At 33.5% G+C, this 72,089-nt stretch overlaps 2 protein-coding genes across 2 annotated transcripts in view; both read left to right on the top strand.

Annotated features, from left to right (window-relative positions):
* The window catches only part of LOC127726223 (putative uncharacterized protein DDB_G0282133), a 20,109-nt gene extending 7,507 nt beyond the window's left edge, over positions 1-12,602 (top strand). Inside the window, exon 2 of the mRNA XM_052233534.1 lies at positions 11,093-12,602. Coding sequence (XP_052089494.1) covers positions 11,093-11,715 — 623 coding nt within the window. The 3' untranslated portion in view covers positions 11,716-12,602. The remainder of the gene's footprint in view (positions 1-11,092) is intronic.
* Positions 12,603-34,504: 21,902 nt separating this feature from the next.
* Positions 34,505-59,857, top strand: LOC127726208 (ankyrin-1-like). Its single transcript, XM_052233502.1, has 3 exons — positions 34,505-34,595; positions 38,944-39,027; positions 52,839-59,857. The coding sequence occupies exons 2-3, from the start codon at positions 38,985-38,987 to the stop codon at positions 56,441-56,443; spliced, it is 3,648 nt and encodes a 1,215-aa protein (XP_052089462.1). The 5' UTR covers positions 34,505-34,595; positions 38,944-38,984; the 3' UTR covers positions 56,444-59,857.
* The last annotated feature ends 12,232 nt before the right edge of the window (positions 59,858-72,089 follow it).

The following is a 72,089-nucleotide window of genomic DNA, read 5'->3' as shown; positions in this document are numbered from 1 at the left end:
TTGATTAAGTTTACAATTTGAAAAAAGAAGACTCTGAGCTCCTGTACACCTCTTGTATGTTGATGTTCGGATGTTTAGTTTTTGGTATACCAGGTTTTTGAAATGTTTGATATTCTATCAAAATCTGTTGTAAGGTAGATCAATACGACCATTAAACAATTAAACGGGTGCCACTAGCGGACGAGAACCAAGTTTTGAGTGGGGTTCATGCTTTAGGTTTCTGTTTTGAATTTTGTAGACTGTGTCTCATCATTTTTTTAGTAGAGTATGACGTTTACTTTGAAGTATATGTGTACTTGAAACTTTTTATCAAAATTAGTATACTTAACGCTTAAACCTGTAGACCTGTAGAATTGTTTTAAATGCAATATGTCGTGTAGAAAAAGGAGTGCCCCTATATGCATCTTTGATACATTGATTTATTTTTATTTTTTCCTTTTTGTGGGAATTGGGGATGAAATAAGCTAAAATTGCCAAAACATTTCTTTTTTCACTAATACTTATAATTATTTTGCTCACCCTAAAGTGTTGCTAAGCAAAAATTATAAAACTATTGTCATACATTATAATCTTGTTTAAATGAAGTTATTGAAGCAATTCCTGAGAATGACAAATGTTGAATATTAATAGAAGTAATATTAAAGATTACTGTAGATATTGACAATATAAGTTCACATAAGTACACATAATCTTCCTTTTGATACTAACGCGAACATCAACCCTAATTCCATTCAGAAAATATAATTGAATGCTAAGATTGTTATCTAAATTTCATTTAAATTAATGTGCTCTATCAATCTTCCTTACTTTAAAGTGTACAACTGTCATAAAATATGTACATTGTAATACATGTATATTTATTTTATTTGAGCGTAAAAGTTTGTCAAGTATGTCGGTACTTTATCAATGAATTAAATGTATAATGATGGGCGTGTGTTCGCAACAATGGAATTATATTGATGATATCTATATGTGCACTACCTGTTGCTTCAGAGAAAATTCCAATTACTTTATTAGTTGAACCATGGTTTTTACTTTATAATCGAAACGTCTTAGGTCAAATTTTTCTTTAAAAGTTACATCAATTTCAAAATAAAAAAGGTAGTCAGAGTTATTTCTAGACACAAATAAACTTTAATTTGGTGAACGCTCTATTTCGAATACTAGTAAGTTACTAAACTTCAGTGGATGTGTTAAGAAAGATCTGTACATAACAGATACAATCTGGATTACCATGAAGTACCCTGGGGGTCATGTGTCTTTGTCAATTGACGGTTACATAAGTTAAGATGAGTTTATAGATACGACTACAATGGCTAGCCACTTCGAAAAGAACTGATGAAAACTTCTATCCCTTTTGTAAGTGTGATATCCCCGTTGTGTAGTAATGTCGATTAATTATGTATATGTCATGTAGTGTAAAACAATTAAAATTTGAAAAAAAAATTAAACGACAGGAATCCCCCTCCCCCTATCTTTTTTTTTTAAATAGACAAATAAAGTTAAATTCAAATATCACTTATATCGAGCAGACGTATTGGCCCGAAAATTCGAAATTGGATGAATTCACGATCGGTTGGTTTGGACAAAACAATAACACATCAGTGCCGATGGTCTTATTACTGGAAATGTTTTGTTCTCAACCTCTGACTGAAATTGGCCGACGTTTAGGCTTGAGTAATGTTTTGAATTAGATTAAATGTCAGTTGTGGTTAAAACAAACGGATGTCTTCGTCTGCAACATTAAACTTTACCAATCTAATGTAATATTCACTGTAGTTTATGTGTTTAAATGTGCAGTTTTAAATGTAAACACCCTATAAGTTATGTAACCAAACCCACTGTATCCAAATTTTTATAAATACAAACGTTGTACACCAGAATTTGTATGTTTTATGTGGTATACATGAATATGCTCCTAAAATATGTGAAATATTTATAAAATATTATTTTGTTTTGTTTATATTTCCAAACCTTTTGGATGATAGTAAAAAAAATTGATTTAGTTCATAATTATTTGCGTTTATAAAGAAAACCTCTTGTTTTATCGAGAAACTAATGGACCTGTGGGTCACTATTTTGACAGATTTCAATTATATTCGATTGTTTACATATCTTCATCGTCTGATTATGCACGAACTATTTGCCACTGAACGTTAAGCAACCAACAATCAATCCATTAAAAAGCTAGGAAAAACATAAAGAATGTATGCATGATAACATCCAAAATGGCTACATCTGGCTTCCTTAAAAATCAAATATACAAATATCGGAAAATATATTTACACCGAATCTGTTTTTCGTGATCTCTAACTCTATATATCAATTTCTGTTTGAAAAACAAAAAGAAACTGACAATCAGAAATTTTACTATTATAACGAACATTAAATTTACTTGTGTCCATTCCATTTAATTACAGATTACTATGATTCAATAAAAGTTTGTAACTGAACCTGAGCGATAAAAGCATCTCATAATAATAATAATAATAATAATAATAATAATAATAATAATAATAATTCTTTATTTAAAGAGGGTTACACAGTTAGCTATAACACTAATCTTCCCTGAAGCCCTCATGAAATGCATTGAAATATAACAAACAAACAATTGCAAAATAATAAAACAAACACACACATAAGGAATATCAAATAAGAAATTGTTATGAAATATACAATTTTCAAAACAGGTAAAAAATGATGAATTCATATAGTATTGGCATCATTCAAATTACCTGAACAATATTTAAAGTTTAGTAAGCGTGTGAAAATTAGTATGCATATAAAGTTACACAGCTTCTTAATGTTCCAACAAGTAATTTTTTAAATCTTTTTTGAATGAGCTTGTACTTGAGGTTGATTTTTTCAGGGATATTGGTAAGTTATTCCATAAAATAGATCCTGAATATATAAAAGATTTCTTATACAGCTCTGTTTTGGCTTTTGGAACTTGCAATTTTTTGCAAGACGTATTCCTCAAACAATATTGGTTTATTTCTGGCATTTCTTAAAAATTTTCAGTTAAATATACAGGGGCTTCATTCTTAATGCATTTGTGCATCAAAACAGATTTATGGTATGAGATTCTGAATCAATATTTAGAAATTTCTTGATCTTAGAGAGTAAATGCATACGCGATCATATCACGTCTCCTTATTTTTGTTAGGCCTAAAGTACGAGAAAAATTGGAATCTTAATCCAAGTAATTTTTTTTTTTTTACTAAGACTTTTTTTTAATCCATTTTGTCCTATGATAACTATTTGAGTTTGACGTGGTTGAGAATTATATAGTAAAAATACAGGTCATTTTAGGGGGATAGGGGGAGAAAGATATTGTCAGTCTTAATGTACTAAGGTTTTTGTCTAGTTGAAATTTCTACAAATTAATGTTTTATTTTTCAATTTCGCTGCCTATTGATTATTATAATTAAGTAGAAACACCTGTAAATTAAAACAGTTTGTAACTTATACAACAACTATGTAAAAACAGTTCAAAAGGTTACTTTTACAAATTGTATGCTTGTGTAAACCTTTTAATATGTAATTCTTTTCATGTTAGTTAATGAACAATAATCTATACAAAGTTATAATAAATGATCGATTTCACTCGTTCTGTTGTAGAGATTGTTAAGATAAAACACATGTATTGTCAACACCTTAATATACATTAAATCCTACATGTATTTTATAAAGTGACACCCCACCCTGCAGATATGACATTTTTTATTGGAGTTACGATGATAAATTGTTTTTAATATGAGTGTACTCTCTAGTTTACAAGGGTAAGGCGTCGGAATGAACTGGGAAAATAATATTCTAATTATGAAATGCTCATCTTTACAAATTAGCTATGGTATAAACTGTCCAATGAACAGATTTGTTTTCTTACGTAAAACTAAAAAAGTCAAACTGAAAAAATGTCACACTATCTACGTCTTCTTTCAATAAACAAATAAAAAAGATAAAACCACGTGGTTCTTAACATTAAAACTCTCTTTCTGGTTAATTCGAAATTCCTAGGCTATAGTTCGAATACCATATTTACCAAAGGGAGTTCACGTGTACGGAATGAAATGGTCCAATATATTTTATATGGGAAACTAATACAACACTCGTATTGATGGAGGAGGGTTATTCTGACATTTCACAGAAAAAAAGGTGATAACTGTTTTTGAAACATGCATTTTCCAGTATGATTACGGAAAATCAACTATGGGTCATTAAAACACTGGTACTTTATGAGATCATAATCAATAGATCCATTTTGTTTTTTCCTGCCTTATTAATGCGCATGTTTAAAAATATTTTTTTTACCTGCTTACCATTTACTTTCTCGTCTTTTCTCCACTAACAAGTATACGTAATTTATAACAATGGCAGAACCAAGCGAGGATTCCTGGCACTAATGTTTGGCAGACTTGTACGTATAGCTTATTATGAAGTATGATTTTTGCTCATTGATGAAGGCCGTACGGTGACCTATAGTTTTTAAATTCTTCGTCATTTGATTTCCGGTGGAGAGTTGTCTCACTGGCGATCATACTACATCTTCGTTTTTTTTATATTTATATCCCTTTAAAATTTTAAATTACTGCTGACAGTTTAACTATGACTTTTTTACTGCCTAGAACTTTTAAAACTTTATCCATATGTTCATGATTCTCCTCTGGTTTATTGTCTCTAGTCAAAACATACGATTTGAAATATTAAGGAAAGAAAAGAAGAAAGGAAGAAATAAATAGACCGGGCAATTATAATCATGGTATAAGTTGACTTCTGTTAAAAAATCTTCCATCTGCATCCATATTTCTACTTTTGTACTTGAAAAACTTGAGATATTTGATGTATGTCGTTGTATGCCCCATGGCCAGTTGTGTATCATCTTAAAGTCATATTGTATTTGATACAGAAGGATTAATATCTGATCTCCCCTCCTTAGCCCCTAGGGATCTAATGTCTTTAATAGACAGTTATTAATGCATTTTCTGACCTTAAAATATACGCATATACATGTACAGGTAAATATATCTGCTACATGATACAAGGAATGTTGAAAATTCGTGTTAATTAATATTATAAATGAATCAATTCAAAAGCTTGAAAAAGTAACTGATGAACATTTGCATACGCCCCATGTTTAGTAAAGAATTGTGTGATTATGTGATTTTTGTGAACTATGTACATTTCGTATCCCCAATTCCCCTTGCATACAAACTGGATTTTGAATAATTGCAATATCTTGTAAAAAACTTGTGCTTACACCCAATTCATTTGAACTTTGATTGATAGTTGTCTCATCGGCAATCATACAACATCTCCTTCTTTTAATGTTGTTTACTTTGAGTTCGAATCTCAATATTATCTGTGATAGGTCCTCTAATAAAACTTGATTTTTTAAACAATAATTATGTGTTTATTTCCACTCCTCCATTTTTAGGTTTAACAAACACTGAAAACAGCTTCAGGTTGCCATACATCTCAATATTTACCAATATTTTCAAACGCAGAGATTTAAGTTTATTTGACACTTATTTTGCAATAAGTCAAGATATGCATTTTTAGGAAGGAGAACAAAGGATTTGTAGATTGGGTGAACATCGGACAACAGCCCCGAGATATAATGAGAAATATGAATATAACAATAGTGCTCTATTGCTGTTCTTCATCTTAAAAGTTATTTGCACATAATCAACGGTATGCCTAGGGGCCTCGGTGGCCGAGTGGTCTAAGTAGTTACTACTGTAATCACTAGCCAGTCAACACTGAGGTTGTGAGTTCGAACCCCGCTCGTGCCGGTGCACTCGACTCCAATCTTAATTGACTAGGATTGTCAGTTTTCCTATCGAAAGTCGGTGGTTTTCTCCGGGCACTCCGGCTTCCTCCACCAATATAAACTGGCCGCCACGATATAGCCCAAAAGCGGTGCTTAAAAGTGGCGTTAAAACACCAAAAATCAAATCAAATCAAATCAACGGTATGCCCAAGACTTATTTAATATATAAACCTCGATAACATCTTTTCATGTAAAATTCTATATGTTTAAATAAAAAAATTGATTAATTGATTGATTTTTGGTGTTTTAATGCCACTTTTAGCACTATTAGGCTATTTAATGGCGGCCAGTTTTTATTGATGGAAGAACCCAGAGAGAACCACCGACCTTCGGCAGGAAAACTGTAAAAAATCAATAGTTATCTTTTACGGTTAATATTCTAATTTTGTATTTTTGACATGTTCCTGTGTACCGTGTTCTAAATAAATAAATGAATCACAAGTTATAAATAATGAATTTAAAATTCACATAAGTGTAAACATCATTTCACATTAGTATATGCTTTGAATACATGTTTTGAAAGGGGACGTGTAGGTGCACACTATTAATAAAAGATTACCTTGATATAATTTGACAGAGTGGAACATTCAAAATACGATTGTATACACTCGGGTAGTCAAACGAAGTATTTTACTCCTACTTCTTTCTTCACTTTGCCTTTCATATAAAATCCTTATGTAAACACTGCATACCATGCATTTAATGCACAAATAACGTATTAAATCTGCCAGATCATTCTTTATTAATTCAAAATTTTATCTATGCTTGGTAACGCTTCGTTGTTGGGTGTCTGTATCACTGACGTTTGTTACATATCTTTTTTTTATTCATATCAAAATTCCTGAATATTTTAATGCAGCATATCTTAAATTATAATTCCTTTACGCCTCCAACGGTTTATGCAGCTTATAAAACAGGTATATACAATTATAAAATTCTAATATGACGTTCTTCTTTGGCTTTGTATACATACTTATAATGGTTTACTTTTATAAATTGTAACTTGGATGGAGAGTTGTCTCATTGGCACTCATACCACATCTTCCTATATCTATTATGTTCTAATTCCAATAAAACATGGGTTGCACGTGATTGACGTCACAATTGAAATTTTGAATTTTTGAATAACGCCGGGGATCAAAATGGACATTTTTGTTGGTGTTGCTCGCTAGGAAATTAAGTAAAATCATTCTAGGAGTAAGTTTAAATTATCTGTTCATTTTCTATCGTTAAACTGTTGATTTTCTGTAGCGTATTTGGTTCATCAAATCAAAATGGCTGCCTTTCGAGCGTGTATTATAGGTCCGCTTCGAAGTAAAAAAGTCAAAAATTTTCCTATTAGAATCGAAATAATTCTATCATGCCATGCTCTATGCTCATTTTAACATGGGCAGGTATTATATTTGTCAACATTTAACACCTCGCTAACGCTCGGTATTAATATATTGACAAATATAATGCCTACCCATGTTAAAATGAGCATAGAGCATGGCATGAATGAATTATTTCTCAATTATATCTGAAATTTGATTTTACTTTATGTAGTAATATATTTCTGTTATATCACTGTCCCATGGTTGGAAGAGGTTTGAGCACGTAAAAACATTAAAATTCCTGCCCAATACTTGATGTACGTGCTCCAAACCATATAGGAGCCAGTAATATACTGTTGCTCTAGATCTCTTACTATAGAAAATAGGTCCCTTACTTAGATTTACTGGCCTTTTACAGCTTAACTTATAAAGGTCTTTACTAATTATTGGAAACGGTAAAATGTGTAAAACACGATCATTTCTCCGTCTTCTGGCTTGAGGTGACCAATTATCATCTTGATATTTATAATTTTTATCTTCTTTGATTTTTTTCTATCATATTTGCATCAAGCATACATAAATGAATAGGATAAGAGGGGTTCAATCATATAAACATAAATGAATAGGACAAGAGGGTTTCAAGCATATAGACATACATGTTTAACCCCGCCACATTCTGTATGTATGTGCCTGTCCCAAGTCAGGAGCCTGTAATTCAGTGGTTGTCGTTTGTTGCTGTGTTACACATTTGTTTTTCGTTCATTTTTTTTTGTACATTAATTAGGCCGTTTGTTTTCTCAATTGAATTGTTTTACATTTGTGATTTCGGGGCCTTTTATAGCTGACTATGCGGTATGGGCTTTGTTCATTGTTGAAGGCCGTGCGGTGACCTATAGCTGTTAATTTCTGTGTCATGCGGTCTCTTGTGGAGAGTTGTCTCATTGGCGATCATACCACTTCTTCTTTTTTTATATACATGAATAGGGGACGAAGTTTTAAAGCATATAGAGATACATAAATAGGGGACGAGGGTTTCAAGAATATAGACATACATGAATAGGAGACGAGGGGTTCAAGTATATAGACATAAATGAATAGGACAAGAGGGGGTTCAAGAATATAGGCATACATGAAAAGGTGGACAATGGTTTAAAGCATATAGAGATACATAAATAGGGGACGAGCGTTTCAAGCATATAGGCATAAATGAAAAGGGGACGAGGGTTCCAAGAATAAAGATATACATGAATAGGGGACAAGTGATTCAAGCTTATAGACATACATGAATAGTGGCGAGGGGTTCAAGTATATAGACATGCATGAATAGGGGACAAGGGCTTCAAGCATATAGACATACATGACTAGTGGCGAGGGATTCAAGCATATAGACACACATGAAAAGGGGACGAGGGTTTAAAGTATATAAACACACATGAAAAGGGGACGAGGGTTTAAAGTATATGGACATACTTGAATAGGGTACGAGGGTTTAAAGTATATAGACATACTTGAATAGGGGACGAGGGTTTAAAGCATATGGACATACATGAATAGGGGACGAGGGGTTCAATCATATAGACATACATGAATAGGGGACGAGGGTTTCAAGAATATAGACATACATGAATAGGGGACGAGGGTTTCAAGCATATGGAAATAGAAATTATAGACATACATGAATAGGGGACGAGGATTTCGAGCGTATGGACATACATAAATAGGGGACTAGGGTTTCAAGAATATAGATATACATGAATAAGGGACGAGGGTTTCAAGCATATAGACATACATGAATAGGGAACGAGGTTTACAAGCATATAGGCATACATGAATAGGGGACAAGGGGTTTAAGAATATATAAATAGAAATTGTAGACATACATGAATAGGGTACGAGGGTTTCAAGAATATAGACATGCATGAATAGGGGACGAGAGTTTCAAGCATATATGCATACATGAGTAGGGGACGAGAGGTTCATGAATATAAACATACATGAATAGGGCACGAGGGGTTCAAACGATTGATTGATTGTTGGTTGCTTAACGCCCAGTGACAAATATTTCATTCTTGTTTAAGACGAACGAGTGATTCAAACATATAGACATGCATGAATGGAGTAGGATTCAAGGTATCCAATCGTATAGACATATACGAATAGAGCAGGATTCAAGGAGTCCAATCGTATAGACACAGATGTAGTGGGGACGCGGGGTTCGAGCAAATAGACCCACACGAAAAGGGTCGAGGGCTTCAAACATGCAGACAAAGATAAAGTGGGAACAATGGATTCAAGCATATACGTACTTGAAGAGGTTCGAGGGCTTCAAACATATAGACAACCACGAAGAAGGGACGAGGAGTTCAAGCTTAGATTTACATAAAGAGGAAGTCTAGCTCAATGCACTAACTATGACGAAAACCATTAAAACTATTATGTGCTATTATATAAGTTGTTTTGATGCAAAGCAATTACTAACACTTGCAAAACTTTAATCAAGCATGGCGTGTCACAAAATATAATTGTTAGTTGTTAAATTATCTTTAAGTTTTCGTATCTGTATGCATTTAGACAGACAAACATTTGTTGACGTAAGTACGTAGTAAATTCAAGTGACCAGACACAAATAGGTCAGTGTGTCCATAAAATAAAATTATTTGTTTGACTAACAATAAAGGTTAAAATTTTGAATACTTAAACCGCCACGATTGAAGACTACATTCAGATACTGAATCGTTAATCTCTCAAACGTTTAAATTCCATGAGGTCAAACATAAGTCTATAAATTGCGAAAGTTTATAATGAAACGAAAAAGTATAGAAGGCACGCATTCAAAGCCGAAATGATTGAACTACGAGTAAAAACCTTCAGTGTGCACGGTTCTGAAAGTCTGTAGGTAATTTGTTTCCGTTTGAATATTACTTGTTTGACTTTTGAAGCTCTTAGCATTAACAGGCAGTATTAAAACAAAAGATGCAAAATTTATTCCATACAAAATGGCCGTTTTTCTGGATTATCCCTCATAATTAAGTACAATCGAAAATTATAAAGCTTGTTTACTGATAACTTATTACTGTCTGGGAGTAGAATTTTATCATTCATTACTATCTGTTATGAAATGTGCTTTTATCATGATGTTCATTATAAATGTCCAGAAAAACAAAAATCCGACAATGAGAACAAACTTGTATGACTTGTAGAAAAAAAAACATATAACATATATACGTCGCGGGGGCAGATCAAATACATATTCAGGACGGAACATGTTTTGTACTAGACCAGCACACTGAGTCGAATTTTTAATGTGCTAGTTCATGTGACAGTCCACAGGAAGACATCTTACTAGGAAACATTATTCTGACTCCGAGCCGACCGATCTTTGCCCTCACTCCTTAAAGCGCGTGCTTAGCGGAGAAGCAACAAATACCAATTTTAAAGTCTTTGGTACGATCCGGCTTTGGTTTGAACCCATGATCGAGCACGCTACCACGAGACCACCAGGTGGTTCATAATTATCTTGACAAATCGATATAACTAAATATACATGACATTTTATTTTGAGGGGGGAGGAATGGAGGGTACTACATTTGACGACGGAGTATCTTTTACGTTTTCGATTATTAGTATTTCTAACAATTTCCTCCATTACAGTGCAGTTCATTGGACTAAAATCAAGTTCTAAATGCAAAAAAAACACCAAAAAACAAAACAAATGTCAACGTATTTTTAAACATGTGTAATCCTCCTAACCGTCATCTTATTAGCAGGGTCATTTTGATATGCATTTTTTCAAAACTCTCAATTTAGTTTTAAAGGAATTATTAAACAAAACGTCACGCAGATTTCTTTTCATTCTAAAAAACAAATACATCGGCTACCGTCTTTCCAATGTTTCTTAAAAGCAAAATTAACCAAACTGATGCAAAGTTGAATTTATGTTTTTTAGTTACTCGAAAGGCTGGTGATGGTGAGAGACGAAGGGCACCGCGTTCAAAACAAAACTTAACCAATCTACTGCTTGCCAGACTCTCCACAATGGACGCCAAAGACATTCGACAATCCTTGGACGTCAAACACCACCACGAGGATATTTATGGAGATCCACCACTTCAGCAAGCAGACGGCACGAGTTCGAAATTGATCACGACTTCAAATTACGATACAGTTACCGAAAATGTTGACTTGGAAATGAGAGATGGAAAAGCTATCATCACGGTTATAGTGACAGCAGAAAGACTTACACCAATCGATTACGAGTTCCATGTTTGGCGGAAAAATCAAGCAATTGTCACGCGGGTTGTCGAAATTGATTTCTACGCAGACGAACAAAGGCGCGTGTTGTATGATCGCGTGATGGATCGCGTTGATGACGAAGGGTATGCAAACAATAAAAGATATAGTCATTATACAAGACGTAAGCCAATGGAGGTCACGTTATCCAGTCAGGATACACTTGATTTGTTTAATGAACTGATGGAAGCTACGGGAGGGGAAGGTGATAAGGAGGACATCACAGTTAAAACAAAACGGAATAAAACTCTCCTCCCGGAAAACCCTTTCTTATATTGATGTCAAAACGAGATGGAACAAGAACCAGCCTCCTGTCAGAACATCTCGATGTATTTTTGATGACTTTGTTTCGCTATTTCGTCCTAAGTATCAATACTCATACAGACTATATTATGACATGTCTTGTACCATGCAGACTACATTATGACATGTCTTGTATCATGCAGACTACATTATGACATGTCTTGTATCATGCAGACTATATTATAACATGTCTTCTGTTACAATCGCATGTGTTTTGGATAGTGCTTTAAAATGTTTTATAAACCATTGTATATATATATATTGTTGTATGTGATATTAGACAAAAATGTATATTTCAGCTATGTTAATGGTGCTATGTATATAAAACACAAACAGACGTGTATTGTAAATTCATGTAGCAATATTTAATATACAAAATAAGAAGATCCCTATACGCTATTGATTATTTTGTTATTTATTTGTATATATGTACATGATACTGGTAATTTATCAAATGGTCAGATTTTCGAAAATAAAAAAAAAACTTTTTGATAGAAAATTTTATTAGAAGAATTCTTAACTGTATTTTTTTATTTAATTTTCCCTACAGACATGCATTTGTAGAAGAAACAAATATGCATATGTTTATCAGATTTATTTAGCATGACAATTGAATTGTTGAAGTTTAAATGGTTATAATGAAAAAGTAAAAATCCATCTTGAAGTAGAGTAGCATGAATATATTTTGATATGAAACGCCACCATACTTGCCAAATTGTACATGGGTCTTTGGATGGATTGTTGTTTGTTTATAAGTTATATACGGCATTGAAATCCTCGTGATCAATGATATATATTGTATTTGTTATCAAATTTTGTTTTTATTGCTTGATAAAATTAAATATAAAATTATTAAAAACATTTTTACCATTTTGAGAATCATTGAAGTACACTTTCAAACCAGCACATAGAATACCATGCAGGCAGTAATATTGTATCCGGGTACAGCCTTTTGTGTCCAAATGTGCGGTTGTCAATATTTAGGTTTCGGCTAGTATTTTTGGAGTCATGAACACAATTTCTAGCGCTCTTAGTTTGATAATGTACAATGTGTGAGGAATATCCCCTAATTTTGGGTTAGAAGACACTAGTACAAAGGTCATGGACACACCAGCCATTGATAGACTGACATTAGGACAAATGTTTTGTTTCCAGATAATATCTTTGGAACCATGTCATTCCTTTACCAAATTTTGCTTACGAGAACACCTTGAATAAAGAAGATACATGTATTGTCTTTTATGTTATTAGGTCGAAGCTCAAGATCAGTGTCTATAGATATTTTGGGAAAATTTAACAGTATCTTTTGAGCCAGAATTTTACAAATCTTTTATGCATAAAAGATTGACATTCCGGTAAAGTATTTGTTTGAACCATTGATCTGATCATTACCAAACTTAAATATTGTCTCTTGGTTTAAACTCGGTTGTTGTCTCGCCTCCACGAAGTCGCGGAGGAGAGACTAAAGCCTGCTGTTTTTGTTGGCGTCAACAATTTGTTTAAGTCTGTAATAAGGCCGTTTGAGGGGAGTCGGGAAGGCGTCTAGTAGTGGGTGTGAATCATATGTTGTACAGTATTACATATGTACCGGGAGTTAGGACGGCGAATTATATACTCTGTACAGTATTACATATGTACCGGGAGTTGAAAAGGTGTCTAATGGTTAGTGTGAGCCCCTGAAATAAAATGAGATATGCGATAATTAATCCTTTAAACTGTTTTAGGCCTGACCTGACTGTCTACATCCTTTAGTTTTAATCGTTTCTCGTTCTCTTTCTCTCAATACATGGTCAAATAGTGACCATCAGCATTTGGAGGCAGAATCGTTTGGTGGTACATAGTGAGCATTTGCAATGCAATCTAATGTATCATTTGGTGGACTGCTGAACCCCGAAGGTTTTATCTGCTTTTGACATGTTTTATTGTGTACACATTTATCAATTTATACAGCTGACAAACGCTGTAGATTTTACCAAAACTAACACTAGTAAATGATTAAAAGTCAGAAACGCCCATTGTCTTAACATCGTCTAAAATGTCTGAACATTTTATTAAATATGCTGTCTCCTTAATAAGTATTTAAGTAAATTCAGATGAAGTAAAAAGAGATAATCTCTCTTCAGACATTTCGTTTGCAGTCAATCCACTTCTGTTTATTCCCATTTTAGATGTTTATATTTGATTGTTTAGCACATGGATATATAATCTATGCTAAACATTCTGAAAATTACTGAATAGATCTTAATTGGGTGTTATTGAAGTGTCTGGACAGAACTTGTTTGAAAATGGACTGAATTGGACAGTTGATTCGTATGTTATGATGGTACACCACTGTCCAAGGTACGTGGTAGGATGATCGAGTTTTAGACAACAAGTAGTCAGAATTATGATTTTTATCAAGTGAAGTTGCATTTTATACTTTTTTATTTACTTTTGAAACTGTATTAAGCAGAGGTGTATTATACATGTTTCTATAATTTTTGCCCGATTGATACTTTTTTCGACCGATCGATTACTTTTTTTTTATAATCAACGTATAGTTTGTTTGATTAGGTCAGTAGTGAAAATTCAACTGTTGCGTCAATATTTCTTCATTTCCTATGAATTTCCTATTCCGGAGTCACGAAAAAAGGCGACCATGCCTGATGATGTAACATATAAAGAACACATATTTTTGCAATTATTGAAAAAAAAGAAGATAAAGTTTTTTTATATGTAGTCAAATATCATTAGAGAAACAGATTCCATCGGTGAAACTCATGCAATACGATATTTATCCCGACTCTCAACAGTTAATAGGACTTGGCTATTTGTTTAGGTCATATAGCTGTTCAACAGTTTACTGTTTCGGTTCATACATCCTTGGCTTTCAAATATTCAGCTTTGAGCGTATCTGATGAAGTTAAATCCAGAAAAGCGCTTCGCTTTTGCACATTGTTAAAGTAATTGTACACATCCTCGCTATTTGGTCTCTGGTTGATAGATGTCTTAATGGCAATCATACCACATCAACATATTTTCATATTAAAAATTGAACATTAAATACTAATTTATATATGTATTGCTCAGTCTTTTCATATAGGTTAAGACTGAAATGGTTTGAAAATACGTAAAAGACAAAATACACAATAACAATATTTTGATATTTTTCAAAATGAAATAAAACAAAACATGTCTGAATCATAAAGGAAATTAGTTATTACAATGGAAAGGAGACTTGCAAAAGGTAATACAACTGTATACTAAATATCATTGACTTAAAATGAGTGGTTCGTCTTAAACCAAACTGAACTAATCACAAACATGAATGTAAACTATACAAAACATTTATAGCCAATAGACCATGACTAAAGGGGTCGGACAAAACAATATCCAGCGATATGAGATGTGTCTATACTATATAACATGCCAACTATCATTGACCTACCACTAGTGGTTTAACTGACTATAAAACCAGGTTTAATCCACCATTTTATACATAAGGAAATGCCTGTACCAAGCAAGGAATATGACAGTTGTTTTACATTCGTTTGATGTGTTTGAGCTTTTGATTTTGCCATTTGATAACGGACTTTCCGATTTGAATTTTCCTTGGAGTTCGTTATTTTTGTTATTTTACTTTTCCCCTTAAACTCACCTAATTACAAACTAATTAATGTAAATTAAGCAAAAGTTGCAAAGGCAATAGACCATGATCGAGAGGTGCCAATGCTCATACAACTGCACAAGACAATATTGATCTACCACCAGTATAGGTCCCCATAAACTGACCACAAAGTAAAACATTGTTGACACCGCCTCCGTCGCCGACGTCAGAAACAAGATGCCTAAGTCTCGCTTTTTTGACTTCGTCGTGTTGAGACAAAACACTAATAGTATGTTGACATTAACCCAAGATCACTAGGAAAGTGCAGTGTGACTAATAATTAAACAGAAGTCATAAATATAGTCGGTGTCTTAAGGAGAAATATCTGCAGATAAAAAAAAGACATTTAGAACTGTGAGGTATACTACAAATTAAATTGAATAATTGATACTGTGACTCATCTGCAGTAAGTACCACGAGTAGATACTTAAAAAGGAAATCCCTTCTCGTACTGTATGCAGATTAGTTAAACTCATGAACAATAATAACTGTTTAAAGATGACATATTACTGCAAGACAATGGGGTCAGTTTTAGACCAGTAATAATCATCAATGAACGGTGTCACATAATATACAATTCGTCTTATGCTCAATGCAGGCTTAGCACAGTATCTAAACTATTATTTAAAGAAGCAACCGAGAGGAGTTGTGGAGATTATGTATTTTTAATCATCAGTATCATTTACATATTCATAAAATGAAAATAGTGCAGCCGGATTATTCAATATCCAAACTAGTTTGTTGTTAGTATCTAAATCTTGGAATTTTGGAAATGACTCTAATATACTTTGCATCAATTCTTCTCGTTTTAGTAGATGGGTGTCACATTTAAATATATATTGAACTTTGTCTTTAACCTCATTTGAAGAGAACCTGGCACACCAGTATCTCTCAAATTTAATTCGCAATTTGTGAGCAGATAACATATTGTTAAAGTAGATGTTTTAAACTGTCCAAACTCAGTTACATGTCTCAGTAAGGGGACGATTATTTGATACTCATTAGGGGGAGGCAGGAGGATTTATTTGTGGATTCACTATTCATTCTCATCTGCTGCTACGCATGCTTTTTTCCTCGCGATAATTAATTTGCACTTTTGTACACAATTGTTTACTGCATTTTGTGTTTCAGAATATTCATTTTCATCCTATCCTATGTAAGTTTATTCATTTTCAGCTCTTTCCAGGCCAGGATATTCTTTTATAAAACCCTTCTGTCCCCTCCCCCATAAAATCAAATGGTCGTCCCCTACGACAGAAAATTTTCAAGGGAACATATTTTTAAAATATAAAAGATTTGCACAGAAAGTACTTTCACATGTTTCAATCAAATGAGTTATTCCCCCGTAAGTACCGCGAAAAGCCACGTTACTTACATTTGGAAATCTAGTGTCAAAATATAATCTTCCGTGTAGATGAGAGACAAAAGATATCAAAAGAGTATTCAAACTCATAAGTCGAAAACAAACTGACAATGCCATGGCAAAAAATGAAAAACGACCAAAACAACAGTACAGAAAACACAACATAGACGACCAAGGACTAAACAACACTATAACACAGCAAAATCCATGGGTGATCTCAGGTGCTCCGGAAGGGTAAGCAAATCCTGCTTCACATGTGACACTCGTCGTGTTGCTCGAGTAAGTACAAAACCGATGATAATATAAGTCTAGGTCGGTAGGTCACAGGAAAAGAGGACAGGAGTTGTGTTTACAACAATTAGAACATATCCGTCGCCATCTGTCAAACAGTTATTCCATAACGGTCAACCATTTCGTGATGGCGTCCGTAAAATTTCGAAGTGATGATTTCAACCTCACCACTTGGAACTCCGAACTCTTGGTCTAATAACTTCCGTATAAGCAGAAACCATATATCAAGGAAATCATGATAGGAAATGCAAGTTCTGGAATATCATATCAACTGAGATACATATACTCCATATGCAGACGCTGTTGGAATGTTGCTACATAGAAATGGAAAGTTCACAATTGGGAAGCTTAAATCATCACTTTTGTCGCATACTAGAAGTTTCTTTCTCTCAACCGACCCTCATCGTCAATTTCTAGATGTAAACTGGATCTTTACTTATTTGTCCCGTTTTAGCAAGGACGCTATCAAATCTTAATTTACCAAAAAAATTCTGGTAGATAGTAACAATAAAAATAAATTGAAATAAAAAACAAAATTTCCATATCAACATTATCATTTCCTTCCTAAAAAAGGAAACGACGAGTACAGCAGGTTATATGAGCTTTGTGCTTTGTGTAAAAAAGGTTTAACATGTTGCTATGCGAATAAATTCTGGAGTATCAACTTGAATTTATTATTTTACTAGCTGTATAACTGTCTGGGTGATGTCAAATATACGCATATGTAAGCAACTAGACCAGAGAAGTTCAGGGAAAAAAAACCAAAAGAACTGAGTAATATGCAGCAAAGATTAACACTTTTGAAATTAAGTTACTAAGCAAATTCAAATGGACCTTTTCCAAATGTAAACGTTGAATTCGAATACATCGAGAAGACAGTAAATACATGTACAAAAATACGGACGGTCTATTCTTACAAATGTAAAAATCTTTTAACGGATAATTTACTTTGTAAAAATATTCATCTTTATTTTTTTCTTAAACTGCACAGACACAACTTTTAAATCGTTATAATCACGAACACACCATATTTCGCGTGACAAGGACAGACCGGCGTACCCGAAAACTTTGCCGTCGAAAATAGGTATATTTTAGGAAATTGTAACATGCTAATGGCTATGTGGAACACTCCGAAATTTGGTGATTTTAGATTTTGAATGTACATGATTATTTCAAATTTAATTATCGATATGCAGCAAAAATCAACTTTTTTTTAAATTTGAGTTCCACATGCTTCTAATGCAGTAATCTCGACAAATGATGGGAAAAACATCGTGTATTTGCATGTACCTTTCTAATAAAACAGTTTGAAAATACTTTCTTTGTTTTATAGATTAACTTTTAATCAGTATCGTCACTGGCATTGTGTTACTATTGATTTTGTCGACTTTTCATAAGTAGGCTCAGAGTTACTTTTCTATTGTTCTCACGTCATCGGTTTTTATTTCCTCGTCGACTGAAAATCTTCCTTGAAATTATTTGGCTCATTTATACCCAATGAAGAAAACTATTATTCTATAAACTTTAAAAGAAACAAGGTAAGGAAGAGAATATTTTCAACCTGTTTTTCACATCTGTCTCCATATGATAGGGTCATATGACATTCACGTTATAGCTGAGACTAGCAGTGACAGTATCCTACCGAAAATCGGCCATTTAATTATGAAAGTTCGGCTGGACATTTTGATTGTCATTATCAAGTGAGTAAATTTCGCTCTAACGTATCTACGATAATCATAGCGTGTAAAATAAGTACAGTAAACGTTTTTCCAAATAAAATGATCTGATATCTTCAGATATCTTTTCGTTGATATTGTAATGAAATACAAGAAACTGCTGATTTTCTAATTGCCATCACAAACCTATCTAATTAAAATACTGATCATGTGTCAAACTTTTACATACAAGCCAGATTGTGATTTTCATTTCAATACCTTAAAAAATTATTGCTTCTAAAATCCCCTCTTCGGCCTCAATCCATTGTTTTGCATTACTTTCCAATACGCGTTATCTTGCTATGGCAGATGTCCAAGGCCAAGCAAATCATAGTTTTCAGTATATCAAAATGACCATCAAGCACCTTGCGTCTTTTAGCGATTTCCCCGCAAAAATACATCCAAGAGGAAAGAAAACAAGATAATTACACGGGGGTAAATAAATAAATAACACAGTTTGTTAGTGCAGTGTATATGCTTAATGTAAGTTATCAAATAGTTCGTTTCTATGTATTTTGGCGTTTGTTTTTGTTGCACTTCAGTGTTTCTGTTGTTCCGTTGTTTTCCTCTTATACTGTAGTTGATGTGTTCCCTCGGTTTTATTTTTATTTTCTCTACATCGATTTATGACTTTTGAACAGCGGTTTACTATTGTTGCTTTATTTAGTACAGGAAGTATGAAGTAGGATAAAAGATATGTTATCATGACACATTATCTCTCGATATATCTCTATTTAATTTACATTAAAAAAAATCAAGTCGAGTGGACCCAATTAGAGTGATTTCCTGTTTAACTTCCAAATTTCATAATTGTTTAATGATCAATATTTAATGAAATGGTAGATACATGTATAGTCACACATTATTATAATTTGTTTTAAACGGACTTTTATTCCTATTCAAAAATGTATACAGTTTGCCTGCAGGATCCCAATTTTGGTCAAATTAACCTATTATGTCTGTTTGGGTTGCTCACCAAACTTTGTCAATATAACGGAACTACAAACAACTGTCATATAAGTGGGAGGAAAATTAGCTAGCTATAAAACCAGGTTTACACACAATTTTCTTCGGAAAATACCGGTATCAAAGTTGTTCCATTCGTTCTGTCAGTTTTTATGGACTTATTCATATTTCTGGTACAAGACATTTCTCAGAAAGTAATAGGTTGAACCTGGCTTTATAGCTAGTTTAACCTCATGACAATTGTTCAGTGTAAAGGTTCCGTATTTCTGAACTTATTTTTAATATGATGATATTATTTAAAGATGTTTACAAAAAAAGCTCATATTTGTGTTCACACTTTATTACTAGTATCATTCTGAATGCAAAATGTAATTCTAGATGGGTAATTGATTCAATTAACTTTAAATGGGTCTGATTAAATTCTGTATTCCTATAACGGGTATATTCAGAGCATAATTAATACAAAATTCAAACGTTCATCGCATGCATAAAAAAAATAAATAAAAAGGTAACTTGAACTAATACGCATGGAAGGAGAGAACCAGTACAAAGAGGGATAACTCCATTTGTTCAAACTTGACATGTATAACGTTTTTAAATCCCCAGTTCTCACATCCATGCAGTACTGACTTTTGGGTTAATCTGTAATCTGTAATATAATTCTTTTAATGTAGTCACATATCGTCTGAGTTGTTTCGTATTCACAACAGTATGGATAAAATATCACTTTTGAAGTGTCACTATTTGGTTAAAGATCTTGTCTAATCGATTGCTTCTCATGTTTGATCCTAGCACCGGTTTCCTTATGATGTTACTTACTTTTGCTTGGTGTGAATGTGTAATCACTGTCAGTTCTCTGTGGGGTGGATATGTTGAAATGACTTTTAGTTGGGAAATCAGACAGAATTGAGTGTAGCTGGTATCTTTTCGTATAAGTCCCTGCTTCTCTCGGATATTATCCATATCCTCTGGCATTTTCTGGTTGTACTCTTATAAGCTGCTTGTTGACGTCCTGTAGTGATATGGCGTGATATTTCTCTTATTACGTCAATGTAGTAAGTGTTAGAAGTCCCACAGCGCTATGACTGTCAGAGAAAATCTTGATAATCTGTATTGCGTTGAACAGGTTATCAGTAATGCAGTATTCAAGGAATATGAGAATTGCTATTAGTTCTGTCAGTAGAATGGATCTTCTCTGTGCTACAGGCAGATATAGTCGTACCTCAGGTTTAATGTGTTCGGCGTATATAAATGGTCCGGCTCCACAAGGTCTTGGGTTCCCTAAGCATAACTAATCTGCGAACGCTATTGCTTGTTATTGTGTGTAATCTCCCATGAGTTGTTTAAAAGTTTTCTGTCAAAGTTCTTGTTGGTCTGTTATCCTTGATTTTGAGTTGCTTAATCGACTCCAGTATAATGGGCTTGTTTTGGGGTCATTGGAGTTTCGCCTAGCTTGTATGTAAACTCATGTTTTTTTAGGTTGATGTTAATATCTGTCTGTTTGTCCATGTCTACTCTTTGGTTTAGGGCTTTGCCTATTGGTGTTGGGTATTTGTCCTGCTCTGCTCGCACAAGTTGTTGCTTGATGGGTTCTTGTGCAGATTTGGATTTAATCTTTGCTATCTCTTTTTTGTAGGCATATCTATGCATAGAATAAGTGCTTTTCATTGCACTCTGTCAGGTTTTTGCAGGTCATTTGGTTCTGCTATTTGCCATGCTGGGTTACAGGATTCCATGACTGATCTTACTAGAATGTAGTATAATTGTGGTAGCTTTGGTGTCCTATCTTTTCTAATCTGTCTCACTTCTATTGATGTTATAAATTCCTGTTTACTATCTTTTCAATAGCCAAATGTGCTTGCTTAAAGTCATTTTCTCGTCCGTTAGGGATTTCATGGAGCTTTGGTGTAGAGCTATATTCGAGCTCTTTTCATTGAATCAAAATGCGTTTGTCCTCTTCGTCGATTTTCTTTTTTGAAAAAAGACATATTTCGATGTTGTCTAGGTTGATGTTTGCTCTCTGTTTTTGTTTCCATTTCATTGCCTTCGTGGTGTCATCCTTCATTCTATCCTTCAGTTCTGCTATCGGATCTAGTTTAGCAGTTTGCCAAAGTGCTCCATAGTCGGCAAGATTAGTGGTCTCTAACTATTTAAATTACGAAGATGTACAAATCAGGTGAGTGGCTGTGTTCGTATATTTTATTGCATTGTATTACTTCATGTTTTGAGGAAGGTTAACTTTCTTCTAGTAAGTCCTGTCACGGACAGGCTGGGGAACTGAGTATACAAATGCTAACTTAAATCTGCTCCGATACAGTGTGCTAAATGTCTTCCTTTACACCATTACTCATGGTGGTGTTCTTAATGAAAGGAGGCTTATACGTAGCATACATACATATATACATTAAATACTTTTTCCAGGTCAGGTGAGTATATTTGTCGTCAATTCATTTCCCAGGGAAACCATATAAGAAATGATTCCCTTAGTAAACTAATAGATTTCTGGTGCAAAATATCTGAAACACTTACGCGTAAAATAGTACGTCTTACTTTTTATTTCCCTGTGAAATTTTTTAGAAATACCAGTTGAATAAGTATATATATAGTTTCCCAGGGAAATATTTCGTTGTCTATTTTCTAGGGAAATTATTCATTTTCGTAAAAAAATATATTCTTTTGGCTATTCTTTTTTTCATAAAAATAACGCTATATGAGATATTCCTTTTTGTATCACTGATTGTTCGTGTAGTTCTCTAAAATCAAACTTGCAAAGTTAAGATGAATTCTATATGTAATATTGAATCATGTTCAGAAATCTATGCATTTTGCTTACATTGTTTATGGAGGAAAGTAGAAATTCTATTATTTCCCACACAAAACACGTTCCCTTTTGAAATTATTCATTCTTTGAACAACAAGAACGTACTCTATTCGTGTATACAGGCTCCTGACTTTGGACAGGAAAATTATTGCTAATCTAAAGAGGAATAACTGTATCCCTCTTATTCAGAATTATTCCAAACTATATATAACTTACTATAGATATTTTAAATATACCTGCAGATATTTAGAGGATAGACAATCCAGATTTTCCTAATTATTCAGACACAACGTAAATCAAGTTCCCTGTGGACCTCAGTTTTTACAGGCTCCTGAATTTGGACAGGCACAACGGATATCATGTACCCTGTGGACCTCGGTTTTTACAGGCCCCTAACTTTGGACAGGCACAACGTAAATCATGTACCCTGTGACCCTCAGTTTTTACAGGCTCCTGACTTTGGACAGGCACAACGTAAATCATGTACCCTGTGGACCTCAGTTTTTACAGGCTTCTGACTTTGGACAGGCACAACGTAAATCAAGTACCCTATGGACCTCAGTTTTTACAGGCCCCTGACTTTGGGCAGACACAACGTAAAGCATGTACCCTGTGGACCTCAGTTTTACAGGCTCCTGACTTGGGACATGCACAACGTAAACCATGTACCCTGAGGACCTCAGTTTTAACTGGCTCCAGCTGACCTTGGACAGGCACAACGTAAATCATGTACCATGTGGAGCTCAGTTGTTACAGGCTCCTGACTTTGGACATGCACAACGTTAATCATGTACCCTGTGGACCTCAGATTTCACAGGCTTCTGACTTTGGACAGGCACAACGTAAATCATGTACCCTGTGGACCTCAGTTTTTACAGGCCACTGACTTTGGACAGACACAACGTAAATCATGTACCCTGTGGACCTCAGTTTTTACAGGCTCCTGACTTTGGACAGACACAACGTAAATCATGTACCCTGTGGACCTCAGTTTTTTGTTTGTTACCTTAATTTCTATGAGATTTATGAGATTTGAACATTGGTAAACATGTTTGTGAGCAATGAACTCAATGTAGGACACTTCATTGCAATTTTACTCCACAGTTAGATTAAATAATTTAACATAAGAGACTGTTCAATATTTATCAGAGGGATGCATTCTAAATTTTGTATGTATATAAAAGTGGATGCCCATCCGGCCTTTTGAATCGTTAAAAAATGTTTACGCCCATCTTAAGATTTCTGTAAAAAAATTGTTGCCCATCTATAAATATAAACAAATGAATAATTGTTGGCTTCTTTTTCTTTTTGATAATATATTGTACCTTGAAATCACCAATTCAGTTGGAGGTGAAGTACATGTATCCAATTCAAGTATGTGATATGGTTATTCGAATTTTAGGAACCATTTAGAAATGTATTTTTAGTATATCTTACTTTCTGCAGGACTTTCATTTCATATACATTCATCATAGAATGCACTACAAAACTGTCAGCAAAGGGAAATAACTCCTCATTCTGCAATCATGAGAATTAACTATTATTGTAAGAAAAGTCATTTTACATGACCATGATGGCCAAGAAATCTCTTATGACCCCCAGGCAATACCAATATGGTAAAGCATGTTTTGCATCTTTTAATTTTAACACAGTATCATTAAATATTTCAGGCTTTTTTTTATCATGCATCCCCTGCCTAGTTCTTAGAAATACCCTTATTTAGGTGTTTGTTATAATTTTAAAACAAAACCTGCTCCTAACATAAATCCTGATATCTGTTTTTAAGATAATATTGATTGATTGATTGATTGGTTTTTAACGCCACTTTCAGCAGTATTGGCTATTTCGTGGCGGTCAGTTTTTATTGGTGGAGGAAGCTGGAGTGCCCGAAGAAAACCACCGACCTTCGGCAGGAAAACTGACAATCCTTGTTAATTGAGGAGTCGATTCGAACTCACAACCTCAATGTTGACAGCCTAGTGATACAGTAGTTGAACTCTTAGACCACTCGACCACCGATGCCCCAAGACATTATTTAAAGAGGTATTCAAAATTTTAGAGGAAATAAACAATTTAAACTTATACAAAACAGTTCTCTTTTTATATTTGTTATACATTTTGAAAAATAAATGTCTGTGTGCACAATTGGTTACTAAACCTTTTTTTAAAGACATAATTGATCAGCAGCACATGGAAGCGACTAAAGAACAACCTCGGTAGGCAGAATAATGCGTGCGCATACAGTGGATAAAATAGAAGGACTTCAGCAAAAGACTGTATATAATAATACATTCAAACATGGGAGACAACTCCTTCATTTTGGAGATTAAATTATTTTAAAACATTACTAGAATGTTCAGGGTAAATTTTACTCTTTGGTTTTAATTTAGAATTATGGGTTGAACCAATGAGGTTGTATGAGGAGAGTGCACACTCTGCTTGATATAAATTTAGCATCCCCAGGATAGCAATTTGATCAATGGAAAATGATAAAAATATAAAGAAACCCCACTTGATATGGCCCTCTGAGATACCAGGCTGTTACCGCGAATAGTTCGGGTAATTAGTTATATCGCTAATGTCACGTTATTGTCATCGGTAACTGGGTAATTAAAATACATAGACAATAACTGTTTAGTGTCTTTAAATATCAGCTGTATTTGTACGAGGCTAAGAAACAGGTGCAATGCGATTTTCCTAAATTCCTAAATAAAATTTTACTCCTGTTTCAAGTCGAGTACAAATACAGCTGATATTTAAAGACACTAAACAGTTATTGTCTTTATCCTGCAATTAAATTTGTACATTTTTTTTCCATCCCAATCGTTGAATTTGTTTTTGAACATGACTTAAACGCGGACCGCAATGAGGACCCCAAATTGACATAACCTTTCGCTCGCAACAGAAGCAGGATACCAGGAGACTATATACGTCTAGTATACGTATATCGCTTCGTGTTATCTGTACACCTGTATTAGTATAGTAGAAAGGTCGATTGCAGGATAAAGGTGTATTTACCGTGACAATTCAATTTACAGGTGTTAATACAGAGCTAAATCATTTTAAATGACAAAATTATGAGGGTTTAAAGAAATTAAAGAATGTCAACCCCACCTTGCCTCAAACAAAGCTTGTCGCTTCCCCTGTTTGTCTCTGTCAATGAGAATTGGCAGGTAATATCATAGAAAATAGAAGAATATGCAAACTTCCTTCGTTATGGGGACCGGTTTCGACCGGAGCGAATGTTTGGAAATAAAGAGAGTAATTTATCGAATAACACCGAAATGTTTGTTAATTATGTAGATATGAGCATACGCGCTTAGATTTTCACTCCCCATGTAGCTCCTGGAAATAAAAGAAATAGCAGGTTATATACTCGAAAGTAGAGGAATATGTGAGTTACTTTCGTTACGGTGACCGGTTGCGTCCGGTGCGATTTTTTTTTATATTAAGACGGAGAGAAATTTATCTGAGAACCACCAAAACGTTTCAGTCTTTGTCATGGTGTTATGCTGTATACATCAGGATATAGGCGCTTTTTATTTAGTATATCGTTCAGTCTGGGCAAAATTAGAAGATGTCTTTATTATTTCATTTGATTTCCAATATTTTACATTTTGGTTTCCTTTAAATTGAGGTGACCTCACTGAATGCATAGGAATTAAACAAAATAAAAATAAAGAAATTTAATAACATTTTTTAAGTCCTCACTCTGGCCACACCAAATCAATACCTCGTTATACTCAGTGTTTAATTTGAATTTTGTTAAAAGCCAGTACTTCATTTACATATTAATTAACATGATCAAGTGTCAAATTTACACATTAATTTTTTTCGATTACACACATGGTATATGTGTAGATTCATTTTTTGTAATAACCAGACGTTTTCTTAATCAATTGTAATTTCAGGCAAAGATTGAAATATTCATAAAAACTTAAAAGACGTCAATTTGTTAATATAGATACCACAACAGGAAATGCGTGTCCATTTTTTATCAATGGACATTCCCACAAATGTTTTATGGGAAATTACAATTCCGTAGTCATCAACTACGCAGCAAAGCAGGATATGATTTTTTTCAGGCTCCAATGCTTCGTAATCACGAATAAATAGATGGTCGACCATAATCAAATGATGACTGAAATACGTCAAGAGAAAACATCCAGTGTGTATTTTGTAAAAGCCTGGGATCCTGGCCAAACCTACACTTTGCGTAAGTTAGCTTATTTTGTAATAACACTTCGGGTGTTTCCGTTCTTACACGGGTGTTTCTCCCTCTGAGACCGAATCGATGCTAACAAATTAACACCCACTTACCGAAAAGGCGGTAACATTTTATGTGTAATTATCGTCTTTCGTGCACTCTCATTCTCATACAACCTCCTTGGGTGAACAAAGTATTAATTAAGAGTTGAACTTATTTTCGGATGGGGAATATCTTAAATTCTGTTTTCTTTGTCAGTAATGAATACTAAAAACTCTGCCTAAGTTTTATGCAGATGAACTCGAATAACAATTTGTAAAACGGTACAAACTAGTGAAAAAAAACTATTTCGTACATTTATTATATCAATTTAAAATGTAAAATCTCATCTTTGAAAATGACCATTACTTTTTCAAATCAATTGGTATTTTCATAACGCTTGAAAGCTATTTGCATTATATACTGTCCTTACGATTAGCAAAGTCTATTTTCATTAAAAAGATTTTTTTGCTGTCAAATGATATGTACTTAATCAATTTGTGAAAAAATAGAATTTTTAGATGGGATTAAATTCATATATTTCGTTTTAAAGTTTAAAACAGTTTCAAATCATCTGGCATTTTCATAAAACTTTACGGCTATCTCTTTTTATACAGTTTTTTACTTTTCTTACAAATTGCAAAATTTGTTTTTCCTTTCGATTTATTGCTGTCTTATTTTATGCTTTCAAATAAAAGATGAAAACTCTAATGTGCGTTCGAAAACAGTAACCAACAATGTCACACCAATTCCTGTCTGTAATAATATTCTAGAAGAGGAAATTAAACACAAAAAGTGACAACTAGGTCAAAAAGATAAACAGTTCAAAACCAAAGAAACATTCATTTGCCGAAATCAAATTAATGAAAAAGGAACTGGCCACTAACAGAGCACTCACTTTTAAATTAGAACAAGATAAAAAGGACCTTGAACATTCTTTATTAATTCAACAGCAGAAGTTTAACATCATAATCATGAATCATCTTCGAACTACTTGAACAGGGCAATAAAATTATAAATTTGTCTGATGAATTTATTGATTTCAAAATAGAGAATGGTCGCAAACAAACGAAAACCAGAAAGAACAAAAAGGGAATAGTAAACAATCAGCAGACCAGCACACATTTGATAACTCCACAAATGACACATGTACAAATGCATTTTCTGATCCAGAATTCGACTCGCGTGAAAACGAGGCAAGAGACGAACACACGCCTATTTACAATATCTCTCATACCGAACAGTCTCCTTTTTAAGACTGTGCTTGAGCGCAGAAGTGGCACTAACCACATATGTATTACTCACCACCAAAGAATCCAATGTACCAGCCACCATGCACCATTAAGACCGTGGAACTCAAAGCATGTTCGCCATCCACACGCCCAACAACAACAAATGATAAAAAATTACAAGATATTAGAACACTCTCAAATAACAGGGAGTGGGAGTGGGAGTGATTTCTAGGGAATTACCATGTACAAATGATGTATATCATTCAAATCATCTTGGCATGGAAAGTCCAGAAAAGCGCATCGGACGCATGAAATTTATAAACTGTTGTTTTCATTTTTACGATTGACAGATATAGCCGATCTGCAAGGTTTGCCATCTACATGCAACCATCTGTAAAAATTTAACGGGAGCCCCATCAGAAGAACAGAAATAGCCGATCTGCATGGTATTCCATCTACATGCCACCATATATAAAATTTAATGTAAGCTCCATCAAAAGGACAGATAAAGCCGATCTGCAAGGCATTCCATCTATATGCCACCATATATGCCATATCTTAAATTTTAATGTAAGCTCCATCAGAAGGAGCCAACGGAACATCACCATAAAGGAAGGAAAACAAGAATAAACAAACGAAAATAAGAATACAAAAATGATCAAAAATCGTCTGTTTATCATTAATGTTGGTATGACTATTACCATGAGACATTTTAACCTTTTTTTAATCTTTTGAATTTGTTAATGTTTTATTTATGATTTATGTGAATCTCCGAAAAAAAAATTATCAGCTCGACCGTCCGTCTTTATAAATATAACATTCTAGATTAATAGCTTTTTAATTGTCACTTTATTATAAGGAATAACCAAAAGTACATTATAATGATACGGTTGATTTCCAAGGAATGTTTTCGCAACTACCACGGACGTAAACGGGGAATTTGTCATAACACCTTGCATCCTATTTGTGGTTTAAACCATTAAATGTTTTTGTGTATAATCGTTGTTTAAAAAGAAAATTTATGGAAAATGTATTTCATTACATAATGTTTTGCAATCTATTGAAATACTGCACAGTAACCACCTTCCATCGGTGTGTATAAATAAAGACGTCGTGGCAGGTAAGACAACTGAGTTAATACTAAATAGCGAGGATGAAATCATTGTTTTTAAATTGAATTCTTTGGTATTGTAGGTCAGTATAACATACTTTTACTTCATATTACTTTATATAAGACATATTTTATTTACTTGGCTAACAGAACATACATTTCATAGAATTTATCAATTAATTGAATAGATTGGTATTTTAACAGGGTGAAAAGAAAATCCGTTGCAATCCACTATAGTTATTTATATATTGATTGACTGATACTTGCTTAACGTCCAATGGTAAATATTTCATTCAGGACGAGGACAGGTAAAAATAAATTCTGCAAGATGGAATGCCAGGAATAAAGGGAAAGAAATTCAAACTTAAACTTGAAGAATAAGGTATGATGGATAAGGGCAGAAACTTTGCCATATACTATATGAGCAACACGACAGGTGTCACATGTTGAGCAGGAACTGTTTATCCTTTCATCTCCCAGAACTTGCATGACATATTTGCCACTGGACGATAGGCAAACAACAATCAATCAAAATTATTCTTCCGGGTCACCTGAGTTCACCCCGTTTTTGGTGGGGTTCCTGTGGTTCAATCTTCAATTTTCTGTGCAATGTTTTGTTATTTTTTGTTTTGTTGGATATGGTGTTGTTTGTTTTTAACTAATAATCTTTGATTTCCTCCTTAGTATCTTCTCTCTCGTTTTACAAGGCGTCGGCGTCGGATTTAACGTCCTTATTCCGTCCCAACGTGACTGTGTATTAATACATTTCACAACCTCTTTAGAATGAGTTTTACTGTCGCACTGGACAGGTCAATTGATGACCATATTTGTATACACAAGTAAAACCTTGAGCTTATTTACCGAGAGCTATCGATAGTAACCCGAATGATAAAGGTCGATAAATTCCGTTGCTCTTCGGTGGCTACTTCTAACTCCGCACGCTACTCTACTCGTAGTAAGGAAAATAGTAAACGATCATGAGTTACCTGTGAATATGAAAGAAGTCCATAAATATTATGATAGTATTGCATTATTTTTTATAGTAATCAATGGTAATAACATTCATATTTGCTGGAAATCGTATGCTACCTTAAGTTTAGGAAAAATCCTGGAAAGAAACGAAAACCGAAAAATGATTACTCTGTATATGGATAACACAGGGAATAGAAAGTTAACGATTTTGGATTCTATAGTATATTAATTTTTATATTGAATTTTCTAGTTTTTTAATACTTAATCTGTTCCCCCGTAATTCCAATTTACAATTATGTTTTAAGGCGACATAATGCCATAAAAAAGACTAATTTCCCGTGAATTTCTAGTTTCCCCAATGTGTTTAACAACCGAAAAATGATGAAATCCTGTGTAGGCCTTCATTTGCTCATAGGATGGATAAAAGTTTTGCTGTAAGGAATTTTTATAAATCTAAGTTAGAGTGAATAAAAAAAGGACGTTCGTATGGTATTTTTGACAAACTCTTGGGTTGGGTGGAGGGTAGGAAAGTCAAATTCCATTTTTGGACTTATGGTACAGGCCATCCGTGAGATACCAACCTGAGTCTTTCGGCCGGACAGACCTGAATCCACAACCTTTCATGTCTACCTAGTGTGGATACAAATATTGCCTAGGTACTTATTAATACATCATTATTATATATCATAGCTTAAATAGCTATCACTACAAACCAGTAAAAGTCTGAAATGGCCTATATCTGTACTTGACTGAACTGATTTTTACTCGACCAGTCTGAATTGGTCAAAATTTTACTCGACATTACTCGACCCCAGTCTTAACCATACTCGACTGTACTGATTTGTACTTGACCCTTTTATCTTTGCCATTGAAAATAGTCTGAACTATTGCTCGACCCGTCTAAACAGTATTAACCTATTTTCGACCTTTACTCGACCTATTTTTTCAGTCTAAACCATACTCGACCAAAGGTCTGAACAATACTCGACCAGTCTGAACCATCTTTGACCAAATAATCTCTACTTTTTTTAATTTTAACTGTTAAAATAAATTTCTTTTTAACTGACACGACAACAGCCACAATAAAAGATAGATATACATTTATATAAAAACAGATTTTTACATCCTTACATGATTCTCAGATTTATCAAATAGAGATAGTTAAATCAAATTATCTTATAGATTTAATTTTTCTTATTTAATAATTTAATTATATCAATTCTAAAGTTTTAGAGTTTTGTTAAAAAAAGATTTTCTTTTACCTAAAAACCACACCTATACTGAGGGTATAAACCTTATAAAGGTGCTTCTTGTTTGGCATGTGTTTTTTATTTTCTTTTTTAAACATAATTTTCCTAAATTCCTAAATAAAAACTACATAGGTTTCATAGTTACATAAAATTGTTATATAATTATTTTTTTAATGAGGTAACAACAGCCAACAAAATCACTGAAATTGTTTAACCTTATATTAGAAATATATCTATTATTATAATTTGTGATATATTATATATAATATATATCAAAAAGGGATAAAAAATTAAAGAAATGAATAAATTTTTTCTTCTGATTAGTGGTGGAGTATAAAGTAATACCTCCTGCTTAAGGCAAACTCATTAAAAAGATCACTCCTTGTCAGAGATTATTAAATTCTAAATAACATTCATTCAAAATTGCAACATCCTGTTAAACCTAAATCGCAAGGCCTTTTGAATTCACTAGACAAGTAATACATGAGTTTGAAAAATAGGGCTTTCTTTTTACCTGTAAAACACACATGTTCTGAGGTAATTAAACCTTATTAAAGTGCTTCTTGTATACCATGTCTTTAATTTTGACAAAAATTATTTAAATTTAATTGAAATACATTTTTACTGTAACTTTGGAACACATTTCTTTTTTTAAAAGGTTATCAAGAATTGCTATGGAAGTTTTATTATCATGATTATATTTAATTCTTGGTTTAACAAATCAAATGTGTCATTTTTTAAATTTAATAAGTTGCTTTATATACTATTTTATATGTATTTTAATAAAAAAAAATGTTCACTGCATTATTCACTAAACTCAACTGACACCATAAATCTCTACTAGGATTAAGTTAATGGTGAAAATTGTCCAGTAAGCATAAAATATGTCTGAAACATTCAAAAAAATTTGAATAACATTGAAAATATTAGTCACAATTCAGTTTTGAGATTATTTGATCAGCTTGTTTTATTTTTATTTTAAAGGTGATATATATATATATATGAGTAAATGTTGATGAATATGGTGTTGAAGTTATATTATGTTTATTGTGAACTTTTGGTTTCAATGCGATTTTGAATACATTTTTAATTTCAAATTGTTGTTCAAATTTCTAGCCAGGGGAAATAGCTGTTGTTAAAAACAGTTCCTAAATTGACGAAATACAATAGTATATACAAAAAATAGGTCTAGGTTGGTTAAGACTTGGTCGAGTATGGTTCAGACTATGTCTAATATGGTTCAGACTAGGTCGAGTATGGTTCAGACTAGGTCGAGCATGGTTCAGACGCGTATAAAATGGTTAAGTACTGGTCGAGTAAAGGTCGAGTACAAGTTCAGACATTTAAGTATGTTTCAGACTACAGTCGAGTATTATCAATTAAATTTCAGACCAATTCAGACTGGTGGAGTAAAAATCAGTACAGTCAAGTACAGCTATAGGCCATTTCAGACTTTTACTGGTTTGTAATGTATGTCAATTTGATAATATTAGGTCTATGGGAGGGGGTTCAATTTTTCCATGGTAGGAGGTTCAAAATACCATGGCTAAGTAAAAATGTTTCAACATCTTTTCTAACATGTTTTATTTATACCAAATACTTATTAAAGCATTATTACTATAAAAAGTAGTTTAAATAGCTATGACAATTTGAAAATCTGAGGTCTATAGGAGGGAGGGTCAATTTTCCATGGTACCATTGCTGAGTAAAAATCTTTTCTAACATGTTTTATTCCTACCAAATGCTCATTAATGCATTATCACTATATAATATTGACTATATATCTTTTGTTCCTCTATCAATAAGCCTTCAAATGAATAATAAGTCATCTCTGTATTTAGGGGATGAAGGGTCGCAGCAGTCCCTTCAAAAATTCATTTTATGCTATTTGTTTTTAATTTTTCACGCATATTGTGGTATTTAGGTCCACTGTAAACCCTCAAACTAAACATTTTTAACGAGGATAAATGTGGAGTTTGAAATGTTATTTTACCGATGTTTTATGTGGCTACATAAATATAGAATGGTGGAGGCGTAAATAGAATAATTTGTCACTGTATGCTGACATTGGATTTATTACTCTCTAATGGTGATTTTACTCATTTTAGTGTTTTTGCTTATTATCATGAAAACTATTATAGATAGATAGATAGATAGATAGATAGATAGATAGATAGATAGATAGATAGATAGATAGACACTTTAAATAACAAAAATGATCAACAAGATTTACAAATAAGTCAACATGGCCGAAATCATCAGTCGACTCCTTATTGGAGTAATTGATCTCTAATGACAATTTTTACCAATTTTGTTGGTTTTTGCCGATGATCTTGAAAATTATATAGATAGATAGACACTTTAAAAAGCAAAAATGATCAGCAAGACAAGATCTAAAAATAAATAAAATTTAGCCGAATATTAGTAGGCTCTTATAGGATGATTAACCATAAACGAAGATTTGTTTACCCTTGTTTTGTGTTTTCGGCAAAAACTAAAGTTGATAGAAAGAAACTGTCAACCGAACAAAATTATCAGCAATACAAGATCAACAAAAAGAGATTTTGTCATAAATTCTATTCCTCTCCACAAAGTCCATTGTTGAAGATGCAGATAGACCTAGGTGAGCGACACAGGCTCTTAAGAGTTTCTAATTCTTATTATTGACTTTACTTTAATAAAAGTGTAACTGTATAAAAAAAATGTATGTCAAAGGAATAAAAAAAGTACAAAAATTAGTAAATGCCTGTTGTTGGACTTCAACAGCCATATCCAGAAAAAGTTCCATGGCTAAAAAAACTTCTGCCCCCTTCCTGCCCACTGCCTCTCCCCTTGAAGCCCTGAAACTGCTATTGATAATGATGTGATATTTGTAGTTTCGATGATTGATCGTAAGATTTTCGATGCTTAACGCCACTTTCAGCTCCATTGGCCATTTCGTGGCGGCCAGTTTTTATTGGTGGAGGAAGCATGATTGTCCCGAGAGGACCACAGGAACTTTTTTTTCATACAGTTAAAATTTAATGGAGGACATTTTGTTATGATTTATTTAGATAAGAGCTTAAGGGACAAGATGTGTTTTCGTGTTTAAAATAGAAAATTATATAATCAATTTAATGTTTTGTTTGATTTGAAAACAGGTATTGGTTAGAACGGGTGGAAAGAATAATCCTGTTGTTATAGAAACGACTTTAAACAATGTGGTGCAAAAACAAGTTCAGAAGATTCTTCATGGTTTAAAAGGTAACCTTAAGTGACATGAAATACATATAGCTGCAGAAAATGAATATTCATCCTACGAAAGGCAGAGTAAAAAAGTACTATGAAGGGAGCAGCCAAATATGTTCAACAGAAAACTTAAGACTGATCAAGCACCCATCCCAAAAAAATCAAAGAAAAGCCTTTTCTACTTTATTAGTGGCACTCTTCATTTCACTGATGATAAGTAAAAATCTAATAAGTAGCTATTTGTGATTTATTATTAATAAAAAAGAATTCACCATATTAGCCATATCCCTCTTCATTAAATACATTTCCAGTAATGGTCAACCAAGCAATGATGGGATCTATCACAATTTGAAACAGATGTAACAAGTAATGATCATTGGTTCTGTAGCTTTCTTTCAAGCGTAAACACTCTATCTGGAGACATGGTTTGTCAATCATACAGATCAGGTGATTAAACTTTTATATTTATTGTAGTATTAACATTTACATGTTTTACCTCCTGTTGCTTTGCATAACTTCAGTTATGAAGTTTAAAAAGAATATCAGTAATAGACTCTCCTTATATGAAAATGGAACAAATAATAACTTGCAGGGGCATCAATTATGTCTTTAAGACATAACCATTTCAAGTAGTACTTCTACATATCTGTTTATTAAATCCATAGTTTGTTTGCTGTTTTGGGGACAAAGCCACTTAGCCTGAGTCTATATAGCTGTTTTGAATGACTTGCAGTTTGTACATGCTGTGAAAACAAATTTTTAAAACAAATCTTATGAGATATCTGACTGGCTCAAAAAGATTTCTTATCCCTTTTAAGGATGACGATCAGTCTTTGCTATCCAGAATGAAGAACAATTGACATTAACGATATACAAAGGAGATGAAGGATTATTGCCTATTAGATAACTGTTCACAAAATATTACTGAACTGTTGATTAGATCTATAAAAGTAAGAGACATTTTAACCACGTTTTAATATTTGAAAAGATAGCTTTCAACAATTGCTTTGAAATAAACATTTGCAAATCAAAATTACTTAATATTGGAATAATTTACATGAATGAAAATTCAAGTCGGACACTGAAGATGTTTTGGTTTAATCTTTCCTTAGATGTATGTCAATGCTTCAAAAAAGGTATCATTCTAAAATGTTAAAATTTGACTTAGGACCATTCTCATGGCCTTTTTACTTTTTCGTTTTTTGCAATTGCGATGTCAGTGAGTTTGAATGTCCCTTTGGTATCTTTCTCCTCTCTTTTACGATAGTTTGGTCAATTTTGGTTAAATAGCTCTTTTTAAAACTTCCTGTCTTTCAAATGTTGGGCGTGAGCTTTCCCGATGAAGGTAATACAGAAAAGCACTTCAGTTGCTTAAAATTTATAAAATGTTATTTTCATTTAAAGTTAAGCTTAATTTACATGAAATCCAGGAAAACAAAACGATTAAAGATTAAGAGGTTCAGTTTTATTGTTATTTCCTAACTGTATTGACACCTCATTCAATGTTCCATTTTAAATATCCTACTTTTAACATCTTATTAACTCGTTTTCTGAAAATCAACTGTTCATAAAATGATAAGATTATTCAAACAAAGGTTTTTTTCTAACCTCAGGCATAGATGGCCTTAGCCCGATTGTGAATAACGTTTTGATTTTTTCTTTTTTTTTGTGCTCTTCGTCAGTCATTGATATGACCTTCTAACTGTTTTTTTGTGCTCTTCGTCAGTCATTGATATGACCATCTAACTGTTTTTTTGTGCTCTTCGTCAGTCATTGATATGACCTTCTAACTGTTTTTATGCCCCAGCAACTAAAAGTTGGGGGCATATTGTTTTACCCCTGTCAGTCCGTCCGTCCGTCCTTCCGCCCGTCCGTCCGTCCGTCCGTCCGTCTGTCCGTCCCATTATGGGTATATAGTTATTCCGCATAACTCCTCCTACAGTTTGAATCCTAGGAAGTGTTCACTTTGCTGTCTGTTTGTACATATATTGTAGGTGTTCATGTGGTCAGGGTTAATTTTTAGCTCACCTGGCCCGAAGGGCCAAGTGAGCTTTTCTCATCACTTGGCGTCCGTCGTCCGTCGTCGTCCGGCGTCGTCCGTCGTCGGCGTTAACTTTTTACATTTTGAACTTCTTCTAGAGAACCACTGAATGGAATGAAACCAAACATGGCATGAATGTTCCTTATGAGGTGCTGACCAAGTGTTGTTACTTTGTAGCCGATCCATCATCTAAGATGGCCGCCAGCGGGGGACTTAGTTTAACATAGGACCCTATGGGAAATGCATACAAATGACTTCTTTTAGAGAACCACTGAATGGAATGAAACCAAACATGGCATGAATGTTCCTTATGAGGTGCTCACTAAGTGTTGTTACTTTGTAGCCGATCCATCATCTAAGATGGACGCCAGCGGGGGACTTAGTTTAACATAGGACCCTATGGGAAATGCATACAAATGACTTCTTTTAGAGAACCACTGAATGGAATAAAACCAAACATGGCATGAATGTTCCTTATGAGGTGCTGACCATGTGTTGTTACTTTGTAGCCGATCCATCATCCAAGATGGCCGCCATCAGGGAACTTAGTTTAACATAGGACCCTATGGGAAATACATACAAATGTCTTCTTTTAGAGAACCACTGAATGGAATGAAACCAAACATGGCATGAATGTTCCTTATGAGGTGCTGACCAAGTGTTGTTACTTTGTAGCCGATCCAGCATCCAAGATGGCCGCCAGCGGGGGACTTAGTTTAACATAGGACCCTACGGGAAATACATAAAAATGTCTTCTTTTAGAGAACCACTGAATGGAATGGAACCAAACATGGCATGAATGTTCCTTATGAGATGCTGACCAAGTGTTGTTACTTTGCAGTCGGTCCATCATCCAAGATGGCCGCCAGCGGGGGACTTAGTTTAACATAGGACCCTATGGGAAATACATACAAATGTCTTCTTTTAGAGAACCACTGAATGGAATGAAACCAAACATGGCCTGAATGTTCCTTATGAGGTTCTGACCAAGTGTTGTTACTTTGTAGCCGATCCATCATCCAAGATGGCCGCCAGCAGGGGACTTAGTTTAACAAAGGACCTATGGGAAATACATACAAATGTCTTCTTTTAGAGAACCACTGAATGGAATGAAACCAAACATGGCATGAATCTTCCTTATGAGATGCTGACGAAGTGTTGTTACTTTGTAGCCGATCCATTATCCAAGATGGCCGCCAGCGGGGGACTTAGTTTTACATAGGACCCTTTGGGAAATACATAAAAATGTGTTCTTTTAGAGAACCAATAAATGGAATGGAACCAAACATGGCATGAATGTTCCTTATGAGATGTTGACCAAGTGTTGTTACTTTGCAGCCGATCCATCATCCAAGATGGCCGACAGCGGGGGACTTAGTTTAACATAGGACCCTATGGGAAATACATACAATTGTCTTCTTTTAGAGAACCACTGAATGGAATTGAACCAAACATGGCATGAATGTTCCTTATGAGTTGCTGACCAAGTGTTGTTACTTTGCAGTCGATCCATCATCCAAGATGGCCGCTAGGGGGAGGGGCTTAGTTTAACATAGGACCCTATGGGAAATACATACAAATGTCTTCTTTTAGAGTACCATTGAATGGAATGAAACCAGACATGGGATGAATGTTCCTTATGAAGTGCTGACCAAGTGTTGCTACTTTGTTGCCGATTTACTGTTCAAGATGGCCACCAGGATATTTTATTAAATAACGGGACCAATATTAATCAAAATTTGGCCTCAATCATTATTTGGGTATCTGTTCTGATTTTTATCTATCTTTACATGATTTCTAAAACCAAAGTAGAGTCAGGTGAGCGACACAGGCTCTTGGGAGCCTCTAGTGTATTAATATTTGCTCTTTTGGGAGATAGTTGAACTTTGTCATTTTTGGGAGTATTTACTTGCATTAATATAAGTATTAAACCTTGTGATTAAAAGTTAGTTTTAAATTTATCTTGAAAATAGATGTCATACAATGCTGCTTAAGGAGCTACCATTTGATCTGAACCTTTGACCTATGTGCTCCCATGCTCAACTTTGTGTATTTTAAAATAACACTTTGCATCTGCGGGGGCATCAATTGTGTCTCCCAGACACAATAATATCTCAAAGAAAGTCATACATTGACTTTGTTATAATACAGTTACTTCAGAGTGGAGTGCGGGGGCATCGCTTTGTCTAGTTTAATTGAACGTTACAGATTAGTCTGTAGTAGACTAAACATGTGTTTGGCATGATAATTTCTAATAATATTTTTTTTAATGAAAATTTCTTTATGAAATAGACCATACATTCAAATTATTTCTAACTTCAGAAAAACAAGAAAATTTAGATCTTAAAGAGAGAATAAGGAAAATGGAAACTGAGCAGGAAGAGGTTATTCCAAGGAATATTAGAGGTATATTATAAGTTCATGTATTTTGACTTTTTTAACAAAAATATAAACTGCACCCTTGCAATCTCTGGACAGACTTTGCAGCTTTGTATGTTTAAATTTTGGTCAGTCCAAAGGCTTTTACCTTTAAGATAATTTGTCAGTTGTGGAAATAAGGTGATAATTGTCTTGCTTAAAGCAATTATAAGACACACGTATGATATTACAGGGACAACTGAATACACAAGTTAATCAACGTTAAATTGTGTTATCTTCGTTCAGGGTATTCAATCCATATCTTGTTGAATTTGACCTGTCTTGAGTTGAAATTGTGCTTACCTTCTCTTTCTCTTGTTTTTTTTTTAAAGGGAGGGGGAGAGAATTGTACTTCTTGTAGTCAGGTGCACTTTGGATAAACAGTATACAAGTGATGAATAATAAGTTTATATGATCATTATTCCCTAGTTAAGTTCAAGAAACATATATATCTCCCAATATTCTGACACCCTATTGGTCCAACATCCAATTAGTCCAACACCCAAATAAACCGACAAAGGTAGTATATTTTCGTAATAAAAATAAATTACGTCGCACAATTGATGTTGACGTGATATATATGATCTTCTCTTTCTTCTTAGCGTGATATTATCGTTTCGTTGATATACTTTGAACGACAAACGACAAATTAATTTTACTCGCGTAGTGGTATTTACCATATGTGGATTCTTTAAAATTCTAAAGATCTGGACAATTTTAAATCTCGGTCTATTTCTGAAATTAATTCTAACATAACTTTTGATTTTTTAACCCTGTATACCAACATTCCCCATGTGAAATTATAAAATTGTTTTGAATAAACATTGAATGACAAACTTTTTTCTTATGTGACGTTTACATTTTCTGACGTCAGACACGCGAAGCAATGAATGTGGTTTTTAATTTGATAGATGCTTTTGTGCTTTTTTTGTAAATAATTGTTTGTTTTGATATTGTAACACAGTGATGACTGCTGTACCCATATTTTGACTATTTTATTTATAATGTCTGTTTTGTTCACGCATCGTTGTAAATATAACGGAATTTGATAAGACTGTCGTACAAGTGAGAGGTTTAGCGCTATAAAACCAGGTTCAATCCACCATTTTCTACATTTGAAAATGCCTGTACCAAGTCAGGAATATGACAGTTGTTGTCCATTCGTTTGATGTGTTTTGTCATTTGATTTTGCCATGTGATTAGGGACTTTCCGATTGAATTTTCCTCGGAGTTCAGTATTTTTGTGATTTTACTTTTTATACTATCTATCTGGTTTCAGAGAAGCAAAACGAACCTAACACATATTTAATGCAACCAAAAACATTCCAACATATTGATTTACAAATAAAAGGTGTGGTCTATGGGATAAAAGCAGTCCACTCAAAAGTAAAATTTGAGGGCTAATCCTCAAAAACTACGGTCTAAAACGGTCAAAACTGATACAATATTATTTTATCAGGAAAGGAAACTAGTTTTATCTAAGCATTTTGGTTTCTTTTCGTCTTCAATGAAATGAACTTATATGATGAAGACATAATCTTTCAATAAGTTTAATTGAAGTCTGGAGCTGGCATGTCAGTTAACTGCTAGTAGTCTGTTGTTATTTATGTATTATTGTCATTTTGTTTATTTTCTTTGGTTACATCTTCTGACATCAGACTCGGACTTCCCTTGAACTGAATTTTAATGTGCGTATTGTTATGCGTTTACTTTTCTACATTGGCTAGAGGTATAGGGGGAGGGTTGAGATCTCATAAACATGTTTAACCCCGCCGCATTTTTGCGCCTGTCCCAAGTCAGGAGCCTCTAGCCTTTGTTAGTCTTGTATTATTTTTAATTTTAGTTTCTTGTGTACAATTTGGAGTTTAGTATGGCGTTCATTATCACTGAACTAGTATATATATTTGTTTAGGGGCCAGCTGAAGGACGCCTCCGGGTGCGGGAATTTGTCGCTGCATTGAAGACCTGTTGGTGGCCTTCTGCTGTTGTCTGTTCTGTGGTCGGGTTGTTGTCTCTTTGACACATTCCCCATTTCCATTCTCAATTTTATTATATAGAAAATTAAAATCTCAAATGGCTTATTTATTATTATAAAAAATTGGTGACATAGTAAAAAGCTAAGTTATAATATCGATAGTTAAATTGTACAATAGATTATTATTGGTTTCAAATAAATATTTTATTAAAAGGTTTAAACTCTGTAAAAATGGATTACATTTACTATCAGATTGGACTTGTAAAGTTTATTCATGAAACATTAGCCACTGGAAATTTAGCAAACAAATATCTATTAATCATGGTAGAATGGCTGGTAGTTATAGCAGCGATTTAGATATGTAATTGGTGTTCTGTTATTTTTTCTTTATAAATATGTGTATAGTTTTTTTGCCACATGCATTTGTTAAATTGTTTTATTTATTTTTTTAATAGTCAAGGTTTTACATCACCCTGTCAGCACCACCAGACTAAGTTGTCACAGGGTTTTAAGAAAAAATAACAACAAAAGACTATTGTTTTACCAAGATATGAAAAAAAATATATATAAATCATTTGAAAATCTCTTTTTGTTTCTCTGATTCTTTCCTTATCTCTCTGTCATGGGTGCCACATGTAGTGCAAGATCTGCTTACCCTTCCGGAGCACCTGAGATCACACCGAGTTTTTGGTGGGGTTCGTGTTGCTCAGTCTTAAGTTTTCTATGTTGTGTTTTGTGTACTGTTGTTTGTCTGTGTGTCTGTTGGTCTTTTTCGTTTTTTAGCCATGGCGTTGTCAGTTTATTTTCTACTTATAAGTTTAAATGTCCCTATGGTATCTTCGCCTCTCTTTCACTCTCTGTCTCTCTCTTTTTTTACAATCTCTTTACACATAAATATCTATAATTCATTAAATAGAAGGGAAAAAAGCCGATTTGCATGTGCTGTGTATATATTGCATCTTATTTGCTCTTTTTTCATGAATAAGTCAAAAAGATATACACTAATATAATATGGTTGTAAGTCTACCATTCAGGATAAATAATTAGCAGGGGGGGGGGGGGGGGGGGCAATGTTTTTCAAGTGCTAAAACTCTGTTGTATTTTCTTGCTGTATACAGTTCTAAATTTTAAATGTTTTTCAGTCTATTTTTCAAATTAAGCATTATAAAGCTTTTTTCTAGCTTTCATTTGTATATGTATTTTGTGACAAAAATAACAAGAAAACTCAAAAATAAGCTTTCTTCTACAAAACATAGAGAAAGTTCTTTTTGTTGAATTCAATGTATACAAAGAAATTTTTCAAATAAGCACAGAACAAATTTTAAAAATTTGATGTCACTTGACAATCATAAAATAAATGTCTAATAGTTTCATCTTTTCCTCTACAAAAAGAACAAAACTTTTTTAATTTTAAATAAAAATGTATTTGTAGGAATAATTCTATGTAAAAATTTATATTGGAAATTATACAAATATGTTTCTCTGCAACATATCTGAAGTATACAAAAAGATTTTAGCCAGTCTTCAATATTAGTATGCAGCCCATTCTCCCATTTTAAAATTTTTACAACTGGAGAATGTGCATGTTTTACAATAAGATTATTATATTTGAATTTAATATTTTTGCTGCTAGTAATTTGCTCCAAAACATATCATGTGGTGTAAAATTATCTAAACTAGTATCACTGTTTTCCCTAATACACTGTTTCATCTCCATAGAGATATTTGATATCAAACTGTAATAGCGCATAAAATTATTTGTCTGAACTTTTTGTTTAATCTGATCAGATGTGAAAAAGTCTCTCCTTTGATAGTCAACAATGTGACAGAGATTTTCCACACCAGCAACTCCTCATCTATTATATAATGGTAATTTATAATAGATGGGGAATTGCTGGTGTTAAAATCTTCTGTTTGTACAACATTCAAGATATCAAGAGAGAGGCATTCCTTGACCTCAGTTTTAACATGTGTTTTAGATGAGTGTAAAGCTTGAAAGACGTCCTTCCAAAAAAATTGCTGAGTGTATTACTTATCTCCAATAGTTTGCAGTTTTGTAAAGAAAAAGATCTTGCACCTCCAAATGTATTCAATATCATTTTAAGAATTTAAGAATATTTTGCCAGTCCCCATTCAAATTTGCAAAAAATCTCCTCACCCAACCAGTTCTAAGATTTTTTGGGTTTTTTTATCCCATAAAAAGTTAATTGATTTCATTAAACATGGATTGACATAAATTATGTAAATAGGAAAGCATATGAATTAATTTTGGAAGTGCAAGAGTCTTAGTAAGTGTTATCTTCCCAAGCAGTGTTAGCTTCGTATGCTGCCAACTTTTCAGCACTTTTGAAATATCAATGATTTTTTCTCTGAAATTCAAACTGAGCACACAATCTGAATCTAAGGAGAAATTTAATCCTAAAACCTTAAAGTTTAAACAGGACCAGTTTAGATTTTTTTCAGGACACAAATCAGGTCAGAATAATTTTTACTTCCAATCCACACAACTTTTGTTTTAGTTGTATTTATCTTTAATCCTGAGACTTTATGGAATTTTTCAGAATAAGAAAGGGTCTCTTTGAAAGAATCTTCACTTCCATGAATTGTAAGAAACGTGTCATCTGCATACTGGCTAATAAGTGGCTCATTCCCATTTATATTCACCCCTTTTATATTTTTATTCCGTTTTAGCTGTATAGCAAATAATTCCACCACAATGGTAAACAAATAGGGAGACAATGTGTTCCCTTGGCGATAGCCTCCTTCAAAAATTGGGACATATTACCATTATTAAAGACACAGCTCTTAGCATCTGCATATAGCACTTCAAACCATTTACAAATTGATGGACCAAAATTAAAACAAGTCAAAACCTGCTTTAAAAAATCCCATTTTATAGAATCAAAGGTTTTTTTCAAAATCTACTAGGATAAACAATCCTTCTATATAATTTTTTCTAGATAGTGCATTAAATCATATAGACGTCTAGTGTTCTCTCCTATAAATCTCCCTTTAATAAAGCCCTTTTGTGTGTCACTAATAATAGCAAACAGTACCTGTTTAGCTCTATCAGCAAGAACTGCAGATGCTATTTTCATATCTGTGTTCATTAAGCTGATTGGTCGCCAGTTTCCCATGTATCTCCTATCTTTCCCGTCCTTAAAAATACATGTAATAATAAATTGGTACTGAAAACCTGAGAAATGGCCCAACTCATCCGTATTGCAGAGATCTAAAAATAAAAGGACCAATATCTTTCCAAAAATATTTGAAAAAAATCCACTGTAAATCCATAAGATCCTAAGACTTTCTATTTTGCATCTGTTTTAGAGCGTCCCCACATTCCCTAAAAGACAAGTTTCCCTCACAAAGCAGTTTTGTGACTCCATCCAAGTCACCAAAAAAAATCTTCTCCTCTGAAACTACTGGGCAAATTTAACCACAATTTGGCCACAATCATCATTTGGGTACCTAGTTTTAAAAAAATTGTCCGATGACTCCGTCGGCCAACCAAGATGGCCGACATGGTTAAAAATAAAACATAGGGGTAAAATGCAAGATTTGTTTATTGTTTTGAAAACAGCTATAAATAGAAAAATTCTGACAGGGGCAGACTTGTTCAAAATGTTGAGCTCTACCTATTGTCCTTTGAAGTCAAAACTGTTAGACGACTTCTCATAGGAGTAATTGCACTTAAATGACGAATTACATTTTTTTTTCATTTTTGCATATTATCTTGAAACCCATAAAAGGTAGAGAGAAACTTTCAACAGCAAAAATGATCAACAAGACAAGATCTACAAATAAGTCAAAAATAGCAGAAATCCTCAGACGACTCCTTATGAGAGTTATTGCTGTTTAATGACGATTTTTTACCATTTTGTTTTTGCGTTTCGTTTTTATACGACCGCAAAAATTAAAAATTTTTTGGTCGTATATTGGTATGACGTTGGCGTCGTCGTCGTCGTCGTCGTCGTCGTCGTCGTCCGGCGTCGTCCGGCGTCGTCCGAAGACACATTGGTTTTCGCACTCTAACTTTAGTTAAAGTGAATGGATCTCCATGAAATTTCACCATAAGGTTCAATACCACAAAAGGAAGGTTGGGATTGATTTTGGGGGTTATGGTACCAACAGTTAAGGAATTAGGGGCCAAAAAGGGGCCAAAAATAAGCATTTTTGTAACTTTCAAACAATAACTTGTGTGTAAGTGTATGGATCTCTCTGACATTGTACCACAAGGTTCCATATCACAAAGGGAAGGCTGTAATTGATTTTGGGGGTAATTGCTTCAAAATTTTAGGAATTAGGGGCCAAAAAAGGGGCAAAAAACAAGCATTTTTCTAGTTTCATGACAATAACTTGTGTGTAAGTGTTTGGATATTTCTGAAATTGTACTACAAGGTTCCATATCACAAAGGGAAAGCTGGAATTGAGTTTGGGGGTAATTGCCCAAAACGTTTAGGAATTGGGGGCCAAAAAGGGGCCAAAAATAAGCATTTTTCTAGTTTCCAGACAATAACTTGTGTTCAAGTGTATGGATCTCTCTGAAATTGTACTGCAAGGTACCATACCACAAAGGGAAGGCTGGGATTGAGTTTGGGGGTGATGAATCATAAGGGGGTTCAAAAAATTGGGGGGGGGTTTTTTTTTTTTTTTTTTTTCTTTTTTTCCTTTTTTTTTTCTTTTAAAATTTTCCATTTTAAGTTGGTTATTTCTGATTTATATTTAAAAGCAAATAATAATGATATGGTAGGAGATACACACCAAACAGGATGTGTAAATTATTATATAATAAGTATTGTGCAATAGCAAGAAATTTTCAATTGCACAGTATTGCACAATAGCAAGAAATCTTCAATTGCACAGTATTGCGCAATAGCAAGAAATCTTCAATTTAACAGTATTGCGCAATAGCAAGAAATATCCAATAGCACAATATTGCGCAATAGCAAGAAATTGTCAATTGTACAGTATTGCGCAATAGCAAGAAATATTCAATTGCACAGTATTGTGCAAAAGAAGATACTTCGTATAAATTGCTTATTTCTTGATCAATTTCAATGGGGTTTTATTCTTGAATTCTTGGGGTTCATTAATATGCTGAATCTAACCGTGTATTAAGTTTTTGGATTTTGGGCCCCGTTTTTAAATTGGTCCACATTGAGGTCCAAAGGGTCCAAAATTAAACTTTGTTTGATTTCATCAAAAATTGAATTATTGGGGTTCTTTGATATGCCGAATCTAACCGTGTATTTAGATTTTTAATTTTGGGTCCCGTTTTTTAAATTTGTCTACATTAAGGTCCAAAGGGTCCAAAATTAAACTTAGTTTGATTTTAACAAAAATTGAATTCTTAGGGTTCTTTGATATGCTGAATCTAAACATGTGTTTAGATTTTTGATTATGGGCCCAGTTTTCAAGTTGGTCCAAGTTGGGGTCCAAAATTAAACTTTGTTTGATTTCAACAAAAATTGAATATATGGGGTTCTTTGATATGCTGAATCTAAACATGTATTTAGATTTTAGATTTTTGGCCCAGTTTTCAAGTTGGTCCAAATTGGGGTCCAAAATTAAACTTTGTTTGATTTCAACAAAAATTGAATATATGGGGTTCTTTGATATGCTGAATCTTACCATGTATTTAGATTTTTTATTTGTGGGCCCGCTATCAAATTGGTTCATATTGAGGTCAAAAGGGTCCAAAATTAAACTTTGTTTGATTTCATCAAAAATTGAATTATTGGGGTTCTTTGATATGCCAAATCTAACTGTTTTTAGATTTTTAATTTTGGGTCCCGTTTTTTAAATTTGTCTACATTAAGGTCCAAAGGGTCCAAAATTAAACTTAGTTTGATTTTAACAAAAATTGAATTCTTCGGGTACTTTGATATGCTGAATCTAAACATGTGTTTAGATTTTTGATTATGGGACCAGTTTTCAAGTTTGTCCAAGTTGGGGTCCAAAATTAAACTTTGTTTGATTTCAACAAAAATTGAATATATGGGGTTCTTTGATATGCTGAATCTAACCATGTATTTTGATTTTGGACATTGGACCATAATAGGTAAATTAAAAAAATTGAAGTTCTTAGACCACATTCTTTCTGTGTCAGAAACCTATGCTGTGTCAAATATTTAATCACAATCCAAATTCAGAGCTGTATCAAGCTTGAATGTTGTGTCCATACTTGCCCCAACTGTTCAGGGTTCGACCTCTGCGGTCGTATCAAGCTGCGCCCAGCGAAGCATTTTATTGCCTAATATATTTCTTTAAAACTATAAAAGATAGATATAAGTCAACATAGCTGAAATCATCAGACGACTCCTTATAAGAGTTATTTGCTCTTTATTGGCGATTTATGGCAAATTTTAGTGTTTTTGCCTATTTTATCTTAAAAACTTTAAAAGATAGATAGACACTTTAAATAATAAAAATTATCAGCATGACAAGATCTACAAATAAGTTAACATGGCTGAAATTGACAATCACCTCATTATTGGAGTTCTTGCTCTTGAATGACGATTTTTACCAATTTTTAATGAGTTTGCCTATTATCTAGAAAATAATAAAAGATACATGTAGATAGACACTTTAAATAGCAAAACTGATCAGCATGAAAATATCTACACATACGTGAGCATGTCTGAAATCGTCAGGTGACTATTTATTGGAGTTCTTGCTCTTGAATGCCGATTTTTACCAATTTGTAGTGTTTTTGCCTTTTACCTACAAATCTATAATAGATTGATAGACACTTTCAATAGCAAAAAGGATCAGCAAAATTAGATCGACAAATAAGTGAGCATGGATGAAATCGTCAGTCGATTAATTGTTGAAGTACTTGCTCTTGAATGACAATTTTTACCAATTTTTAGTGTTTTTGCCTATTATCTTGAAAATGATAATAGATAGAAAGACACTTTAATTAGCAAAAATTTATCAGCAAGTCTAGATCTACAAACAAGTCAACATAGTCGAAATTATTAGTCGATTCGTTATTGGAGTTCTGGCTCTTTCATGACGATTTTTACCATTTGTTGTCCTTTTCGCCCATTATTTTCCAAACTATAAAACATAGATAGAAACTTTAAATGACAAACATAATCAGCAAGACAAGATCTTCAAACAAGTCAAATTTTGCTGAAATAGTTATTTAGTAGAAGACTATTCATAGGAGTGATTGCCTTTAAAGGACGATTTAAAAAAGTTTTAACCGGATTTTCGAAGGAAAAATCGGTTATTGATTTGGGGATGTACGGCGGGCGGGCGGGCTAGCGGCTTCAAAGAGTGTCCGTTCATTAACATGAAAACGCTTTGACAAAATCTTTTCTAATTTAGATATGTTGTTTCCTGTGACTAAATGAAGGTAAAGTTCAATTTTCACGATTTTAGCTGTTCTCGTTGGTGAGTTGTAGACCTTTCAGTAGCAAAAGTGATACTTATTATATGATTTATTTATTTTGAGTTATTTCCCTTTGAACAGAAATGGTGTAATTAATAAGTATATGGATAGATAGTCTATCAATGATTGTATCTGTTTTATTCGTGCAATGATTTCCACCTTTTATCAAGATAACAAACATGTGGTAATTATCAACTAACAAAATTATAATTGAAGTGACAGATTTATTTTAAAGGGGCACTAGCTACGAGGTACATCCAAAATTTAAATTATGATTTTTTTTTTTTCAATCATTAATGAAAGTGAAATAGTGAAATAATAATTCGCTATTAGCAGCCAGTATGGTTCAATTTTGTCAAAATAAGCTAAGAAACATCGATGATGAATTATTCACTTGCAAGTGAATAATTCGACCTCATTGAATCCGTATTCATGTGAACTTCAATTTAACCCCTTAGCTAGAGATGGATTATGCATGATTGATGAGTTTTATGCTATTAAAAGAAAGGAATGTCAACATTGAAAGTGAAACAAAGGTAAATCATTTGATTGAGTGATTCGATCCACAAAAAATCATTCTTATTCAGGTAAAATCGAAAATTAACTTATTTTTTTAACCTTAAAGTTGAAATCAAACAGACATAAAAAAATCCATTTGAACGAGGTCCATATATCTATTCATATTTATGTTTATGTTTATATCGTAATGTGACCGTCGGTTGTTTTCGGGGTCATCTCGATAGTTAATTAGATGGCGTGTAGACTAAAATACACACGAAACGAAGCTACATATTATCGATCCCATGCCCTATAAATTGTTTATTTTAGACTTTTTATAATTTGGATAAATGTTTTACATTGTTATAAATCTAATATGAGAATTTGAGTTAAATCAGTGAACATGAATTTGACAGCTAGTGCCCCTTTAAAATTTTGTGTTTCCTAAGTGTTGTTGATGATAAGCTCTGTAGGACATTATAAATATAGTTTGATAATTTACTGCTCATTATTATATATTTTGAAATTAATTACAGATAAGTTTTATAGATTAATATTAATTATTATTATAGTATTAATGATAAGTTATATTTTTGAAATTTATTTTTCTTTTTTTTTTTTGGTAAATGTTGTGAAGAATTTTGTGGTAGGCTTGTTTGTTATTCTGTATAAACTAATTTTTCTGAATGCTATATGTACTTATATATTTTTTTATGGAGCAAACTCCTTTAAGAACTAAAACTTATATTGTTTATTAATAAATATGTATTAAGATTTTTTTATTTTGAGCCCAGTTTTCAAGTTGGTCCTAATCAAGGGTTCAAAATTAAACCGTTTGATTTCAACAAAAATTGAATATATGGGGTTCTTTGAAATGCTGAATCTAAACATTTTTTTTTACTTGATCCTGTTTGGGGGTCCAGATTTGCAATATCATTTTCATGCAGGAAAATTCGGTTTGCTGTCACTCTGACAGACTCTTTTTTGGGGGTTTTGTTCTAGTCTACAATGTTGGAGAGTGTCAATCGATGAAGATGCATATATACCTAGGTGAGCGACACAGACTCTTTAGAGTGTCTAGTCTCTTATTATGAGTAATAGGATAAATACATTTTGTATATACGATCCTTGCACGGCCTGCAACGTCCTTGAGACAGGGTTTATCTGATCTTCAATTCATTTTCAAGTTTCTTTTGTCAATGTTAAGTAATGTTGTCATTTTAGTGTTAAATTTAACATTGCCATAAAAGCGCGAAGTTTGGCTAGCCACAAAACCAGGTTCAACCCACCATTTTTTCTTAAAATGTTCTGTACCAAGTCAGGAAAATGGCAGTTGTTATCTTATAGTTCGTTTCTGTGTGTGTTGCATTGTCGTTTGTTTTTTGTTGCACTTCAGTGTTTTTGTTGTTTCGTTGTTTCGTTCCTCTTATAGTTGATGTGTTTTCCTCGGTTTTAGTTTGTAACCCGGATTTGTTTTCTCTCAATCGATTTATGACTTTCGAACAGCGGTATATTACTGTTGCCTTTATTAATTGTTCAAGGTTAGGTCTGTGTTTCAGTTGCTTTAAGCAATAGGTCAACTATATTTGTGTATGGAATGATTGTATGGTGTACATGTCTGTGAGGAAGGGTTCCTCACACCATAATATCGTTTTGTGGATTAACTGGTAATCATTGTCTTCCTGATGCTATAGACATGATAATAAATTGGTGTACGGAATGATTGAAAGGTGTACAAATCTGTCTTGCAGGATTCATCTGACCTTGACCTTATTTACATCGATTTTTGATAATGTTAGGTTTATGTGATAATAGTAGTAAAACCTTTATCTTAAAGACTTTCATGCAGCGTAAATTCAATCATGATCAGTAAAGCTGGCGCGACATTTCAGCGTTTTCACGTGCTGTGGGGGACATAGAAACACCGGGCGTCCGTCTGTCCGTCCGATCTTGTTAGCGCTATCACGTGTTCAATTATTGCCAGATTTTATAAAACTTATATCATAAGTTTATATCAGCAATGCCTTGGACATGTTTGAAAATCAGTGCCGATCATTTATTTATAAAAGAGCTATGTCCCTTTGAAACATTAATTATATGGAAAATTGCATCGTTAGCGCTCTCATTTGTACAATTCTTGCAAGATTTTTGTGAAACTTATATTATATATTGATATAAGAAGATGTGGTATGAATGCCAATGAGACAACTCTCCATCCAAGTCACAATATGTAAAAGTAAACCATTATAGGTCAAAGTACGGTCTTCAACACCGAGCCTTGGCTCACACCGAACAGCAAGCTATAAAAGGCCCCAAAAATTACTAGTGTAAAACCATTCAAACAGGAAAAACCAACAGTCTAATCTATATAAAAAAAACGAGAAACGAGAAACACTTATGAACCACATCAACAAACGTCAACCACTGAACATCAGGTTCCTGGTGCAAACAAATGCAGCGGGTTTAAACGTTTAGATAGGTACCATCCTTCAATATAGGTTTATATTAGCAATGTCTTCAACGAGTTCGAAAATCAGTGCCGATCAATTATTTTTTTAAAAGAGTTATGTCCCTTGGAAACATCAAATATATGGAAAATTGCATTGTTAACGCTCTCATGTGTACAATTCTTGCCAGAATTTTATGATACTTAAATCATAGGTTTAAATGAGCAATGTCTTTGACAAGTTCGAAAGTCAGTGACGATCAATAATTTCTAAAAGAGTTATGCCCCTTCGAAATATTAATGATATGGAAAATTTCCTTATGAGCGCTCTAATGTGTACAATTCTTGCCAGATTTTTATGAAATTTATATTATAGGTTTATATCATCAATGTCTTTGACGAGTTCAAAATTCAGTACTGATCAATTTTTTTTTAAAGAGTTAGGCACCTTGGAAACATCTCGTGTGTACAACTACTGCCAGAATTTTATGAAACTTATATCATAGGTTTATATTAGCAATGTCTTTGACACTTTCGAAAATAATTGCTGATCAAATATTTTTAACGAGTTATGCCCCTTGGAAATCTTAATTATAATGGAAATCACGTTGCATATCCTCTGAAGCCTTCATTTCCCTAAGATATTAATAAAAAGTTTTAAAGAACAAATTATTTTAGTTATTGCCCTTGTACCTTGGATAGATAAAATATGTGCAACGTGGGGGACATTGGAACTCTGTTCTTTTATCTTTTTTGTTTTCCATACAGAGTTTAGGAAGAACTATTAAGGTACAATTTTGCCTGTTTAGTCAGATCTCTTTATGCCAATAATACAACCTTGTCAAGGCCAAATTTTTTTTTTTTTACATTGGCTTATGATACTTGCTTTGAAAGTGTATTGCTATATGGCAGTGAGTCCTGAATTGTCATGACCTTTATGTGACCTTGACCTTTGACCTAAGGTTCAAATTAATTTATTTTGTGGGGACATTTTCTTTTCATATTTAGTATATATGGGTTCAACACCTCAATATGCAAATCATGGAAAATGACCTCTGCCCTTGACTGGTTCAATTAAAGGTCAAACAATTAAAACAATGTATTTTCATGTAATTTTGAATGATGTTATTATCGCTTATATTGTTATAGAATGTTTGATGGTTAACCGAGACAATTTGTTATGGTCTTGCAATTAAGTATACATATATAAGGGGGGTATTTTCAAATAAGATTTTATGAAAACAAGTAGTTATCCATCTAAGAACAAACATGTAAATAATTACAGGTCACCATTTAGCCTTCAACAATGAATAAAATCGATGCTGTTTAGTAACGTATAAAAGGTCCTGAGATGACAAAATGTGAAATAACTTACTAAGATTTAATCACTATTTTATGTCTGTTTTAAATGATAATGCATAATTCATATAAATAGTCAGATTTTAATTTTAATTTAGCTACACTTTTATATTTTTCAGATCAGATAAAAAAACAAATAGAAGACTGGGAAAAGAAAGATAAGATGTTTGTGTCTACAAGAGCTAGTGATTATGTCATGGAAAGTTTACGGCACAATAGTTGTGTGACTTTAACTGCCCCATCAGGAGTTGGGAAATCTTTTATCAGTAGACATACAGCACTTATTTTACAGAAGGAAGGATACAATATAACACCAGTGGAATTACCAACAGACATTAGAACTTATTATGAGCCTGGTAAACAGACAGTCTTCATAGTAGATGATATTTGTGGAAACTTCACTGCTAACCAACAACAGATTGCGAACTGGGAACAACTGTTACCTGTGATTTACACAATTATTGCAGACAAATGTTGTAAGATTATTGTAACTTGTAGGTTACAAGTCTATAAAGATGATAAGTTTGATATATTATTCCCTTTTAAATCCTGTGAATGTAATTTGATATCAGATAAGTTATGTCTTACATCTGTAGAAAAGAATATTATAGCAAAAACCTATATTGGTACAAGCGTGGACGATATAGATGAATTATCACAAAATAGTGAATTCTTTCCTCTTTTATGCTCGTTATATCACGGAGGAAAAAATGGAGATGTTATAGAATTTTTCAAAAATCCGTTTAATGTCTTTCAAAGTAAACTAGACAATTTAAGTAGGCATGGTGATGGAGGAAACTATGAAATATGCAGTCTAGCTTTATGTGTTCTCTCTAATAATCACCTAAAAGAAAAATGGTTCCAGGGTAAAGTGACAGATAAACAACAACATATCATAAAAGACACATTTGATGCTTTTGAAATCAACCGAAGTACATCAAAGACAAAATTAAAGAAAGTAATTGATACCCTAGATGGTACTTTTATATGTAAACAGAATGGTATTTATAGAACTGTACATGATAAATTGTTTGACTTCCTTGCTCATTATTTTGGTCAGAAAATGATCGAATGTTTGATAGATCATGGTGATTACGATTTAGTACATGAACGTTTTATTTGGCAGAAATCACAAGCTGACAAGAACAGTAACATAGACTTCGTTATTGAAATACCAGATGATTATTTGGAATCATATTTTAAAAGGTTTATAAAGGAATGGTCAGCAGGAAAGGTGAGAATTATATTCATTAACACAAATATGACAGTATCATTATTTAGACAACAGTTTTTACGGCACTTAAAACAACTGGACAAATCACAGCAAGTAACATTGGTCAATACCAAGGATACAGTGTTACCAAAAGAGCACCATGAATCAGGCACTACTTCACTGGTAATGACTTGTTATAATGGTTATACTGATATGGTTCAGTGGATGTTACATAATGATGTGGATGTGGATCAGTGTAGAGGTGATGGGGTTAATGGACTGTACATGGCAAGTCAGGAAGGACATATTGATATAGTAAGGTTACTGTTAGAGAAAAATCCTAACGTTGATCTATGTAACAATATATTTGGCTTCAGTCCTCTGTACAGGGCAAGTCAGAAAGGATATACTGATATAGTAAAGTTACTGTTAGAGAAGAACCCAAATGTTGATCTATGTAACAAATTTGGCTGTAGTCCTCTGTTCATGGCAAGTTTGAATGGACATACTGATATAGTAAAGTTACTGTTAGAAATGAATCCTAATGTTGATTTATGTGAAAATATATATGGCTTGAGTCCTCTGTACATGGCAAGTAAGCGCGGATATACTGATATAGTAAGGTTACTGTTAGAGAAGAACCCAAATGTTGATTTATGTGACAATAATGGTTTTAGTCCTCTGCATTGGGCAATTCTGAAGGGATATACCAATATAGTAAAGTTACTGTTAGAGAAGAGTCCTAATATTGATCTATGTGACAGAAGAGGCTATAGTACTCTGCACAGAGCCTGTCAGCAGCCAAAACATACTAATATAGTAAAGTTACTGTTAGAGAAGAGTCTTAATGTTGATCTATATAACAATAAAGGCTTGACTACTCTGTACATGGCAAGTGAGGAAGGATATACTGATATAGTAAAGTTACTGTTAGAGAAGAACCCAAATATTGATTTATGTAACAATGATGGATGTAGTCCACTGTACATAGCAAGTCAGAAAGGACATACTGATATAGTTAAGTTACTGTTAGAGAAGAGTCCTAATATTGATCTATATGACAATAATGGCTGTAGTCCACTGTACATAGCAAGTCAAAAAGGTCATACTGATATAGTAAAGTTACTGTTAGAGAAGAACCCAAATATTGATCTATGTAACAATGATGGCTGTAGTCCACTGTACATAGCAAGTCAAAAAGGACATACTGATATAGTAAAGTTTATACTGTTAGAAAAGAACCCAAATGTTGATCTTTGTAACAATGATAGCTGTAGTCCACTGTACATAGCAAGTCAGAAAGGACATACTGATATAGTAAAGTGTCTGTTGGAGAAGAGTCCTAATGTTGATCTATGTGACAAGGATGGCTGCAGTCCCCTGTACATGGCAAGTCAGCAACGACACACTGATATAGTAAAGTTACTGTTAGAAAAGACTCTTAATGTTGATCTATGCGACAATAATGGTTTGAGTACTCTATACATGGCAAGTTGGGAAGGGCATACTGATATAGTAAAGTTACTGTTAGAGAAGAACCCAAATATTGATCTATGTAACAATGATGGCTGTAGTCCACTATACATAGCAAGTCAGAAAGGACATACTAATATAGTAAAGTTACTGTTAGAGAAGAATCCAGATATTGATATATGTAACAATGATAGTTGTAGTCCACTGTACATAGCAAGTCAGAAAGAGCACACTGATATAGTAAAGTTACTGTTAGAGAAGAGTCCTAATGTTGATCTATGTGACAAGGATGGCTGGAGTCCTCTGTTCATGGCAAGTTGTGAAGGACAAACTGATATAGTAAAGTTACTATTAGAGAAGAATCCAAATGTTGATCTATGTGAAAAGGATTATGGCTTGACACCACTGATCTGGTCATGTTTCAGTAACAACACCAGTGTAGTCCAGCTATTGATGAAACATAAACCAAACATTAATGCCCAGACATATGATGGTGTTACTTCCTTATATTTCAGTGCACTGAATGGACACATAGAGATAACAAAGTTACTGTTAGAGAACTATGCTGACTGTAATATATGTATGTATAGTAAACAGTATATAACAGATACATTTATTAACCAGAAAACATTTGGCAAAGGAAGACAATTGTTATCTGATAATCTGGTAGAGAATACATCATCACATGTAACAGATTATGTCAGTGATAAGTCAGAGGATTATTTCTTTGATTTAGTAGCGGGATCTTCTCCATTACACATTGCCTGTTTTAATGGTAGGACAGATGTAGTCTGTTGTCTTCTGGACCACAATGCCAACATCAACATGAAGAAAGAAGATGGCACCACACCATTATTTTATGCATGTGAAGTAGGACATGAGGATATTGTACGTTTATTGTTAGATAAAGGAGCAGTTACAGAGGTATGTAGACTTGATGGAAAATCCCCTTTAGACATTGCAACAGATAATGGACATACATCTATAGTAATGACTGTAACAGAAAATATGAAGAAGGAGGAAACAAATTCTGCTTAACTCTTGTTCTATAGTAAGTGGTTCTGAATGACATGTAAAAAAAAATTTCAACTTAGCCTCACATTACTTGAATATTTCTTGATTTTATCACTAGGAAACCTATTTGGTGTAGGTGCAGTTAAACTATTCTGTTGATGCCAATGAATACAACTGCACCACACGTAGTAAACATTATAATTATATCAAAACTTAGTAGTTTTCAATTACTTCATTGTTTTACATTTCTTTCTACTTGAGAGTCAGATCAGTTTTTGTGCGATTTAATTTTCATGCTAAATGTTCCATATTTTACTGATTTATGAGATAGTTACACTGTATATAAGTATGGACTACCATTGTAGGACATATTTAAACTGTATATAAGTATGGACTACCATTGTATGACATATTTACACTGTATATAAGTATGGACTACTATTGTATGACATAGTTACACTGTATATAAGTATGGACTACCATTGTATGACATAGTTACACTGTATATAAGTAAGGACTACCATTGTATGACATAGTTACACTGTATATAAGTATGGACTACCATTGTATGACATATTTAAACTGTATATAAGTATGGACTACCATTGTATGACATATTTAAACTGTATATAAGTATGGACTACTATTGTATGACATAGTTACACTGTATATAAGTATGGACTACCATTGTATGACATAGTTACACTGTATATAAGTATGGCCTACCATTGTATGACATAGTTACACTGCATATAAGTATGGACTACCATTGTATGACATAGTTACACTGTATATAAGTATGGACTACCATTGTATGACATAATTACACTGTATATAAGTATGGACTACCATTGTATGACATAATTACACTGTTTATAAGTATGAACTACTATTTTATGTTTATTGCTATGTTGGTTCATATTTTAATGATATGCATGATTCCTGTTTTTCTACTATATGTTATTGATTTATCTCGTCATACGCATGTAGATTTAGTTTACAGACTATAATGCAGATTGGCTGTCATAAAGAAAGTACAAATTCTGTTAGAAAAGCTAAACCTAAATACAAATAGATATGAAGTATGGCTCAGTTTTAAACAGCGACCAAAAATAAATCGAGACTCGCAACTAAGCTTCAAAGCACCAGAGTTCTAAGAAGATGTTAATAGATAAAACAGATATGACAAAATGTTATGTCAAGATTCTTTAAACAAGGACATGAATGAGTTTTGACTATAATTTGTGAGTACTCATCTTTGACGGATATTATTTTAAGCATTAGAAGAACAAAGTTTTTGGAATGGTGTTGACATTTTCTTCCTTTTGACTTGTCAATGATTCACTATATGGTCTTGTCTCGCCGGATACAAATGATTGAGAATGCGAGACATACAAATGCTTACCTGGCTGTGGCAGCATAAACTTATTTTTAATTTTCTTTTCTTATTTCAGAAGGTAGAAGAGTTGAATGTTTAGATTTTTAATATTCTTAATTATGAAGGTTCAAAGACTTATTTTAATTTAAAATGTAATGCTAATTGAAATTTTATTATTTATTTATGTTTGTACATTTGTTAATGTTATGATAACTATATAAAGAAAACATACCTTATTGTGATGTCTACTTTGATTTGTTCTCCTTGTGTTTAAATATTTTGTAAATTTTATAATTCTTATATCATTTATGTCTTAGACTCACAGAATATGAGTAGTATTTAAAAAACGTATTATATTGATATGAAATAAGCATACATTCCACATTTTAATCAAGTCTTAAGATATAGGAAAAATGTGACAGTGACACAGAATGTTATATTTGTTTTGTGAGGGTCTGGATGGGAGGTCCTTCGTTTCTGTATTCTTTAATTTTCTAGGACATATTTCTTTATCTTTTAAAATAACGCCTATTCTGTAAAATTCTCCTGAAAATGATTTTACTGTTACATCTGTAATTACATGATTTCTTTATTTTGTACATCGTTCAAATCTGTAATCAGTATTATATTACATAATTGGTTTATTTGCCAAAGTCATTTTTTTTATACTTTTACAGCCTGTTATTCTCAATACTTCTCCATATGTATTAACACATAACTTTTTGATAAAAAATGTATTGGTGTAATTGTTTATAGCTTGCTTAGGTGACAGCTTTTGCTGGTGTTATTTTACTGAACGTAGAGATTTTGTTATTTTTCTCATAGAACAGTTTTATCATGTGGGTTTTATTTTACTGAAGACAGTTTGTTATTTTTATCATAGAGCAGTTTTGTTATGTGGGTGTTATTTTACTGTAGTTAGTTTGTTATTTTTATCATAGAACAGTTTTACCAAGCTGGTGTTATTTTACTGAAGAGAGTTTGTTGTTTTTGAACTAACAACAGTTTTGTCATTTTTGATTTTTGCTAATTGACGAAGAAGAATTTTTAAAATGGCATCTATAACTATTTAAAAAAAAACAGTTTTAACTTGGCAGATTCAACTATTTGAGAATAATGTCCATGTAAGACCAATTTTCAAATTGGAAGCTTTTTACATTTTTGTGTCATGCCTCTGTATCTGTAGGAAATACATTTTTAACATGACAGCAATTACTGTTTTGGAGAAATCCCCTGTATAAAGTTAGCTTTCAAATAACAGCTTCCACTGTTTTGGAGAAATCCCCTGTGGAAAGTTAGCTTTCAAATAACAGCATCCACTGTTTTGGAGAAATCCCCTGTAGGAAGTTAGCTTTCAAATAACAGCTTCTACTGTTTGGGAGTATTCCCTACGTCAACAAAATTGATATTCACTATAATGTTTCTTTAACCTCATTTACACAAAGGATATACTATTTTTAGGACTTTACTGTCAACCAACATTGCAAATATTTTAGAAAATTAACAATTGTATATTTTTTAAAGAATCTGTAATATCAAAACCCCCCATTTCCAATATATTCCAAGACTTAGTTAAATCTGTAGGTTGATCATTTGGCAAAACTTGGCAGATTATGGAAACCTATATCTTAGTATTTATACTAACAGTCAAGAGATGTCATGTGAACAATGTATACTGAAGTCTATAGTAAAAGTTTTTGTAAAATAACCACAAAATCAATCTTCAAGTATTGTGATAAAAGGACTCTGAAGGTTTGATGTATTTAAATATATTTGTAATTTAAAATCTTTAGTAAAAATACATACTGATTATTACCATTTTGTAATAGTTTGAATTATATATTGTTTACATTGTAATATAAAAATACATGTATTATGTTGATATAGAAATACATGTATTATGTTGATGTGATGAGATATAGAAATACATGTATTATGTTGATGTGATGAGATATAGAAATACATGTATTATGTTGATGTGATGAGATATAGAAATACATGTATTATGTTGATGTGATGCGAGTCAGAAACAATAATCATAATAAATTGAGTTATCAGTATTATTTATTTTTCATTAAATTCTATCTGTTATTTTGTTATAAAATATAAAAATAAGGGGATGTGGTATGATTGCCAATAACAATTGTCCACCAAAGACCAAATGACTTTGATGTTAACATCTATAAATCAGTGTACCACTTTCCAGATGAGGGTAAATCCAGAAAAGCGCTTCGGACGCATGAAATTATTTAACGTATTGTTTTCATTTTTTTTCATCAATAAGCAAAACCCATGACACGACAAAATGTAGATAATGCCAAACAAGAAATCTAACGGCATGATTTATGTAAAAAAGAACAATAAACAGAAAACAAAAATGACAGAAAGACAATAACAAAGAGGAACCACTAACCACATTTGTCTGTTATTTTCTAAATACTGCCTTAATTTTCAAGCATCCATGAGTGATTTATTAAGTAGATTTCGTTATACAGTTCATGAGATTAAAGGTTAAACTCTAGTTAAAACATAGTTAGCAAACCAGAAAAGAATGTTTGAGGCATGTTTTGGCTTCCTAATTCTTGAGAATTTTTTAGATAGATTTCTTAGTTGAGTTAATGAGTCTTTAGTTGATCTGTTAATTTTTTTTAAATACGATTTAAGATAATATTGTATTAGGATGATCTGATAATTTGTTAAAAAGAATAATCCAGAACGTGTCATCATTCGTTTATCTGTTTATTTGTTAAAAGAACTATTTGCGATAGTGTCATCTTTGGTTGATCTGATTGTTTTTTGAAAGTACCATCATCATGATTTCAGATAGTGTCATCTTTGGTTGATCTGATGAGTTGTTAAAAGGATCATTTCAGGACGTGTCATCTTTGGTTTATCTGTTTATTTGTTTCAGATAGTGAAATCTTCGATTTATTTTTTAATTTATTAAACGGATCATTTCAGTTATTGTCATCTTCCGAATCGGTTGATCTGTTAATTAGTTGAAAGGACTATTTCAGATAGTGTCATCTTTGGTTAAATTGCGTTTGAACTATAGTCCTCGGAAATAAATGATAAATTAGGAGAAAGCATTCATCATTTATTTGAACTACACGTGTTAACAGGCTTTGCAAATATAAAGAAAAGTCACAATCTGATAAAAATTCTGCAACTAACTTGACTGAGACGTGCATCCGATATTCAGCCGATTTGCAACAAAATCGAATTCGGATTATTGTATGATGAAAGCATCAGGGTTAAAGACTAAATATTTCGATCCATAATTAATTTTATTTTGCCAAACTTGGTTTGGTAATTACCCATGGAGAGAGGAAACCCTTATTAGTTTTGAGGTCTTTTGGTCATAGGTCAAAGCAGCTTTATATAAACTGAAATTTGGGCAAAATTTTGTGTTTCCGGCTGATATATCTTTGAACCATATTTTCAATTTTTAACCGACTTGGTTTGGTAATGATCCATAAGATGAAGAAGACAGCTACTGCATTATTTTAGGACTATAAAGTTAAAGGCCAATATCACGGTGGCAATTGATAGACTGAAACTGTGGCACCATTTTTTGTTTTTAGATGATGTCTGTTAAATCATAATGTCAAACTCAAACTTTCATAAGCGGATTTTTATGAAGTTTTACGAGCAACTAGAACATGAGTTACTGCAGATGAATAAAAAAAAAGTTACCGTTATACTTTCGGAGATCAAACAAACCAATTTTTTCCTAGAAAGAAGTACAAATGTACAGATTGCAAGTAAACATCACAAACAAGTTTTGATTAATTTGACTTTAAATTGCTTTTTCTCAAAACCTGTCCTACTAATCTTCTTTATATATGATGTTTTGTCACCAAAATTTCCATTTTATTGATTTAAAATTTATAAGAGGTAACCGAATTAATTTTTGCCATATATGAGGGTGTAGATGCGGTTTTACAAAATAGGGAAAAATGGACCAAAAAATAGAGAATAATGAGGTGCTAAAATATAACGAATAGAGAATAATGGGCAAAAGGTATACAGAATAGAGAAAAATGGCCTAAAAAAATTAAGAATACAGAAATGAAGGACCCCCATCCAGACTCTCATAAATATATGTATCATTAAAATGTATAAGACATAATGATTCCGATACAGAATGCTGTCACGACCAGGCTGGTACAGGATTGGAAAATGTTCGCCAACCCACCAACCTTGTCGCCTACGTCGCCAACATTGTGAACAGTACCCCTGTTTGCCAACGTCGCCAACATTCTGAATAGGACCCCCATTCGCCAACGTCGCCAACGTCAACATTCTGAACAGTACCCCTGTTCGCCAACGTCGCCAACATTCTGAACATTACCCCTGTTCGCCAACGTCGCCAACATTCTGAACAGTATCCCTGTTCGCCAACGTCGCCAACATTCTGAACAGTACCCCTGTTCGCCAACGTCGCCAACATTCTGAACAGTACCCCTGTTCGCCAACGTCGCCAACGTCGTCAACATTCTGAACAGTACCCCTGTTCGCCAACGTCGCCAACATTCTGAACAGTACTCCTGTTCGCCAACGTCGTCAAAGTCCTTAACAGTAACCCTGTTCACCAACGTCATCAACATTCGGAACAGTACCCCTGTTAGCCAACGTCGCCAACATTCTTAACAGTAACCCTGTTCGCCAACGTCGCCATCTTTGCCAACATTCTGAACAACACCCATGTTGGCCAACGTCGTCAACGTTCTGAACAGTACCCATGTTCGCCAACATTCTAAACAGTGCCCATGTTCACAAACTTCTTAAAACATTTTAATTAGTACCCCTGTTATTCAAATTCTTCAACTTTGGAAACATTCTAAACAGTACCACTGTTCGCTTACTTTCTAAACATAACGCATGTTCGCCAACTTAAAATATATTTGATGGTATTTATATATAACAACTTCTTCGTTTCGCTTGTGTTTGTAACAATGCATTTGATTTTAACGAAAGAAATCTCTGCATTACTGAAAAATTATTACACCTGACAGTGGCGGATCCAGAAATTTTCACAAGTGGGGGCCCACTGACTGCCTGAGGGGCCCGCTCCGGTGATGCTTCAGTGATTCCCTTTATAATCAACCAATGTTTTCCCCAGAATAGGGAGGGCCCGGGCCCCCTGGGTCTCCCCTCTAAATCCGCCTCTGCCACCAGGGTTTTCATTATCACAAACTAGTCAAAACATTGACTAAATTTTATCATTGATACAAAGACATAATTCATAAACATAAATCAACATGCAGACATCTTATATGTCATGTTCAGGTACATGAGGTATTTCACATCCAATCTTTTATGGAAGTATTCTATGCAAAACACAAAAATGTTGTCATTCACCTCAAAGCTAACCAAACCTTTAAACAAACTTATTCAGAACGGATATATAGATATAATCCCATAATCCTGTTCGCCAATTTCCACAACTTCTGAATGATTTTAACAAGCACCCCTGTTCTACAGTTTAGGAATCTCTCAAACAAGTACCACCTGTTTGCTTAAATCGCCAACATTCAAATCATTAAAAAAAAACATATAAAAATAAGAATAAATAAAAAGTTATAGCTTTATCCAGACTTATTCCAGTTGAACAATTGCAACCTATCCAGAAACTAAATAGTGCTACATTTTGATAATAAAATAGCTATAGCCCATAAATAGTTTCCAAAAAGGAATACAAAAATCCTCAAAAAAGACTTAACAGCCTACTAACAGCCATTTCAAACATCATTATAAAATGTAACAAGTGCTTTAAAATAAAAAGAATATAAACATAAACATAACACAATTAATGACATGTTCAAATTGCAATCCTGCGATTCACCAAATATAGTAATCCTATTGCTTGTAGCAAATGATACATAAACCTAATTAAAACAGCCAAACATTAACCAATGAACCATAATAATGAGTCCAAAATCAGATAAACCCTGCTAGCCAACGTGTACAGCTTTCAATCATTATTTACACTTAATTAATGAAAAACCTAACAAAAAAAAAAACTCTCAAAAAATTTCTAAGCAGTAACTCAACAGTGAAAATCAGGTCAAGGACATGTACATATGACAGACATAACTTCGTAACATTATATATCTGCATAGAAATAGAATGTTAAAAGCATTCAGTTCTTAACTTCTAAAAAACTATAGGCTCTAAAGAGCCTGTGTGGTTGACCTTGGTCTAAGTGCATATTCTACAGAGGTCACTCTCCAACATTGCTCTTGTCAGATTTTCTCAATTTATAACAGTTTTCAAAATAATGGACAAAATTTGCATTTTACCCTGTGTTCTATTTTTGGCCATGTCGGCCATCTTCGTTGGCAGGCGGGGTCAGAGGACATATTTTACAAAAAAAAAATAGATACTCCAATGATGATTGTAGCCAAGTCTGGTTAAATTTTACCTACAAGTTTCAGATTATATTTATTTAAATGTAAACCATGTAAGCAGACAATTTTAAATCGACATTTATGGACAATAACTTCATTCCATTGAAATTGAAGACCTTATCTTGCCGATCATTTTTGCTTATCTAAGTTTCTATCTTAATCTATATTATGATAATGAAGATCTAAGACAAAAACACAAAAAATTGGTAAAAATAGTAATTAAAAGGCAATAATTTACTCTAATAAGGAATTGACTAATGATTTCGACCATTAGACTTATTTGTACAACTTGTCTTCCTGATCATTCTGGTATTTTAAGGTTTTTCTCTATCTATTATACATGATATAGTTTTCAAGATAATAAGCAAAATTGAGAAAAAAGGGTATTTTTTTTTCATCTAAGGGCAATAACTCCCATAACGGTTTTGACATATAGAACAAATAGTAGAGCTCAACATTCTAAACATTTTTGTCCTGTCAGATTTTCTCTACTCATAGCGGTTTTCGAAATCATAGCCAAATCTTGAAATATACCCCTATGTTCTATTTTTAGCCAAGTTGGCCATCTTGGTTGGCAGGTGGGGTTATCAGACACATTTCTTAAACTTTAAACCCAAATAATGATTTTAGCCAAGTTTAGTTAATTTTGTCCTAGCAGTTTCAGGAGAAGATTTTTGTAAAAGTTAACAACGACAGACGATGTAAATGAAATCTGTTAATTTATATAAAAATTATGAAAGAAAAAAACATATTTAAAACAATCTCTAAGCAAATAATTGTCTAAATTGAAAACAACGTTCAAACCTATGATTGCGTTGGATAAAAACCGCAATTTTTATACGTGTGCATGCAAAAACATTTCTTGGTAGAGGGGTATAAACACAGCACAAACAACATTTCCAAAAGACCAAAAAAGTGAAAAAGTATATTTTAATAAAACGCATTTGACTAGCAGGTCGAACAACGGATGTTCTTAAACACTGCTGACTGCCATGGCGATTGCCAAATAAACGGATCACCAGATATAACATATACTTGTTTTTACGAACAATTTTATAATTTTATGAACATATATTTTATTTTTTGTGAATATTGCAACGTTTGACACGCCATATTAATTCGGTCTACTAGACTTTTAGTAGAAGCAAGGACGTATAACTAATAAACGTCCTTGGTAGAAGTAGACATTGGATGTAAATTACCGCGTGGTTTTAATATTCATATCTTAGGTGTTGATTGCGGAAAGGGTGACCAAGAAATATAATGGCAATAGTTGTCCTTGAAAAACTTAGTCGAAAAAGGGTTATCATCTTTCTACAAAAACTTGGCATTTTGTTAGGGTCGTACTACTCTACTCACTAGAAACCCGTGAGTTTCAACCCGTGATAGATCCGTGTTTTACTCTCTCGGATCATTAAATAATCAAACACTATATTTCTGTTCTAATTTCTATTATCTCAACTACATGTGTACAGTTATGCTACAAATCTACAACTGCCAGTTTTGGCTACACGTGCTGTTCTTATCTCTAAAGTAATGAATATTCATTAGCTATGTAGGCGTGTCAAAATCGTATCATACGCGATAATGACCAGCCAGTACACATTGTATTATGAATTCATTAACCAATATTAAAAAGATAAATAAAACATCCCCGCCCACAAATTAGAAATTTCTAAAAATTTCTTACTGGTAAATGAAATATGTATATATAAAAATTATGAATAATAATTAAAAAAAAAACTGAAACAATCTATATTCAAATAAACTGTACTTAACACACATTAAAAAAAATCAAAAGTTATCCTTAAAATACAATGTTTTAAATCTAATAACTGCGAAATGAGTTAATCAAAAATAAAAACAATAAATAAAAAAATTAGAATAAAAGGTTCTTTTTCTTTGCTAAAATATGCAGTAAAAAAAAAATAATATGTGAAAATGAATATGAAAACAGAAACCAATAAAACATTTTTCAATTAGAATCGATGATCATGGTTTAAACTTAATGACCAGTGTAATTAACTTTAACAGTTTTATTTTCAATTCTTGAAACGGAAATTCTCTTATTTGTCAAAATGACAAGTGTGCATAAATTTTATGGTTACAAATCAACAAATCTAACCACCAAAGCTCATTAAAACTCATTATGTATAGTAATGAATATTCATTAGCTATGTAGGCGTGTCAAAATCGTATCATACGCGATAATGACCAGCCAGTACACATTGTATTATGATTTCATAAACCAGTATTAAAAAGATAAATATAACACCCGGCACAGGCGCTTGGGAAATTGATCATACCCTTTTCCTTATTTTCTTTTTTGCCCCAGTCACGCTTTAATTTAATTTTTTTATTGAAAAAATAAGCAAGTTAAACTAATGCTGAATATTTTTTTAAATAATACACATAACAAAACATTATAAATAATCAAAGCCCCAACTGACGTCGGCAACTCTTCAACTACAGTACTGGTGCTGTTATTCCTTAATTTCCATAATCAATATGAAAATGCATCAAAAAAGATTCTCCCTGTAAGTGAATTATCTTCTTTTTTTTTTTATTAATGAGGACGGTCAACTTGTTATCTAAATCTAAAAGAAAATAAACCAGGCACTAAAAAATTAAGTCTTTTCTCGGATTTTACTAGAGATTTTCAATAAAATGACATTACTTGACATAAGCAACCTATTTGAACGTATCTCGGCCTATTGCATTGAAGTATGACGGAGGGGAGCATGGACTGCGTGAATTTTTAGTTCGTTGAATACACATACTTGGTTGGAATAGATGCTATTCAAAAATTAAGCCAATCTGTTATTTTTATTCTTTACATATTTTGATATTAATTTTGGGATAATTCTACTGACAACAACCTTGTAAGGGAATTATTACACCAGGTATCGGTAATCAAATGCACCGATCATAACTTCTTCATTTCACTTGACCTATATATTTATTTCTCAAAGGGTGAATTCTTATAACTACTAAATTAAAATAAGATTTGAAAAAATTTTTTTTTTTATTTCTTGTTAAAATGATGCATATGTTCTATGAAGATTATATACAAATGTATGCGAAATTTAATGTCATTGCTCAAAAATTGTTTTTGTGAAATGTGAGTTATAATATCCCCCGATTCTACCACGAAGAACCACTACTAGCACCACCGACTTAACAGTAAAATAAATACATTTAGGCAACTTTGAGTTATTTAATAGACAGGAAGAGAGAGATAAAGATACATGAAAATAATCATTAAATGAAAAGTAAGAATAGAAATAATAAAAACAGAAAAATAAAAATCTGTATTATGGACTACAGTAATTAAGCACCACCAAATACGAACTTAGCCCCACGGGAGGTAGCTTCCCTCCCAGTCAGAAGACGGGTATATGGGTCTAAAGCACACTTTTGTGGTCTAAGTTAGTCTGTAGTCCAATCTACACAAGTCCAGGGGCATTTTAGTGTATTCATTAAAGAAAAATATTAGCACCACAAAAAACGAACTTAGCACCATGGGAGGTAGATTCCCTCCCATTGTTCCAACAGACGGTTTATGGGTCTAAATCACTCTTTTGGAGTTTAAGTTTGTTTGTTGAGCTCGTTTGGACACAGGCACCTGGGGGTATAATCTACACAAGTCAAGGGGTCTCTGAGTGTATATTTCATTAAAGAAAAATATGAGCCCCACTAAAAATGAACTTAGCACCACGGGAGGTAGCTTCCCTCCCATTGGTCCAACAGGCGGGTATATGGGTCTAAAACACAATTTGGAGTCCTAATCTTATTTGTAAGGCACATTAGCCCACAGGCAACTGTGGTCCGATCTACAAGCCCAGGGGTCTTTTGGTATATATTTCATTCAAGTAAAATATATAAGCACCACCAAAAACAAATTTAGCACCACGGGATGTAGCTTCCCTCCAATTGGTCCAACCGACGTGTATAAGGGTCCAAAGCACTCTTTTGGGGTCTAAGTTGGTTTGTTAATCTCATTAGTCAACAGGCACCCATGGTCCAATCTATACAAGTCTAGGGGTCTCTTAGTGTATATTTCATTGCAGAGAAATATAAGCACCACCAAAAATGAACCAAGCACCACGGGAGGTAGCTTCCCTCCCATTGGTCCAACAGACGGTATATGGGTCCAAAGCACTCTCTTAGGGTCTTAGTTGGTTTGTTAAGCTCATTAGTCCACAGGCACCTATGACTCGATTTTCGAGTCCATGGGTATAATTATAACAAAAAAATGTAAGCACCACCAGTTAAATATTTAGCAACACGAGTAAAAGTTGGTCACCCATTGGCTTTCAAGGCATTAAGCTTGGCAGCCTCTGTAACAAAGAAATGCCTAATGATGTCATTAATCTTCATAACTTTAACATAGAAGGTACTAAAGAAAAGTTGAATAAATGAATATTCTTAATACAGTATATAAAACATGAAAGTAAATTACTAAAACAGTCAAAGTAATAATTTTTACTTGTATCTTTATATGTCTAAATCAAATAAATTTAAAATAGACATTTAATTAATAAATAATTGATCTATAGAAATTAAGGGGAATTAACCTACACAAGTCAAGAGGTTTTCATAAAGAAAAATATAAGCACCACCAAAAACGAACTTAGCACCACGGGAGGTAGCTTCCCTCTCATTGGCCCAACAGACGGTATATGGGTCCAAAGCACTCTTTTGGGGGTCTAAGTTGGTTTGTTAAGCTCATTAGTCCACAGGCACATATGGTACAATCTACATAAGTCAAGGGGCATCTTAGTGTATATTTCATCGAAGAAAAATATAAGCACCACCAAAAATAAATTTAGCACCACGGGAGGTAGCTTCCCTCTCATTGGTCCAACCGACGTGTATAAGGGTCTAAAGCACTCTTTTGGAGTCTAAGTTTGTTTGTTGGGCTCGTTAGGACACAGGCCTCTGGGGTCTAATCTACACAAGTCAAGGGGTCTCTTAGCTGTTAGTGTATATTTCGTTATAGAAAAATATAAGCACCACCAAAAACGAACTTAGTACCACAGGAGGTAGCTTCCCTCCTATTGGTCTAATAGACGTGTATAAGGGTCTAAAGCACTCTATTGGGGTCTTAGTGTTTTTGTCGGGCTCATTAGTCCACAGGAACATATGGTCCAATCTACACAAGTCCAGGGGTCTCTTGGTGTATATTTCATTAATGAAAAATATAAGCGCCACCAAAAACGAACTTAGCACCACGGGAGGTAGCTTCCCTCCCAATGGTCCAATCGACGTGTATAAGGGTCTAAAGCACTCTTTTGGAGTCTAAGTTTGTTTGTTGGGCTCGTTAGGACACAGGCCTCTGGGGTCTAATCTACACAAGTCAAGGGGTCTCTTAGCTGTTAGTGTATATTTCATTAAAGAAAAATATAAGCACCACCAAAATGAACTTAGCACCACGGGAGATAGCTTCCCTCCTATTGGCCCAGCAGTCCGGTATAGGGGTCTAAAATACTTTTTGTGAGTCTTAGTTGGTTTGTAAGACTCATTGGTTCACAGGCACCTGTGGTCCAATCTACGAGTTCATGGGGTCCTTCAGGGTATATTTCATTAAAGAAAAATATAAGCACCACCGAAAACGGACTTAGCACCACGGGAGGTGGCTCCCCTCCCATTTGTCCAACAGACGAGTATATGGGTCTATAACACTCTTTTGGAGTCTTAGTTGGTTTGTAAGGCTCATTGGTCCACAGGAACCCTTGGTCCAACTTACAAGTCCATGGATCATTTATGGTATATTTCATTATAAAATACAGATATAAGCACCACCAAAAATGAACTAAGCACCACGGGAGATAGCTTGTCTCCCATTGGCCCAGCAGTCGGTTGTAGGGGTATAAAATACTCTTTGGGAGTCTTAGTTGGTTTGTAAGGCTCATTGGTCCACATACACCTGTAGTCCAACTTACAAGTCCATGGGTCTTTTAGGGTATATATCTAAATAAATACATATATAAGCACCACCAAAAACGGACTTAGCACCACGGGAGATAGCTTCCTCCCATTTGGTCCAACAGACGGGTTTAGGAGTCTAAAATACTCTTTGAGGTTTTAAGTTGGTTTGTAGGGCCCATTGGTCCACATGCACCTTTCTATTAGGGTATATTTCATTACAGAAATAAGCACCACAAAACACGAACTAAGCACCACGGGAGGTAGCTTTCCTCTTATTGGTCCATCAGACAGTTTCAGATGTCTTAAACACTCTTTTGGGTTCTAAGTTGGTTTGTAAGACTCATTGGTTCACAGACACATGAAGTCCAGGGGTCTCTTTGGGTATATTTCATTGAAGAAAAATACAAGCACCACCAAAAACGAATTTAGCACCACGGGTAGCAGTTATCCTTCAATTGATATAAGATTATAGGTCTAGGGTCTAAAGCACTTAAACGGGGTCCACCAGCTTTTCTAGAATACTAGAAGTCTACAAGTTAAAGATGTCCATCCATCTCATCTATTTATAAGCACCACCAAAAGGAAATAAGCACCATGATCAGCAGCTAGCCTCCAATAGGTCTAAGCTTCAAGGTCCAGGGTCTAAAGCACTCAGTTTGTGTCTAATCTGATAAACACACCATATAGGTCCATCAGACTTGCTAAAATCGTCTGCAAGTTGAAGATGTCCACCCGTCTAATATATTTGTAAGGACCACCAAAAAAAATAAGCACCATGGGCAGCAGCTATGTTCCTTAATGTCCAAAAACTAAAGTGTAGGGTCTTAATCACTCTGGTGTAGTCATATCTGGTTTCTATGGCCTATTGGTCCATCAGACTTAATGGTTCGGTGTACTAGGCCAAGATGTCAAGTTCTTTAATGGTGCATATATATTAGCACCACAACAAATGAACTAAGCATCACGGGCTGTAGGTATCATCCATTAGGTCCAACAGGTAATATACAGGGTCTAAATTACTCTATTAGGGTCTAATGTGGTTTCCAGGGTCTATTGGTCCATCAGACTAAGTGGTCCGGTCTACAATGTCCAGTTCTTTAATGGTTCATATCAGGAAGCATATCTATAAGCACCACCAAAAATAAACTAAGCACCATGGGTTTCAGCTATTATCCAGTAGAGCCTCTATCACTCTATTAGGGTCTTATATTGTTTCTAGGGCCTATTGGTCCATCAGACTTAGTTGTCCCGTCTACAAGGCCAAGATGTCCCTTCATATAATGGTCCCTATCATGAAGTTTATTTATAAGAACCACCAAAAATGAATTTAGGTTTAGGGGGGGGGGGATCCCGCTAACATGTTTAAACCCGCCACATTCTGTATGTATGTGCCTTTCCCAAGTCAGGAGCCTGTAATTCAGTGGTTGTCGTTTTTTACTGTGTTACATACTAGTATTTGTTTTTGTTCTTTTTTGAGTACATTAATTAGGCCGTTGGTTTTCTCGTTTGAATTGTTTTACATTTGATTTCGTGGCCTTTTATAAATGACTATGCGGTATGGACATTGCTTATTGTTAAAAGTCGTTCGGGGACCTATAGCTGTTAATTTCTGTGTCATTTGCTCTTTTGTGGAGGGTGGTCTCATTGGCAATCATACCACATCTTCTTTTTTTTGTATTTAGCACCACGGGCTGCAGCTATCATCCATTATGCCTAATAAGCAAGGTCCAGAGTCTAAATCAATTCATCGGAGTATTATCTAATACGATGGTCTTTTGTGATATATTCACACAAGTATTGCTCACTATAGATAATTGTTACTCGCACAGAAATTAAAGTAACCCTGTATATTTAAGACATTGAGAGTTAAGATTTAAGATTTCATGTATAGTCCTAAAAATGCATGGATTAGCGCTGAAAGTGTTTTGCAGTGCATGTTTTCTCACTA

The sequence above is a fragment of the Mytilus californianus genome, unplaced genomic scaffold (assembly GCF_021869535.1).
Source record: "Mytilus californianus isolate M0D057914Y unplaced genomic scaffold, xbMytCali1.0.p SCAF_17, whole genome shotgun sequence".
NCBI classification, from domain to species: domain Eukaryota; kingdom Metazoa; phylum Mollusca; class Bivalvia; order Mytilida; family Mytilidae; genus Mytilus; species Mytilus californianus.
This window is presented reverse-complemented; position numbering and strand designations above follow the sequence as displayed.

Excerpts from the sequence above, each read along its gene's own strand:
- LOC127726208 (XM_052233502.1), top strand. The coding sequence starts at position 38,985 with ATGGAAACTGAGCAGGAAGAGGTTATTCCAAGGAATATTAGAG. Across the intron at positions 39,028-52,838 it reads TATTCCAAGGAATATTAGAG|ATCAGATAAAAAAACAAATA; the intron begins GTATATTATAAG and ends TATATTTTTCAG.